We start from the raw sequence: 64,705 nt of genomic DNA, 5'->3' as shown, positions 1-64,705 counted from the left end.
TGTGCACCCCTCCAGTATTAGACCGTTTCCATGAGGCTGACGGGGTTGATTTGATGTTATAAATTTTTCCTGTGGCAACGTGGATTGCCGTTTTGCAAATCGGTTCAAAAGTTGCTCTAAGGGGGCCTCATGCTTCCGAAGCTGTTGCTTTAAAAATTGCATATTATTTTCAAATGCAAATGCACTGAACGAGTCGAGGTGGCCATGTCTCGTCTCCACATCCTTTGATAGATGGATGCAGCAGTGAACACTGAACGATACTTTATATGATCGCCATACAGTCTTGCAAAGCTGTAGGAGTGTCCTGCGAAGGAGTGTTTCAGCATACGATGTGTGATTTTGGCACAAGACTGGGTTGCAAGTTTTCAAATTGCACAGTGCAGGGTAACAAAGTTCATGTATAATTCAGCAGGCAGGTTATCTTTCAAAATACAAGGGCCTGTGTACAAAATAATCATTCTGAGCTCAGTCGCCTTCCAGCGATCAAGTTCTTCGAGTGATCGAGGTTTCCTGGCGAATTCTCGAGGTATGTGTTTGGCAAGGGCGACATTGTAGTCTGACACCTTTTGCCTATCAGTTGCCCCAACTGCTCTGCGGTGTCCACTTGTCCACAAAACCAACAACTTTTTCATTACGCCCAAGCAGATCAGATGCATATAATCAAGTGGCACAGAAGATATGCAATCAATGTGAAGTTCTGTGAGGACTGAGGTACCTTTATGATGGTCTAGCTGAGTCATGTTGTTCGCGAAAGCTTTGGTCTGTTCTGAGAGGAGCATTCATGTTGAGGTAGCACATTCTGTTTAATTTATGCTCACCCTCAACTGTACATTTCGGGCAGCCTGATCGGGCATTGTGGCCTTTTGTTAAAAAAAACGAAGGCACGTGCTGGTGCATCACATACAATGGTCTCTATTAAAACACTGCTGTATTTGCTATTGACGATGATCCCCTCAGAACACAACGTTTTGGCCTCACTAACAAAAGGTCTCAAGAAGCCATTCGCGTCAGCTGGTTTTTCAGTACCTACGTACACTCCGACCAAAAAAACAGTGTTACTGAAATGGCCTTTGACACGGCACTGAATTGGCCAGAGTTGAAGCCTCGAACTTTTGCTGATCGGGAGACCGTCAACGTTTACAATAAGCGGCAGAACTGAAAGTATGTCACTTGACCGGCACAACAATGTGCGCAGGCCTCCCGCTAGTCCGAAATGGCAGTATTTGCCAGAACCCATAGGGGATACATGCGCTGCGATGTTTCGGGGCGTGCTCAATAAAGTACGGGCGTCAGAAGGAAATTCCGCATGGCAAGGGTGTGTTCGTAGGATTTTCAGAAGAACACTTACGGCTGTTTGCGTGATATTTTGACTTACAGCCCAATGTTTGATTTGATCCACCAACGATGTATCGCTGGGACCTTGCGGCGTAGATTCAGACTGCACGCTCACTTCCACAGGACTACTATGGGAAACACCTTGCGGCGTAGATTCCAATTGCACACTCACTTCCACAGGGCTACTATGTGAAACTCGAAGTAATTCTGCCCGCGCATTATCCCCTGCTGTGCAAGGGTGCCAGATTTGGCTATAAACCGCCAAATTTGGCTACGTTTCGTTGCGTCTGGCGGGAAATTTTCAAGCTTGGCTATTTTTGGGCTATTTCAATATTTTCCGGGCATAGTTTGCGTTTTTCTGTTTCCACAAAGCTGCTGTGTGCTGAAGGTCACATTTCGTAGAGAGATACAGAAAGAAAGGGTCCCGACCAAGTTATATTCCACGACGACGATTAAAGGTTGAAAAAAGAAGGCTGTACCAGAAAGGCAACGAACTCAAAAGACCAAATACACGCTACGACCAGTGTACGGTGTGTGGCCAATATCTTCTGAAGCCTGCAGCAGCCCCTCGCTCTTTCTGGGAGATGTACGAGTGCAAAACACAAGAATAAAAAGGAGAAAAGTAAAAAAACTACGCGCGCGCGTGCATCGCTATGCACGTGGTGCTGGCATTGCTCCAAGACTGAAGCGTGTGGACAGCTGCCCTCTTTTTTTCTTGGCACTCACGTTTCGGACACCGGCAAGTGGCCAATTTGTGGGAAGTGCGGAAAGTACCCACGGCGGTACAGAAAGGAATGGGAGGAAGATGCGGACTTTAAAGGTAAATTAAACTGATACCATTCTTATATGCCACAGTGGTTTTGCTTTGCTAAGCATGGGCTTTTGAGACCTGCAGCCAATTTTGCCTTGGCTACACGGGCGTCCCTCTCGATATTCCTGCAGGATGGCTTGCCGCCTCATCAACGTCGAGCTCTGCTTTCTGCAAGGCATGCAGGACTGACCTGCGACTGCACCTAATATAAATACACCAATAAATTGACCGTAAGATGTTTGGCTATATTCAAATTATCCCACTTTGCTATTTTTTGGCTACTTTCTGGCCCTCACTTGGCGGGCTACGGCTTTGGCGTCTGGTAACCCTGCTGCTGTGCTTTGATCGCTAGGTCCCTCTTCAAAACGCGTGCAAGATGGCGAACGCGAGGTACGTTCATGCGTCTCCGAAACATCACTGCTCTCACAACTTTCATGTTCATCTAAGAGCACTTCAGAGGTTGTGTTATGTCCGAGGGGGCTGGTTCGAGGAAGAGCCGATTGATGCGGACCAAACATTGTCTCAACCGTTGCAACGATGCCACTTTATTCAGCCATGTTTTTTTTTGTGTACGAGAGCATGCCCGCGCCCTCTGGTTACAAGAAAAGCGAAGTAAAAACGAAACCGAAATTAACACAGCTCTGAGTAACCAGTACATAACACTTTTCTCCTCCTTTCGGGAACTAAAGTCTTTAAGCCAAACGGGGGGTCTTCTTATACGGTTGGGTCGCGCGAAACTCTTCGCTGGCGTTCTTGTTTGGTTGTTGGATAGTTTTCCCTCGCTCACGTTGGCTTCCGCTTGCATATTCCAGGCAGTAGAAGGTGCAACTCCCTGGTAACTTTCACTTGGCGATGCTGGACCTTGCCGAATATGATCAACATGTCTACGCAAAATGCCCAATTCTGTCTCTACCAACCAGGAACGCCTTCCGACCTTCTTGAGTAGTTTCCCTTTGATCCACCTGTTCTGACCTATAAAGTTACGAATTGTCACAGACTGTCCAACTATCAGATTCTGCACCCGTGAAGTATCAGGTTCTTCAATCTCGTTCTTGTTGTGCTCCACTTTCAAATGCACTAAGGGGGACGGTAGCTCCCTTCCAAACATCCTGAAAGCCGGTGTCTGTCCTGACGTACTGTGTACAGTGGTGTGTTGTTTGAATAAAAAACGTGCAAGTCTGCACTCTAGAGTCTCTTTTTGATCCCTGCGCAGTGCAGTCTTCACTTCGGCCACCATTCTCTCTGCCTGCCCATTAGTGGCAGGGTGGTAAGATGCACTAGTAACAGCTGTAACGCCATTTCGCTTCAAAAAGTTTTGGGTTTCCGCTGCCACAAATGGGCTACCATTATGGGATACTAGTTTCTTAGGAATACCAAAGGTAGCAAAAAGATAACGTAGTTCTTGGATTGCTGCAGCCGCTGTTGCATGGCGAACAATGCGTACCTCTAACCACTTGGTGAACGCATCCACTATTAACAGTAACATCACACCTTCAGTTGGCCCTGCAAAGTCAACATGAATCGTGTGCCAGGGTTCGCTGGGGCGTACCCATTCTCGCATCACTGACTTTGGGGGCAAACGTCTGTGCTGCTGACATTCCATGCACTCCTCCATCCCGGGCCACCACATATAACTGCGGGCGCAGGCCTTAGACGCCACTATTCCCTTGTGTCCTGCATGCACCAGGTTCAAAGCCTTCTTCCGAGCCGCAGCTGAAATTACTAGTTACCTCTAGTTAAGCACCCATTGTGCGTTGCTAGTTCTGACGCCTTACTAACGTAGGGTTTAAATTGGTCTCCTTGGAGCTTCTCAAGTCCTCCTTCCACTACTGCCTTGTACACAATAGACAGTACCTCGTCACTCGCTGTCCACTGTCGTAGCTGTTCTGCAGTGAGGGGTGGTGACTGCAAAGCTTCTAACATGAGCACGTCTCCAGAGGGTCGTGGCTCATCCACGTTGGATTGCAGTGGAAGTCTACTCATGCAGTCTGCGTTTTGATGCTCCGCGCCTTTACGATAGACCAGTTCGTAATCATATGCAGACAGTTTAACACACCATCGAGTCATCCGGGGTGACAACACCTGTGGCACTGGCTTTTGGCTTCCCATAATGCCAAGCAACGGCTTGTGATCTGTTAAAATCTTAACCTGTCGGCCTGCTATGTACATATGGAACTTGCTGACAGCAAACACTACAGCCAAACCTTCCCGGTCTAACTGCGAGTAGTTTTTTTCGGAGCTTCCTAGAGTCGGAGAGGCAAACGCTATTGGTGCTTCAAGGCCTGCTTCATTTGTCTGCGCCAGTACGGCTCCGACCCCATAAGGCGAGGCGTCACAGGACAGCAGTAAAGGCCTGTTCGGGTCATAGTGAGCCAAAACAGTTCTTTTGCTCATGAGGCTCTTGAGGCTTGCGTATGCCGCTCTGTGGCTGTCTTGCCATCTCCACGGGCAATTCTTGTTAAGTAGGGCGTAGAGCTCCCTAGCAATGGATGCCCTGTTGGGTATGAACCTGTCATAGAAAGCCAGAAGTCCTAGAAAGGACTGGAGTTCTGTCTCATTCGTTGGTTCTGGTGCCTCCACAAGTGCCTTTATTTTGTCATCTGAGTTGTGAATTCCTTCTGCATTAATTCGATGACCCAGAAAAGATACTTCTCGAACTGCGAATTGGCACTTTTCCTTCCGTAAACGCAGGTTAGCCTTCTGTAAACGATCCAGAACCAGCTCTAGACGGTCATCGTGCTCATCTCTTGCGGAGCCGGATACTATTACGTCATCCAAGTATACGCTGGTTCCCTCAATTCCTGCAAGTAGTGTCTCCATATACCGCTGAAAAACAGCTGGCGCTGCTGCCACGCCAAAAGGAAGCCTCTTCACAGCATACAATCCTTTCACTGTGTTCAGTGTCAATATGTGAGCTGTGCGTGGAGTCACTCTGAGTTGTTGGTACGCTTGTGCCAAATCCAATGTGGAGAAAAACTTCCCTCCTTGCAAGCCAGCCAAGACTTCTGTCGCAGCAGGCAAGGGGTAAGATGCCTTTTTAGTTGTTTGGTTCACAGTACTACGGTAATCTCCACAGAGCCTGAGGCTACCGGTCTTTTTTCGTACAATCACTACTGGCGTTGCCCAGTCTGCGTACTGTACTGGCTCTATAATACCTTGCTTTTCCCACTTTTCGAGCTATTTTTTCACAGCTGACCTCAATGCAAAGGGAACGGGTCGAGCCTTCTGAAACTGGGTGGTTGCCTCGTCCTTAAGCTCAAGATCGACAGGCGGACCAATGTGCCCCTCGATTGTGTCGCTGAACACTGCACTATGCTTGTTCACAACGTCTGTGAGTCGATCGAGGTGCTCCACATTGGAAATGCCTTTGAATGTGATACGTAGGGGTCGGAACCAGTTCCGGCCCATCAGGTTGCATCCTGTGCCCTTAACTACAAGTAGTGGCAGAAGGTAGTCCTTAGACTTCCATCCAACTCTCACATCACAAGCACCTGCCAACTGAAGACCCTCACCGGAAAAGGTATGTAGTTGCACACAGCCTTGGCGTAACTTCGGTGGGTGATGAGGCCACGTTAGTCGAAAAGTTTTTTCGCTAATTAAAGTGTAGGCGGAACCAGAGTCGACCTCGAAAGCCAGACGTTTCCCTTGCACTTTCAAGTCAACCGAGAACGGTGGAAACGATTCAACGTTAGTGATGCTGTGTACGTGATGAAGATCATACAGCATTTCTTCCTCACTGTCTGGCTCAGCATTGTCCATGTGGTGGTTCTTTGCTGCTTTCTGTTGGGCCTTTTTCTTGCCAAAACACGCTTTTATGATGTGCCCCGTCTTCCAGCAAAAATTGCAAACAGCGTTCTTGAACTTACAAGTGGCTGGATGGTTCGTACCAGCGCATCGAAAACATGGCTTCTGATCTTTCTTCTTCGAACCGTCGTGGGAGCCGCATTTCGCTGGATCCTGCTTGCCTTTGTTCTTGCGCATGACCACGCAGTTCTGCTTGCTGTTGTGCAGCCGCTTCAGCTGCCTTTGCCATGTCAAACGCAAGACTTGTCGTTTCGTCAAGTGACGTTCGGTAAGTAGTCGCTGCTGCAGGTGCGTGTCGCGCAGCCCACAGACAAACCTGTCTCTTAACATGATGTTTAGGGGAAGACTGTGTTACATATTCTGTACGTAACATACTCTGTTCATACATACTCTGTACATATTCTGTACGTAATTCTGTGTACGTGTTACATATTCTGAAGTGGACGCAGTTGTCGTCGACAGTGACGATGCTGTTGACACCATTACTGGGGGTGCTGTCGTCTGTGCACTTGTCGTCGGCGTAGTCTGAGTTGTCCCGGGGATGCTGCCGAAGTTGCACTCTTTCGCTAGCATCTTGAGTGCAGACACGTAGTCGTCGATACTCTCTGACAATTGTTGATCCCTTCTGTAGAATTTCGACCGACCGACCAACTCAGACGGCTTGGTCTCAAACCTGTTGCTCAACAGTTGCACTATTTCTTCGTAGCTGACTCCCCGAACATTCCTGGGCAGGATAAGTCCATATAATATGTCGTAAGTCTCTTCCCCACAAAAGGATAGTAGCAAGGCACGCTTCTTTTCAGCGCTGGTTATGTCATTCGCCTCACAATAGAAATGAAGCCTGTCCAGCCACGCGGTCCAGCTGCTCCCTGTTCGGTACGGTGTAACGCTGCCGTGGGCGATGGTTAAAACCACTTTCTTTGCCCGGACGAAGAATGTTACTTTACCTCGTCGCCAGTGTTGTGTCCTAGGGGGCTGGTTCGAGGAAGAGCCGATTGATGCGGATCAGACATCGTCACAACCGTTGCAACGATGCCACTTTATTCAGCCATGTTTTCTTTGTGTACGAGAGCATGCCCGCGCCCTCTGGTTACAGGAAAAGCGAAGTAAAAACGAAACCGAAATTAACACAGTTCTGAGTAACCAGTACATAACAGGTTGAAGGGCGTTCCGTGTGATCACTGTATGCCCTTATAATCTTACTGCAGTGCTTATAAGCATTTTGGTAAATGTACCGTTTGTTATGCGTAACCTTAGGCATTGCCAAACAGCTATCGTTTTACATCGGCATACATATGAGCAACATACGGGACGTGCAAGAAAGACGTCTCACTCAAGTACACTTTCCACTGAACAGAAGAGCCAGATGTCGAAGACAGTTCACAGTAGAAGATTTCCAAGAAACACTACGTAAACACAACACTAGCAAAGAACAAGGAACCTAGGAGGCGAGCCGTGACACGATGATGGCGATGCCCCTTTCTTGCTCGCGTGTGGTCTTCGTACGCAAAACGAAACCAATACGCCATGTTCTGTATCACCGCTCCCGTGTGTCATATCCCTATGATATTGAAATGCACAACACTACATCGAGACAAGTCGCGATCCATATGTTTCGCATAACATCGGAATGTTTTTTGCTTTTTTTTTAAGCATCAATAATTTTGCTTTAACGATGACAAACAGTATATCGGAACAACATAGAAACACGCAAACAAATTTATGTTTACCCTACTAGAAAAGCATGGATGATTGGGAAATTTCGAAATTAATTTTAAATTTAATAAAGTATCCACCATGTGTCTGTTGCAAGGCGTATACAGATTGATGTATTCTATGTTCACCTGTGCATCTTTTCAGTTCTGGTAAATGAAGAGAAAATTTACAGCGAAAATCTTTTTCCCAGTGCATTTTGTCTATACTTTTGGAATGCAATAAAATGAGTAACTCTTTTTGATCCTTACACGGCTTCTCCGACTCGTAACTCGCGTAACTCGCGGACATCCGCTGGAAGAGAGTATGTAACTAACAGATGACAAACTACCTCAAATTCATGAATAAATTTTTAAATGGGGAAGTTCAGGCACAAGCGGCACCGCTGCTCTGCTGCTGGAGGCGTCCCAAAGATTCGTTTTGAATTAGCGGCAGCAGCTGCTTAGGAAACACAAAACGTGTTGGCAACTGTGGCATTGTTTACATTTCGCACTATTCGAAGGTGTACGCAGCAGCTAAGTCTTTTAGTACACACACCTAGGAACGCAATCTTAGGTGAAAGGCGTTTGTGTGAGAGATATGTTGTGGATTTGTAGCTCATAAGTGGACATTGAGATGAGTGTGGTGGTGGTCTGAGCCTCGTATTACCTAATTCGTTGATGTGTAGTCAGTTTCGTGACATTCAACGTAGGTTCATCCCACTGCTGTGCAGAACAGTCCTTGCTGTGTCGTGTGGAGATTCTTCTACGGGATTTTGTCGTATAAACATTGCCTCGGGGACATGTGCTTTAGGTGCGGGGTATGGGCTTTAGGAACATGTGCTTTAGGAAATCAGGAAATGGCACAGGAAAAACAGGTTTGGGCGTCCCCTCTTGGGCCCAGCATAAGCGAACAAGGCCACGCACCCTGTATGACCCCATGATGGACGTAACCCCTTTGCTAGGCATACTTCCCCCCGTTTTCACAGAGTTTTTTCCTGTGCATATTTTTAGGGGGGACAGGCGGGTAAATTTGCCACAGCGTAACTGGAACGCGCTGCGCGTGCGTTCCTTAAAGGAGCTCACGGAGCCATCTACAAAATTTTCAGTTCCGAACGCGTTGTGGAAACAGGTAGCGTAACTTAATGATTAACACAAATTTTCTCTGTACGTGATATTTTTCATAAAAAAAGACACTTGAACATCGCCGCACTCGACACGCTGCTCAAGGTTAAACGTGGCGAAAAAAACGAAAAAAAAAAACGTTATTGGTGATGTCATTAAAGTAGAAAGCGGTGACCGCGCTTTTGTCTGGGTGAGTGCTGGCCAGTTTTCTGTCTTTCTTTCTTTTGCTCTCTTCTTTTTTTCTTCTTTTGTTGGCTTTCTCCCTCTCAAGTGAAGAATAAGGGAGGACCTTGATATTCCTAGTCCTGAAATCCCCGACCTCGAAATTCCCGTTCTGGAAACAAGGAAACTCAAGGAAAATTCTCGACTCCTTCGTAAGACATAACATCACCCAAATGTGCCCAAGTCGTATTAACGAACGTAAGCCACATGTTAGCAGCGATTTGGCTTAGCAGGGCGGCATATTGGATAGTTTCTCATTAGGTTTGTTAGTTCGGCGTTTGTAATGTTAGTCACAGTTCGCCGTTGGCATTTTCCCGAGCGCAACTGTGCATTTTATAGTCAGATAACATTTATTTACACTAGTCACGTGTTGCCAGTTTCAGTGCACGTTGATATGTCGGCGGGCGCAAACATAACCGGCGTTGTCGATCACTTAACTCTAAAAAAAGAAAAAGAGTCAAGAGGGAGTATAAAGCAGTATAGTACCGCCTCTCAACTCCCTTCCAACTCGCGTGTTACTTGTATATCATGTTTTCTTCTTGAGTGACTCCTTATATCCAGATTTTTACTTCACCGCGAGAGTTCGCAAATCGAAAGCCGACTAAGAGGGTGCAGGTCACTTCGGCGTCAAATTTACTTTTATTGTTTTTTTTCTTTGTTTTTTTTTTACGCTGATTGTAAAATATGTCATGCTAACCGCGTCATGCGTGAGAATTATAGGTAGACTAGTTTTAATGCGTGAATTAGTATTCTGCTAAAATACGCTGATCTTTTTACGTAAGGCCCCAAAAATATGCATCCGTGAATAATTAAATTAATTGTGCATGAGAAACGATGCATATAATCAACATGCTAAATAGATATTACTTGCCTGGAAAATTGTCGGCTGAGAGCACAGGAGGAGCATGCGATTCCTCATCAGTATCTCAAAGTTATTTATATACGTGTTACTTTCCAGTCACTGTCAAACTGTGCTCCTTGCCACTGAACATTAACTACTCAGGACCACAAAAAAGGCCAACGGAAAAGTGTAAGCATGCCCTATCAGAAATTAGCCTTTCAGGCCTGATATGTTACCGGACCTCTCAGGCTGGGAGGACCTTTCAGGCTGGGTGGACCTCTCAGGCTAGGAGAACCTCCAAGGCTGGGATAACCTCTCAGACTGGGTGTCCCTCTCAGGAAGGCGACGTCAGTACGGGCATGAGTGACCCGGGGGACGCATCCAGGTGGCATGCAAACTGCTTCCGATGCGCTGTTTTCCCGATGAGCTCTGTTGGGATAGAGTGTGAGCAACAATGCTGCAATAGATGTTTGTGCTTCACACAAGTTTATTTCCTTAAGTCCACTTCTCGAATGGAGCGGGATCTGCTCCTGACCTCCTCTTCAGATATGACATTCGGTCCATGTGTCAGGCGCTGAATGAAGAAGGCTGGAATAGAAGTGGAAGGTGTCATGAGCTGAGAATGCAACACAATGCCAGCATCTTCACTTGGCAGCATGCAAGTGCGTCACATTGCTTCGACCCAGACTGGCTTTTAGTGACTCAGCTGTCTTGGAACTTCACGACAAAAGCTCATCATCAACGTGCTCTGCTGGGAGTAGAAAGAGCCTGCATGTTGGTGATGAGCTTTTGTTGTGAAGTCTTGCTACCATGGCAGTCAGGCTCCTCCGTGACATAAATGATCCAAGCTGCAAGTAACGTTACACTGAATATTGTACGGATGCCTTGTTACACTATTGGTGCTTCCTGTGTCGCATACAAAGTGCACAGTCAACAGAGCGTGTGACCTCAGATACTCTTGCTTGCACAGTTATTTAGGCGTACATAAACGACACTAAAGGGGCAGTCAGGAACTAAAACTAAATGGAAGCTGGCATATAGTTCCTTATACAGGGTGTCTCTTTTTATTGCCCTGTTGAAAAATTCAGTCTACTGGACAGACTGGGAACCAGTATCCAGTGTCACACCGGATTATTAACCCAGCCTGTCCAGTCTGTCACTGGTCTTACTGGTTGGTCCAGTCAGTCACTGGTTAGACTGGTTGCAGTGAACACTGGTTATACTGGTTTGTCCAGTGCCGACACCAGTTCATACTGTCACACTACTTGATAGCACTTCACACGGCTCCAGACTGCATTTACTGAATGGTGTTGCTGCCTCTATGACAAGCAGCAGCGAAAGACTAGAGCTGTATGTAAGCGAGTGTATGAGTCAGTCAGCGTTAATGATGACTGATACTGATGACTACCATTTTCTATGGCTTTACTCATGTGTGAAGCCTGGCCCAGTCCTACTGCGTGAGGTACACATGCATATTTTGCTGCCACTAAAGCTTTTATTCAGTCTTACAGAGGAGTTTTTTTCCTTTTCCCCTGGCGCGCCGTGTCAGCAAAGAAATCTGCCAAGATTTTTCTCACTTTTTTCGTCCTGACGTCCTTTGGCTCATCGGTTATAGTATTTTCTATATACTTCGACACACCATCTGGAAGAAAAAGTGTGATTAGATACATTATTATATATTATGCATCTGAGGTGCCAGTTTGTTTTTTGATTTTTTTTTTGCCTGACACATCACATATGTCTAGATGTGTGTCTCATTAACAAGGCACAAAGGAAGCAAGCAACCAATCTCATGCTGAAACGAGATATGGTCGACAATAGTGGCTATGCAAGACAATCCTTCCAATTCAGTTTTGCTAGAAAATCTCGACTTGACATCTAGTAAATTGCTATTGCAAAATAGGTCATGCAAGTTGTCGGGCAGGCTATATGACCTCCATTGAACACCGGTATCAACCGTAGACTTACTATAAAGCCTTTAGTGAAGCGAAAAGGCATTCTGTGTGCCACACAACTTACTTGTTAGTGCCTGCACTTTCTCCGGTGTGGCCTGCTGCTTCATGGAGCCCTCAACACCTGGTCGGCGGCATGGCTGCCCTGTGATGCTTCGTGTCGCGATCTGCTCCGTGGACCAGAAATGACGCGCAAGATCCTTTACGAGTTTCTTGTCTGTTGTACCCCGTTGTATGTAGGCAAATTTATCCTCAGGAACGAAGTAGTTGTTCCCGAGATGAACCTGGAAAACACGCATGTTAATGAGTGTCCCATGTTAACAGTAAGTTTCCTTAGTTGCTATATGATATGCCGCCCTACGTGCACGATGCAGAAGCCACATGACCAGAAGCAATGGTACACGCAGACCCAACTTTAGTGCATGTGTTTGCATTGTGGCATGAGGACCTCGATAGCAAGGTACATGCTGTCCAAGGCAATACTATGCAAACGTAACCCAAAAAGACATACTTGCCACAAACTTCGAAAGGAAGGGTGTGCTTCTGGCACATTGAAAGAAAGACCAGAGGTGACAAGTGATATATAATCAAATGAACATCAACTCTCCTGGCCTTGCATGGATTAATGCAATGCAATTAATGCCAAATAAACTATTACACATTACACAACTATTACAAACAAACTATTACATTGCATAAACTGGAATTCAAGAATACATTTACCATAGTCATGCAGTCCTATCCTTGAGAGATAGATTCCATAGTGTCAGCAACCTTAACTACAGAGGATTTTAAATTCACCCATACCTTGCCCTCAACAACGGTGTACAACGGATGCAATGACATGTGCCCAAGGAATGATGCGGCATCTGAAACTGACCAAAATACTTTAATAGTGAACACATCTGGAGCTTACCAGTGTTTTCATAGATAATACAATGCGTGCCAACAAATATTATGATGGGCAAAAATTAAGCATTGCAGTACAATACTGCTTTCAATGAATTTTGAAGCATAGTTTGCATATCCAAATTTCATGCAATCAGCTAATTTGTTGTGTTCCACCAATTGAAAACAGAAAAAGAAACAGAGAACAGCTGGGCAACATGCTTTCTGCCTTGCCTCATTGCCATTGCTTGCTTCCTGCCTACTACCCATTGCAGAGTCACATACAGTCTGTCTGCATCTACGCCATTACAAGATGCAAGTTTTTAAATGATGCATCCTTGAACTGCACTTCTGTTCTTCTTTTAACGACCAGTACACGTACACAGAGAAAAATAGAATACACTCACATGAGTGTGTTGACTCAGCTGCTGGCACCATCTCAGTTGCTGGTACCACCTCAGCTGTTGGCAATATATTTACTATGGAAAGAAAACAGGAAACTATTATCTCTGCACTACTGATGGAATATGATTATTTAAAGGGACTACCGCATCCGGCAAGGTGCGCACGAGGTGATATGGTAATGTTCGGCATGGTTTTACAGTCTGCATGGCCAAGTTTCTCTTCGAAAGACAGCTTACTTATTAAATAAACGAGTTATATCCTTGCGTTTGCTGACCAAAAGCGAGAGAGGCTCAGCCTCCTGGATGTGGGTCAATAGGAGGACGCGGAGGGCAGGTACTTTTCAAGCCTCTGCTCTCGTTTAAGAGATGCCACAGCGTTACCGTTGTTTCGCGTGTCGCAAGGCATGTCATGTCGCACCAATCTAACCAACTGCTTCGCCGAACGTTAACCAGCAGCTCCCGCTGCTTTGCCTGCCGCAAGGCTTCCGCCATGGCGCACCAATCTAACCAACAGCTTCGCCGGCCGTCAACATGGGAGCGAGGCCAAGCGGGAGTCACGTGTACGCAGTACTGTGGCAGAAGCCTTCCGGCAGGGAAAACAGCAGGAGCTGCTGGTTAACGGACGGCGAAGCATTTGGTTAGATAGGTGTGCCATGACAGAAGCCTTGAACATGGGACAACTGATGTTCTGAGGCTGGAACACAAAGAAAGGACCAATACATACAAAACCTCAAGTGCCTAAGAAATTAATGATGAAAGATAGAAGTCACTGAAAAGGTTAGCCAGCAGAAGATGTGGGATCGAGTTCTGCAGCTGGCTAACTTTTTCAGTAACTTCCATCTTTCATCAGAAGCCTTGCGACACGTGAACAACGGTAACGCTGCGCAATCTCTTAGGTGAGAACAGAGGCTTGGGAAGTGCCTGCCCTCCCCATCCTCCTATTGGCCTGCATCCAGGAGGCGCAGCCTCCCTCGCTCTCGGTTAGCAAACTCAATGATAGTCTCACAGTCTATACGGCCAAGTTTCTCTTCCAAAAACAACTTATTTATTAAGCAAACGAGTTTAGCCAGAATGGTGTGAGCCAGACACATGAATGGAAGCGCAGCACAGGTGGTTTTCTCAAAGGTAGTCTGCTTTGCTAGGTAGGATTTTTGGAGTTATTGTCAGTGATGAACGTGGAGTAAAATGGCACTGTAGTTTTGTAATCAACTGTGACGGATGCGATAGTCCCTCTAAGCGAGTCCTTACCCAATGGGCTGTGTTCTTCGCTTACATGCACCACGTCGGCGATGACACCTGTGCTGGACCTTTCAGTGTCTACAAATCAAAAAAGAAAATGCAAATTTGACTAAGTTAACGACTGGTTTCTGTCACTGATATAGCTTCCAGAGCAATCCCTGTTACTAAAGTAACCATCATAGACTGCTTGCCTCCAGTAGGCACTGGTGTAGATCTCAGTCATTCAAGCAGAATCCCAGTGTCCAGTAACCAGCGTAGACTGGTTTGCAGTGACACTGATGTAGATTCCAGTCATTCCAGTGGAATCCCAGTGTGTCCAGTAACCAGTGTAGACTGGTTTCCAGTGACACTGGTGTAGATTCCAGTCATTCCAGTGAAATCCCAGTCTGTCCAGTAACCAGTATAGACTGGTTTCCAGTGGCACTGGTGTAACTTCCAGTCATTCCAGTGGAGTCCCAGTCTGTCCAGTAACCAGTGTAGACTGGTTTCCACCATTACCAGTCTCAAACCCAGTATTTCCAGTCAAAGCCAGTAACAATTCCAATCTGGCCAGTAGGAAAACCAGTCTACGTTTTACTGGACTTTTCAACAAGGTGGAAACACATTTTTCATGAAAAATCTAAAAAGGGCAAGCTATTTCAACTTTTGCATATGATATACACGGCGTTGCAGAAACTTTATGGTCAACATTGTGTGAATTTTCGCGGAATCACGGGAAACAGGTGGCCTTAGACATAGTACTGCAAAGTATGTGGCACAACATACCGCGCAACGCATCCACCTTCATTGGAGTCAGGCATGGATATGGCTCCGTTTTGCCAAGTTTCTTAGCGAGGTTTGATAGAGTGCCGGTAACAAACTTCGTCTTAAGAATGTCTGAGCCCCGATCGCTGTTGCCGCTTGCTTGACAAAGCGACTATCCATTGTCTCTGCAGAGAGCTTAATCCATTTTGTCTGTGGAATTTTGACACCATTTCCAATGTCAATCTGCAAAGTAACATGTTTTGCTTTATAAGCATCCAACCTGCGACAACACAAGAACTGTTGCAGTTCATGCTTGTTTATGTTAATGCTGCCATTTTGCTTTTAGATTGGTAATCCTGCTAAAAATGTGGAAGAAATAGCTGCCCAAGCAAGGTTGAACTGAAGGTATCAGTGCCAGCGCAACCTGCTCTTGAATTATAAGTAGGGCCCAGAATTATAGGCGCAAAAAAGTACGAAATAGGCAGGCATCTAGGCCCTAAAATCACAAAATAGGCAAATATAGGCAAGATAAATTAAAACCGTTTATTTGCATATCTGTTCATTTTTCTATACATTTCCGCAGTAACAAGAGACAATAAATGACATCTTTAAATTCTCAAACTTAAAGCTCATCCTGTTCGCCCACAGGAGTGCCTTGTATCTTGAGAAACTTCGCTCGACGTCACAGGCGCGAACTTGAAAGAAGATATTTCCCGTGGGCTCAGCTCTTCAGCTTCAAGATCTGCTTCCTCCCTTCTCAGGATCATCCCAATCTGGAACATTGTTGAGAGCCCCGAATTCTTTCCAATCAATAATTCCATCTTTGCAGCGGCTGTGGACCCCTTTCCTTCCAGTCCGCGAAGCAACGTGCGCACATGCTGTAGGGTTTTAAATGCTTCGGTTAGGGGAAGCCCTATTGTCTCCAACTTCGTCGTACTAGCTGTGAGCGCGATAAAGTGGGCACTAATGTAAGCCATGTCCATCTCAATTTCTGGTTTGCTGAAGAGTTCTCTCGCTGCACTTACGGATACAGCATCGTCTGGAAGCTCCTGCAGAACCGCTTTCACAGCGCGAAAGTGCTCAGAATAGTACATGGCCGCACTTAGCCATGTACCCCATCGGACAAGAATCGGTTGCGGTGGCAGTGGATTACTCGGTGCAAACTCTCGGAAAGCCGCAACTCTGGATGGAGCCTTCAAAAAAACCTTCTTCGTGTTCGAAATTAGAGCGTCCACTTCAGGGAAGGAATAGCGAATGACTTCAGCAACGCGGTGCATGGCGTGAACGACACACGTGACATGGATCATCTTTGAGTACAGGACTTTGAGTCCTTTCCCAGCTTTACACATCTAGGAAGCACCGTCACTCACGAAGAGAAGGACCTTTTCGTACTGTATGTTTCCGGGGCAGAGAAGTTCCAGAGAGGCCGTAAAAAAACGGGAGATAGTTGAATGATTCACTTTGTCTATGGCCTTAGTATTCAGTAAGATTGAGCGAGATGCTTCAACGCTCCCACGACGAAATTTGCCACATAGAGTCCGCTGGCATCGGTGCTTTCGTCCACGGACACCCACACGTAGTTTTCGCCAATCTCGATCGGTCCTGATTTTAGTCAGGGTCTCTTCGCAGCACTCGTTCACGCATCTTTTCCGCAGCGTTGACTCGTCGGGTACGCGTTCCTTCGTATACTTTTCCAAAAAGCACCAGAGATCGCCGTTCGTTATTTTCCACAAGTGTATATCTGCGGACAAAAACGCCGTGCACAGATCCTTGGAGAATGCGTTACCTTTTGACCGTCCATTGAAAGCATTAGCCAGGAGTTGTGGAGTTGCAACCTTCTTCTTGTTGGCACTCGAAATGTGCTTCTAGGTGACGACGTGTTGAACAACATGATACCGCTTCTCGCTGGCGACTGCAGTTTCACGTGCCGTACAAAAGAGTATGGTTCCGTCTGTTGAAAATACCTCGCCGAATTAGGCAATCCACCGTCTGCAACGGACTACTGGTGCTGCTTTTCCCTTCGGCAGGCTCGGTTTGGCGCTGGAATTCCGATGACCGCTGATCGTCGCAATGACTATGTCTGGACCACACTACTTTGGACTATCAAAAGACAAGATAGCCTCGCATAGCAGTGAGGTGAACAGTCCAATGACAGGTCGTCTTAGTAGCCTGTCTTTGGGCGACCTGTGCCTTGAGAGAGGCTACCAAAAGGGGGCAATTGTCCTGTACTTGACAATGTAACTGCAGTCCAAAACTAGTAGGTCACTGTTCCGGCCTATAAAGGTCGCGTGCCCTGAGTCAGGCGATGAGTCGAGAGGCCACGGAAATCGAGCTAATGCATTCCTTTTGCTTTTGTGATGCGACTGTAGTGTGACTCACGCCTGCAGGTTGCCCGCGTGGGCCAAAAAAGGCAGTTACCAAACACAACAAGCGGAAAAAAGGCAGTTATGGAACAAAGCTGGCAAAAAGGCAAATAAGCCTGAAAATGTCTCATTTAGGCATTTATAGGCGTTTTCAGGCAAATCCGGGCCTTAATTATAAACGACCGAGATGGCATTTGAGCTGTTGCGGCGACTGAGCTTTTGAACTTTGAGCTGGCGACTGAGCTGTTGAAATTCCACGTGTCACTTTCAATACTTCAGGACAGGGCTAGGCAGTAATACTTTTTTTCTGTATTATAATACTAATACATAATACACTGCTAAAATATGTATTGTCACGGATGAAAACAGACTAGCGAGACGGCGAATAATCGCCGAATGCTTTATTCTAGCTGCTTAGCTGGCTAACACAAGAGCGGTAGCTCTTAGACAGAACTAAGGTAAAAAATGCTCTGGCTGGGAGCTCACAAGCTTTTATACACAACGGCGAACATTGCAGAAAGCGCGCGTCGGTGAAGAAGAGGAAGTAGAGAAGCTTCTCCAAGGTCGTCGATCCGTCCATGAGATTGATGCGAGCGAAGGAACAGATGCTTCCACGCTCGCTAATCAGCGCGGCGTGGATCTCAGCCCGTCGCTCGACCCTCGCCGTCCGTTGTTACAGTTCCGTGTAGTCGTTTCAAAGATTATACGTGGCAGTATTATAATACTAATACTGTAATACATTTGAAATCCTGTATTATAATACTTAGGTAATACAAGGACGACTCTACACCCAATCTGATCCTTAAAGGATTATTTTATTATACACATAAAGGGGTTTTATTGCGCCACAAACGTTTACACAGAGTTGCTCTTCAGGAGAAGCATCTTCTCAAAGAGAGCATCATCGAGTCCCCGTCTGTTAGGTCTAAGTACAAGGTTTGCCAGCGAGAACAGTCTTTCCACGGGAGCAGACGAACACAGATTGGTGTTATACTTTAAAAACACTGATTTCACGGTGGGAAAGTCCTGGACCATCGTAATGATGACCTTTTTATCGTCGATGTACCTCAGCACCTCCAACCGTGTTTGGCATCTATGCGTCGTGGCTGCAGGTTGTTGCGACGTACCGGTGGGGAAGTCAAAAAACGTGTCTCCGTCACCAACAGTAGCGTCAGGTACATCCATAGCGGTAGACGCCAGCGACTCTGATCAGCAGGTCATCAGGGAGCCAGCGACATTTAAAAAACGGGTGAGATGCTGTTGCAATGATGGCATCTTCTTCTTCTAAGTTCAGGATGAACTGGAACCTCCTCTCGAAGCCTTCAATCACTGCGGCAGTAATCGGGGCTATGGTTGATGTTCTTCGACACTGCGCAGCCTGTCTTAATTTGGCCTGGACTGTTAGCAGGGTAGGCAGGAGTTATCCGTAGTAGCTTGACTTGCTGGCCGGAAAGCGATCAAGTGCTGAAACGAGAGAATAATAAACATTAGTAACACGCTTAAGACATTACAGATTGCATATTCCTCGCGGTCCTCCAAGCATGTCCTCAATTACCGAAGAGTATTGGTCGCAGTACTTCCGCGTAGTCCTCCAGAAAGTCGAACTCCGAGTCCTTTATGATAGGCAGGTCCATGTGCAGTCGTTGCTCTGGTAAACGGTCATTGTTACAGAGTGTCTTCGAGATTACCTCGGAGAAAGAATTCCACTGGGTGACGCATGGCGTTGGAAGTTGTTGACCAAGTACAGACTTTATGACCTTTGCAGATTTTGGACATTTTGAGCAGCCCCAATATTTGGAACACTTCTCAATCACACTTGCATGATATCTCTCGTATGGCGTATTTGGTTGTATTCCCGTTTTCGCATCAGTCGTGGCAACCAGGCTTAGCTTGTGGCACGTACAGCGAACATGACGAGAATGAGGTGGTTCCATACGTTCGACGCATTGGAATTCCGCTTCTGAGTCGCAGCTCCTCTTCATCAACTCGCACACCAAACTCCTTAAAAGCCTTGCAGGAATTTGTAGCGTTGTCTGTGACCGTCCCGGAAATCTTCTCCAAGGGAGGCTTGTATTCGAGGCAAATGTCGTTGATGATGTCCGCGATGCGATCATATAGGAGTGCGTGCCGGAGAACCTTCTGCAAGCTAATGCAGCAGATCCCCGTTCCAGGGTATTTGCGTCAATCTGTAAAACAAGTGGAACAGGTTAGCATACTCACATCCTGGCTCACTAAGCATACATTAGCAGTCTTCAACTTACCAAATGTGCTGTCACGCCCATAAAGCTTTTTGTTGAGGTCGACCACACGTCCGCAGTGAGGCACACGCAGTTCTGCTCCCCTAAGGCAGAGACGAGCCTGAACAGAAGGTCGTTATGGGAATCTTCGATCCGTCGTCCCAGTGTCCGCCTTGACATTAGGGTAACAATTGGGCAGGTGCCTGTTTAAAAATACATGCCATATGTAAGCGAAACAATAACCAAAGGGTGCTGACAGCTGGTCCATTGGCTAGGAATCAGAGATATGTAGTACAGCAAAAGTAGCATTTACGCAAGCAAGCTGGAGGGGAAGGTTCGTAGCACAAAGCTGCTTGAGCGAGCGAAAAGCAAAAGGGGCTGTGTAACCCATTTTGTTTGTTGCTCATTTAAGCAATTTTTTGCTATTGGCAAATAGTACACATCTTACCTTCGATAAATGCCCGAAATTCTTCTTGCTCGACAAAGCTAAGGGGGTGAAGTCCCTTGACAACCAGATCAGTTAGAAGCGCGTCAAACTTGTGCTGCCGCACTTCTCCAGATGCTCGCACACATTCGCTCAGCCTTAACAGCTTCTTGACAGATGCATCTGCAACAGGCGCTCGAACACCGCGTTTCCTTTTCTCTGTCAGCGGCCTAGCCTTCACGCTTGCTTCATAATCGAGATGTGATGCGGGGTGTGCCCTCTAAAGAATAGAAAGCCAGTGGTTGTCATTTCTCGAAACGAGGTGCCGCTAGAGGATACCGAAATGCCCCACAATGTCAATTTGTGTTCAATTGGCACATTGCTAAAATGCTAATAGCAAAACATTGAATTAGGTTTCTTACCTTGAAACGCAGCTTTAGATTAGAAGACAGTCGGGATGCAGAAGTACTTTGTGGCATATTTGACACTCCGCTCTCAGTACATCGTCAGATGTTCCAGCGTCGCTTACTGGGAGGAAAAATCTTTCATCATGGATGGTCCGACCGTCCACAGCGGGGCCCAGGTCGCAAATGAAGTGGTCTGCGTATGCACTGATCCTCTATGACGCGGCATACTTGGAACTCTGCGTGCAATAACCTCTGACTGGCCCTGGAAATTCCCGGAAGAGAAAGGACGTCAGCCTTTTCCATTGTTGACCTTCATCTTTTCTTCTTTCGGTGTTCTGCAGTTAACTAGGCTGGTACTAATCCCAGCGCAATGAGGGCTTCTGAACGGACAAGGTCAAGCGTACATTCCTCACAACAGAAAACCCTCTGTTGAGGATCTTCTCCTGTCTTCCCTTTACAACTCCTATTCTTGGATTCGAAACGTGCCAGGTGAGTATGACACATACGCGGTGAAAAACCCATGCGCAGACCCAAAAGTATTACTGGTGTATTATCCGCAACTTTCAGCTACGGTGTCGCCGCCACGCGGACGAGGTTGGTATTAGCTCAGCGGTGACTCTCGCCCACGGAGGAGAAGTAAGGAGAACGAACTCTGCCGCGCAGCCGTTGAGAAAGCGTGGTCTCGATTCCTCGAGTCTAATTGTGGCCGCGGCGCTCGCGCTCTGTCAGGTACAGAGCAGTTCATAGGGAGAGTTTGGCCATTAGGAGGAGCCTAACTTGAAGCGCGTCATGCGACGTCATGACTAAGCCACCTCCCTCGCCGTGCTCTATTGTTGTCCCGTTGTCAGCCGGTCGCCAACGCCATATTGATGCTGATCGTTGTTTAGATGCAAGGGGGAACACACGTGCGTACACCGTCCTTCGAAAGCCCTTCGTCCTTGAACTCTTTCAGTTTGGCAACAAAGCCCCCCTTATCACAGGCGGCTGCGGGTCACTCATAAGCCGGTTATTCCTGTAGATTGCATAGATTGCGACAACAAAGCTGACGGACAGCATCAATATGGCGCGCATCAGATGGCTGATAAGCGGATTCTGGTTGGATTCAGGCTTTTTGGGCGGCGCAACGACGACTCTGACGTCAAAATAGGCTCCACCCACGAGGCGGCAAAAGATCAGAGAATGGCCGAACTCTTCCTATAAACGGCTCTGGTCAGGTACTTGCTCCTCTGAAATAACGTTGCTGTAATGCACTCTTTTAGATGCACTGGTGTGTCCAGTGCGAGCAGAAAAAAATATTTTGATAAGTAAACACGATTGTCGTGTGTCAAGGAACGATCTCTCTATGAATTTTTCGCCTACAGTTTTTGTTAGTGCAAAGCGAGAAGCTTTTATTTTAGAATGCTGGGAAGCCGCCGTGAAGGGGACTCCGCGTTGGCTTGAACGTCTCTGTAAGTGTAGTGCTCTCGCAGTCAATAAGCTGTTTTGTATTTTTTTTATTTGAGATAAAAGAAGACACCCGAAGAAGCACAAAGGTTGTTGGCCGACATAGTACAGGATGGCACGGGTATTTACATCACCGCCAACGCACGACCACGAGATGTCCATTGATCAATGGTTTGCACTGATCACTATTAGTTCCCGCGAACACCTCGCAGCGTAGGGAAATGATGTCATTGGGCTGGTTAATCCACATTTGCATTCCAGCTGTTGCACGAGAGCTTTGTCGGATGCGTTTCTACCAGCCGCTTCGTATGCACAACGCTTTGGGAAACGAGAGCTTTTTGTCGTAATTGTAATGCATCCGCTGGGATAGAGAGGATAGAGTTACATTTCGCATGCCAGCATACACGAATTTAATACCAAGGTAGCAGAACGCATTTCTGTCGCAGGTTTGCACACGCGTGGTACAGGATTCAGTGCATGTACTTCCTGTTTAAAGAAGGAATCTCAAAGACGATTTTCATCTTGGTGTCCCGGGGTGGTGGTGGGGGGTGAATCCCAAATATACTGGAATTAGGGCTTTTTAGCTTTTCTGGCAGGTATATATATTGGTGGTGTTGCAATATTGTTCTTTTTTTTGGGGGGGGGGGGGTCAAATCCCCGGTGTACGCTTTGATCAGCATGCTTGTGCTGAAGTAACTTGAAACTGAACATCAAAGCGATAGTGTATAATGTATAAGTAAGTGTTCGTCAACACACGTTAGAGACTAGATCCCGAGTTTCTTTTGCAGTTCCCAAAACCGAGCGATTAGCATGCATGACAAGAAATAAGAAACTAAGCCCCAGCACCTTCGGAACCCCACCGTGTCCCTTCAGCAGAGCGTCCCGCCCCTCCTTGCACTCACACACACAAAGGTTTCTTAACTGCTTGACACGTACGGAGATAAAACTTCCTCAGTCCCAGCTTATGCGACGACCCACATAACTCGCGGTTCCGGAAAGATCGCGTCCGGCGACTTTCGATTACAGAGCTTCTAACATACTCTTCCCTCCATACCATTCAAATGAGGCTTTTCAGAACAACGTTTGCTTCCTTTGGGGTAGCTTCCACCTATGAGACAAAAACGAGGTAGCAGAAACTGAAAAAAGGATTGTAGCTGACCAGAAAATATTAACTCGTTACTGGGGACACCGTTGTTTATGCTTATCAAACAAACATTCGTTTTGAACGCTTTTTAGTAGAGTATTCGAGCACAGACGGCGCATTGCCGTGCAGGAGATTTCGCCGAGCTAGTACCGGAGGGAACGCGAGCGCCGCTCCGCGGCCAACAATTGACTCGAGGAATTGGGACGTCGTTTTCCAGCCGAGTTCGGTCTCCTTACTTCTCCTCCGTGCTCTCGCCTCAAGCTTGCATTCGAGGCGATCGTAACTTCCGTCAGCGCCATCCCACGGCTACATTGCTAACCTCACTTTAGAACAATCAATTTCTGTTTCTTCCTTCAGTCTTTCAGCGTTGAAACATATAGTCTTATTAAAATTATTGGATGTTGATTAACGATTCCGCGGCTTCTACGAAAGGAACACAAACAAGAAACCTTTCTGCATGGTATTCTGCACATGGTAAACATCGTATTCTACAGGATCTGCACACTCTGGGAATAAGCGGCCGCATGTTTCGCTGTATTGCCAATTTCCTTCAAGGACGATTATTTCGGGTCCAGGTTGGATCGACACTTTCTTGCCCATACATACAGGAGAACGGTGTACTGCAAGGGTCCGTCCTAAGTGTGACTCTTTTCATTGTAAAGGTGAACTCCTCCTCCATTCCTTCTTCAGTCAGGTATTCGCTATATGTTGATGACGTTCAAATTTCTTGTTCCTCTTCCAGCATTCCTAGGTGCGAACGTCAACTCCAACTCACAATAAACAAGTTGGTCAAATGGTCGCACGAAAATGGGTTTAAGTTTTCTCCGGAAAAGACAGTCTGTGTCTCCTTCTCTAGGGTACGGGGAGTGTTACCCGAACCTACACTTAAAATGGGCAACCACAACATTAATGTAAAGCCTGAGCATAAATTTATTGGGCTTATATTTGACCGGAAACTGACGTTCCTTCCGCATCTCCAAACACCTCAAGGCAAAAACTATCAAATCTCTAAATCCTCTAAAGGTACTTTCTCACCAGTCCTGGGGAGCAGATTTTGACACACTAAAGAAGGTCTACGTCTCCACTGTTCTTTCAAAACTGGATTATGGATGTGTTGTGTATGGTTCAGCACGGCCATTTACACTAAAAATCCTCGATCCAGTACACCACCAAGGACTGCGTTTAGTTCTCGGCGCTTTCAGAACTTCTCCGATACAAACTCTGTACATAGAATCGAATCAGTGGTGCTTAGAGAGACGCAGGTTTTACCTCGCTACTTCATACGCATTAAGAATCAGAGGTCACCCAGATGACCCAGCATATCAATGTGTGAAAGATACACATTTCAGACAGCTCTTCTTGAACAGACCTTCAGCTGTGCCTTCTTTTAGCATTAGAATGTCATAAGCAGTCGAACTCTATGACTTTCCAGAGTACAACTCTCTGATCCTTGAGACAACTAAGAAAATCCCTCCATGGCAGCCCCCTCCAAAATGCAACATGCCCCTTTCCAGATACAACAAACGTGAAACTGCTAATGCCGTACTGCAACAGGAATTTGAGGTGCTAAAGGATAGCTTTGGCAGCCATGTAGAGTTGTGCACTGATGGCCCAAAGACAGTTTCCGGGGTGTCGTGTGCTATGGTCACTGGCACAGTTACAAGGTCACATCGTTTGCAAGTCACCATATCTGTTTTCACAGCGGAAGTGTACGCCATAATTTTAGTCCTCAACTATATCTTTCGAAATCGTACCAAATCATCGGTCATATACACAGATTCTTTGAGTTCCTTACAGACTATCTGTAGCATTCATTGCACGAAAGACCCAATTGTCAATCGTGCAAGGAGTCTAGCAAGCACCGTAGCTAACAGGGCTTATTGGTTACTGTTCCGCTGGGTACCATGCCATGTTGGGATACTCGGAATCGAAAAGGCCGATCGAGCAGCTGCTGCTGCCCTAAAAAACGACATAACGCCTTTCAACATCCCATCAAAAGATATCAGGCTATGTTTAAAAAGCAGCATTAACAGACACCAGCAAAGGTTTTGGGACTAACAGACAAGCAACAAATTACATACTATAAAAGCCAAGATAGGCCCTCCTCCATCTGCATCCAATAGACTGCATGAGGTGCTATCTTGTCGGCTCCTCTTGGGACACACATACTTAACGCATGGATATCTCTTACGGGAAGAAGACCCTCCTGAATGCAGTCACTGTGGGGAACAACTCTCAATCCTCCATATCCTCATTGTATGCCCAGCATATCAGCATCTTCGTGAACGTCATTTTGTTTTATTCTATCGAAACTTCTTACCACTCCACCCGGCGCTTTTGCTGGGCGATGAAAGTTTCATACCATTTGAAAAGATGTATATGTTTTTAGAGATACCGGGTTTTTAAAGGATCTGTGATTTTAATTACTAACCCAGCACTCAACACTGTTTTAGTAAATACACAAATTTTACCCAGATAAAACTTACTAGTATTTGGCGCATTATGGCCTTAGTAGCTAATGCGCCAGAAAAACCCAAATCAAATCAAATCAATGTATCACTGGACACAACATAAGCCGTGGCAACAATTTGTCCAAAAGTAGACGGCACAAATGACTTGATCGTTGTACACGAGGTGAACGCAAGGTGTCTTCAACAAAGTCGCAGATGATTTTACTGATCCAGTACTTTTGCTCTTGGGTACCTCAGTCCACCTCTATCCTCACTGCTCAAGAAGCTGTAGACTTTGTGACTCGAGTAGGGCTCTTGGAGGAGTGTCTTGCAGTACTTACATGATACCTAGAAATATTTGAGGAACAGCAATGAGTAAACTATTTCAGACGTATGTGCAAGTGAGTGTCTGAGTCGACAAACAACACGGTTTCTCACCTTTTCTTCACATGCAGTGGCCAAGTACCAATGCTGGTAAGTATGTAGGCAAGGGGTGTATGTTCCAACAAGTAGGACACTTCTTTGCAAGGTTCCGAGAAGTCCAGTTGGTGTAGATGCGCTTGGATAGTACGTTCAACCTCATGCTGGGGATGGTGGTTGCCACATGCTTTAAAGGGGTACTTCGGAACGACCGGTGAAAAAATTGTTGGACATCGTAGTTGGTGCATAACATCTACAGTATACCTGCTCTCAACTTCTTTATCGTGTGACGAATTTTGCCTCAAATAAGCGAGCAATCAAACCGAAACAGGAATGTGGAGAGGAGTCTCAAAAACTTTCCCTTCCGAAGGCCAACGCGTTACGTCACCCTGCATGAAGCGGACAAGTATATCCCAAGCAGCACAATGTACTGAAAGTCGAGTGCAATGGGGGTGGACGGTATGTGTCTTATCAATGTTCTTTAGTTTCACGGTTCTGTTCAAGGACTTCCACCTACCCGTGCACCCCCATTGCACTCTACTTTCAGTGCATTGTGCTGCCTGGGATACCACGCCGGTCGTAGCCGCTGCGTTACGTTCCCGGAACAAAACAATGAACAAAGATTGTGAATCAGATCACTCAGACATGGATGGAAGGAGACAACGGCCATCTACTTTTCTGAGAGTGAAAAAACAGCCCAGGAATGGTATGACTAATGCACGGTGACGTCGGCCGAGCAGAGAAAGGAAGAAGTACTTCCATCGACGTCGGGGGAATCATACTTTTTCAAATTTCGAATGTCGTTTTTATGACTCCACCTTTGTTTTCAAGTGAGATATTTCACATCTGTGTTCAGTTCGTGTAAATGATTGTGGGAATACCGCAAGCTTGAAATCCATTTGGTTCCGAAGTCCCCCTTCAAAGCAGATCGACACTCGTAGCTCACGGGAGCATTCCCAGTGCTTGCGGCTTCTAAGATGCCAAAGGAATATTACTTTTATTTATGACCTCATGTAGCAGCAGTGCTCTGTATCCCACACAAAAATAAGAATAGCCATACCTTTAGAAGTTTTCCAGCTGTGAACACAGCTGACCGTGCATGAACTCTGTCATTTCCACCGTTAAACTGTCTGACGCAGCTGGATAAAGACTCGACTGCGTCACTGTCTCAGTAACTCGTCAAGACGTACCGGAAACTGGAAAAAACATTAGAAACATTAGCAGGGTTTATTTTTGAACCATGTCCACTACTGAATTATGGGCAGGTAAATTTCACTCACTTCTGATGGTCAAGCGGTATGTAGCGGTAGCGGATGGTAGGTTACAAGCGCAGCTGTTGACAGTGTTGTCATGACAGTTGCCTCGTACTTTTCCCTGGTCATTCTCTTTCCACGGTACCTCTGACTTGATGCTTTTAAGTCCTCCAAGTAGGTAATAAAGTCAAGGTTGAGCCACGTCAGACGGTCATCATCTGCTGTCACAAATGGCTCCTCCTGTCCTATTCGGAATTTAGGTGTACTGATATCATGCAGAGCATACCATCTCTGTACCACCTTCATGAAGTGAACAGTTCCACCACAGTTCTCGAACAAGGTTGCACGTTCATGGCAGTTGGAATGATTGCAGAGGTACTCGAGTGTGCCAATCACAAACGGCGAAAAGATCATGATACTTTCATCTTTGAATGTTGTACAGCTCTTTAGCATATCGGAGGTAAAAGCATCCAGGAACCTCGTCCTCTCGAACCACCATTTCTCGCTCAAGCAGGTTTGTTCTTAGGTTCTTTATCAGGTGGTTGGGGTCGAAAGACAGGAACAGTGGCTCTCCTCCCCGAAGTGGATGTGGGACAACATGATGCAGAACGTTATCCTCGGACATACTGCGAAACATTGCTGTATTTGTCTGGTGGTTGTCCGTTACCCCTTACAAAAATGTGTATGGTCAGTCTATAAAATGTGTATTGAAGTTTGGCACTATAAGGCTGTAAGGAGTCAATAAGTGGTCTATAGACTGTGTATGATCATTCTATGGAAAGTTTACTTGGAAGTGGCCACCGACTTCTTATTGAGTTCTTCCCACGAAAAGTCTTTAGAAAAAGCTATATAAAATCTCCATAGACGTTTAATGTACTTGCTATTGTATCCTCCTATTGCTATATATATACGCAGAAAATCACACTCTAGGACACACATATCTGGGGCTCAAAAGTTTATTGTGAATCACTTGTAGTTACAAGAACAGAGCATTTATGTGCATTTGGCAAGAAAATTGACTAGGTTTTACTTGTACTCCCTAACCAGGAGGCTGGACAAAGTATTTTTTATCTTGGTGTCATCAGACAGCCCAAATACAGATGCTGTATATGCTGGAACAGAGTAATAAGATACAAGCATTTTTTCGTCACATCGTACTAACACTAACTAAATATGAAGATGCCTGTTACACTTATATAAAGTGCTTTATTTAAAACTGCAACTATGGGGGTCGTTATTGCGAGGGGTTTGGAAAGACTCTTTTTTTTTCTTTTTTTCTCTTTTTTTCTTGTGGATACTCTGTATAGGTTCAAGCATATTGGTGCGGTTTAGGTGCAGAGCAGCAAAAATGACGACTTGTATCACTCTAAAGCGGTTGAATCCCGTTCACGGAAGGCAACGTTAATGAACTGATGAAATTGAATAATCTAGACAGGGTTACGTATACAAAGTAGAAATTTTTCACACTGCAGTCACCGATGCCGTACAAATCTGCTGGAAGACTGACAAATCAGGCTCACATTGTAGTATAGGCGCGAAACCACTGCTGCGTTGTAGATAACCTCGGCATACCGTGTATTCACACGAGCACCTTTTCTGACTGCGCAGCGAGTGAAGGAGGAGAAGGAGGTATCAGCATAATCACGCAATCATCCAACCATTCGGTCACGGGCGGGGTTATCGTACAGCAGTATCTATGAAGCACGCAAGTGTTTATCTTATTTTTGGCGAGATATAAAAGAGCCTTGTGCAACAGCAGCTCCGTCCGCCAGAAAGAATTCCACTCGGATTGTTTGTGCGCGAGGCACAGGGTCGGATTCACAAACAAGTTCGTAAGATTCGCTACGATGTCGTAGTCTACAACCGTCGTAAGACATCGTCGCAAATCGCGGGGTTCAGTATTCACGAAAGGATTGTAAAGGACCCAGGCAGCACAATGCACTGAAAGTCGAGTGCAATAGGGGTGCACGGGTAGGTGGAAGGCCTTGAACAGAACCGTGAAACTAAAGAACATTCATAAGACACATACCGTCCACCCCCATTGCACTCGACTTTCAGTACATTGTGCTGCTTGGGGAGAGGGAGGTTCATGATGGGCAGAACGAGCAAGAAAGAGCAGCTGACGTGCTTCCTGAAATGTGACCATGGGATGAATGAGGGAGGGGTCCGGAGGGTATGTTATTGTTACAGCAACGACGTTAGCTCAACCAATGGGACCCGTTGCATCCTATGCCACATGCCACGGTGTTTGTCAACAAAATCGCGCGGTATTTTCAGAAGTGCGTTCTGAAGTTGATATAGAAGACACTCATCGGGCCTCAAAGCGTGTCCACCGGTCGAATTTTACGGAGGGGGAGATAGAGACCCTCGTGGAAGGGTACAAAACAAACAAAAACGTTATCGACGCCAGTGGCGATGGAGCAGAAGGAGCTAAAGACAAGCAAAAGGCTTCGAAGCACATCACTGCATCCCTCTTCGCGGTTTCGGGAATTACACGGAACTTTGCAGAAGTAGAAGTGGACAGAGTTTAAAAGTTCAAGCAAAAAAGAGGTACGATGTGGACGTTCGCAAGAACAGCACAATGGGAGAGTTCATTGGGAATTTCGATAGTTGTTAGGGTGGATATTACAGAGAGGAAAGGAAACGACTGTTATGAAATTTCATAACATTCACAACTATACTAATTTCAAACGCCAGGAACAAGTGTAGACAGCAGCGCAGCTAGGACCGGTGACGCTACTGGAGGAAAGAGTGGTTGGGACTATTGACCGAACTGCTGTCCATGATATTCCTGGCAGTTTTGATATTGGTGTGTGTGTGAGAGGGTGGTGGTGAGTCCACTGAACATTCTCACCACAAATTTGTGTTAATTAATTCGCTGAGAATGATGTGCCCAGCTCTGACTCAGCACAAGAACTCAACAATCCAGGCCCATCCCATCGACCACGTCCAACGATGCCCCTTTCGGGGAGTACGTTTTCTCCCATGTGTAGTTACCTTCAGCAAAAGCGACTGTGGATGATATCCATGTAGAGCCTGCTCAGCAGCCTCAGGCATCCGCCTCATGGTCAAGCAAGGACTCATGTTTGAGCAGGGGCATTCAGAGTAGAACCATGCGTAGAACCACAGGCATACTGTACCCATGCTTCCTCACGTGCATTCACAGTGTACAGTCAATTGAGTCAATTATCTGACTGTCTTCCAGATTAGCGTGTGCATGGCATTTCATGAAGGCGCCAAGATGACAGCCGCACTGGGGCAGAGGAAGTTTTGTAGGCTCACAAGAAAACTGAGAAACATTTAGCAGGCCTGCTAGTTCTGCAAAGGCGAATGCTTGCCATAGAGCAACATAAGTAAGAGGTGAACACATTGCCAGGGGGAAGCTTAAACCATGGCAACAGTGACTGCGTACATAAGTATGTGGAATCTTCATTTATTTAATTGACTTCAGTTACGAAATTAGTTAGGAGCGTATTCAGACATAAATGTGTTTTCTAAAACAACCACACTCTCCATCCCCGGGACACTCCACCTGCACAATTTCAGAATATGCACACGTAGACGGAATGTTCACAGAACCTTGCTTACGCTACATTGCATGACAACTGCCTGGACATCACCAAACATAGTTTACCCAGGGTGGTCTTTAGAAGTTCACTCGGTGTACGAATGAACTTAACTTGAGCGATGGCGCGCTCCACGACTGCACTTGTTACACCAACGACGATGCGGGAACAACTGCTTTGTCTCACGGCCGCCAAATCTCCAATCATCAATTGGAAGCTTCCACTTGAATAAAACCGAAACGCAACCATCACCTGCACGTCCCCGCGAATAGCGTGGCACCGAGCAGTTGGTCGCCTCAAAGCGGGAGCCAACACGTCGCACAGGCTATACGAATCCCAGCACTTGACAGTCTGTGGTAGCGTAGCAAGTGGCTCTCAGAGACGTCAGACAAGGTCACACAATTCCAGTACAAATTCCAGCAAACACAGGTGGGGCCCAGGACCTTAATGTCCAATGCATGCTGCTATAGCTGTCCTCATACACATCTGGAACTTTTCACATATCTCTCGTACAAAGAAGGTGGAAGTGAACATATTTGCACTTGAAGATGACATTATATGATATTTGCATACTGTGTGGTGCCATGTCTGCTCACAGTTTTTGGCATTGTAACGAATGCTATGGGGGAATAAGAAGGCACAAGTCCATTAGCTCAGTTTAGAAGTCTGTGATACTTTATCTTGCAAAATAGCCACAATAATATCAGCCTCCAGCAATGACAACCGCTAGTAATTATAATCAGAATTCAGTTGCACATGTTTCGAGAATACAATGGATAGCAATGATAAACTGCATCCCACTAAATTAGTGGATTAGCCCAAACCTTTGTCACAAGTTCACTTACCGGTGAGTGTGTTCACCCTGGCCCTGTCTAGTCCCTCTTTGGCCGGCCTATTTTTGTGGGCATTTGACGCTACGCCGAACAACGAGTTCCCCTTTAATTCGTCCTCTGTGAACAGCACACGCAGCAGGGCTCTAGCAAACTTGGTGGGCTTCCCAGAGCACCTGTTCTTCAAGTACGCTACATGGTGACTTCCAACAAGTATGCCTCCTTCAATATCCACCTACAAAGTGTGCATATATCAAGGAGTGCAAGAATGTGTAGAGCGTGTTGGTTGGGACTGAACATAGGGACGAAGACAACACACACACGGAGGCATTCAACTAGCAGCTGGACAAATAATTTTATTTGGACAAACAACTCTAGTCAGGAAAGTCCCACGCAATAAAGGCGACGTCTAGCGGTGACAGGTTGACTGACCTCTGACACGCGTTACTGGAAGACTGGTGAATGAAGGTCGCTTCTGCAATCTTGCGTCCAAGCCTAGAATTATGTCTGTGAAGAACAGAGGCATTGTGGTAGAGAGGAGTGCATGTAGGACAGGAGCATAAGTGGTCTTTTAGCCTTAGGAGCATGTCATCTGACTAAGCTCGAATGTTTGCCCTGTGTTTGAGGAGCTGAACATTTAGACGTTTGTGACGTTTATGACGTTTAGACGTTTGTGACGACACATTGTGACGTTTGGCCGATATATTGTTCCTCGCAGGATAGCGGGAAAGAGTATATGACACCTCTTTTGCATGGAACAAATCTGTTTCGGTGACTGACTTGACATTCTTGATTTGTTCTTGGTCTATTTACCGCGGGGATCATTCCAGCTAGTATAAAGGAGCAGCGGAAGACAATTTATACGGGAAAAAAGGGCGTTGCTTTTTTTTTTCCCTGTGAGCAAATCCATGAGAGTAGGGAATGCTCACAATCAATTTCTTTTCCTCAGGGGAAGGCAAGGTGCTACCCACTGAAAGAAAGACGCTTTTTGCCGACGTCTGAACTTTTGATGGCGGGTACCCAGCCGAAAACAGTTTCTCGATCAGAAACTTGAGGCTATTGTAGCAGAGATGGGCGAATAAGTTATTGAGAGCCGATTTAACGACGGAATCTCTTACAGTCTTCGAATGATAGATAGAGAATGGGAGTAACGGTTTTTTGCTTCTTCGCTGGTAAGACTAGCAGGTGCCAGCAGGGAAGGGTAACGGTAATGGTAACGGAGACAGAAACGGTATATTACCGAAATTGGAGGTGGTAATGATAACGGAAACGCATACCACGGTCCTCCATTACCGGAAACAGAAACGGAAACGAATTTACCGTCCGGTATTGAATTCGGGTGATGACTATTCATGTTGTGCTATGACAATTGATTTTTTTCATTATTTTGTTTGTTTTTGTTTTGATGACTCCATTCCCTGTAATGCTCTAAATACTACACGAAAGCATGGAAGGTAAGCGCAATATTGGATCTCGAGGGTGCATCCGTCGCTTACATCGTCCCAGTCCTCATAATTCCATGACATCAACACATGACTATACTCCACCATAGCACGAGGACGACAGCCTACTATTTAGTTACTTATTTTGTAGTTTGTTCTCTTTTTTTAATTTCACTGTGGTCATGACAGTATTATTTACTACTGAGAGCGTCTGCTTATGAATGCGATATTGAATGAAGGTTACGCCCATCTTGAGTTGCTGGACTCTCCGAGTGACTGAAGACATGTTCCTACATTTTTTTTTAACTCTTGCAAATGTGCGCATCCCAACGACGTAAAATTACTTGTATAGTGTGTACGCGTGACACCGAAGGCAGTTGGGGAAACAGGGTGCTGACAGAGCCAGAAGGACTGACCTCTCGCAGCTCTGTAACAACCGTTCCATTACCGGAAACAGTAACGGAAACGTAACGGAAACGAAATTGAATGCCGGCATCAGAAACAGATAACGGAAACGAAAATATAGCAGTAACGAAAATAGAAACGGTAACCAAAATACATCCGTTATCCTTCCCTGGGTGCCAGTTTAGGAGAATCGGAGTGAAAGATCAAGGAACTGCAGCTTGTCCATGTTGGGAAGCTCCTAACAAAACTGCAAGCTCAGGCTATGTTGTTTGAAAGTAGAGACAATTTTTGCCCTCTTAATTGATCTATGGTGGGTACCTAGGTAGTCATCCACATAGCGAACGATATGAATGAAGCTGTCGTTTAGGGGACTTGCGAGGTTGTCCGCAATAGCACGATAAAAAGAAGCTGGTACATTTCACTCGGCACAGGCGCTACACTTGACTCCGGCCTTTTGAGTGAAGATATGGTCGTTGAATTCAGCGAGAAGGGAGCTGAGATACACCACACAGGAACGTGTCCACGGCAGAGTTGAGGAAGTTACCGTCCAAAAGGAACTCGTTACAAGTTCAGTTACCAGCCGAAAAATGTAACTAAGTTACTATCTAAGTTACTGGTTATGAAAAAGAATTGGAAGTTACCAAGTTACTTTTGAGAAGTAACGAGTTACTTCCAAGTTACACTGTGCAGAATATGTTTGTATTATAATCCTGAACCCTGCCGGTCTAGGTTAGGACCACAAAGATCACTAGAGGAAGCGGGTCGCGGTGGGTCGGTATTAACGGTGCATAGAAAGCTGAGACAAGATGTCCTTCCTGATGCGTCATACTTGTAGGCCAATCCATGGGATGATCAGAGAGGGGATATACGGGTGTTTCACTTAAGAGTGGCCCAATTTTTTTCTTTCAAGCTCAATTAGGATAGTTAGGCTAATTAATGGAAAACGCTGATCCTCAGTGCCAGCTGCTGTTTATTACAGTACATCGCTAATTGGCTTAATTATCTCAATTAAATTGGGAAAAAATTTGGGAACGCACCCAGTTGCGTTCATTAGTAAAGGGAAGGGTCGGTAGTACATGGGATCGGCTTGCATGCAATTTCTCGGGGAATAATCGAATAGAAGGAAAAAGTTGAAAAAAAGAAGACACCCAGGGACCCAAACAGCATAAAAGCGCGGTGAACCCATCATGCCACTATGTACTCAGGAGTGTCACAGGTTCGTAAAGAACACGAACAGAACATGATCCAAGGACGCTACAGGGATGCGGACAATGTGGCGTCTTGCGTAGGATGTGAACGATACATGGATGTGGCAGAAAGAAAAAAACAGACAACTTTTATTTGATTACACACACTTGTTTCTTTCTGTATAGGGTAAAGCACAGAAAGCAATGACTAGATGAAGGCACAAATACAGCCCGATGACGGGTAAAACTGAGTACGCCTAAGCTTTTTGACAGTAGAACGAACAGTTTAAAGCACGCTTCTGTTGATATTGAGGAGGAGCTGTTTTTCCATATTAACATCACTCAGCCTTCCGCGTTTTCGAACCAGTACGTCGCCTGCCACGCTAAACATTCGTTCTACAGAGGCACTTGATGGGAGTCCCGCATTATACAGTACGAATAGCTCTTTGATGCCAGGAAAATTAACCACGGCGGACAGAGCTGCGTCGCGGGGTGGTGACATGAAACTTTCCAGTTCGAGTACGTTAGCCTCGTCTACTTCAGTTTCATCTAATACGTAATAGAAGTCGTCGCTCCTTCTTGCTTCGCGTTTGGCCTTCTCACTCCTTGACGGCCGACCCAGCTAGTGCTTGATTTGCTCGTAGAGAGCTGATTGTTCTGGAGCTGACAGCCACGTCAAGTTCGTCTTGAATCTGGGCGTCAGCGCGGTAGGTACCAGAAGATCATTGCGACTCATGAGATGGCCGAACCTGGCGAGGTGTAAAGCGATATTAGTACATCTACGCAAGTTAGATGAGGCAATGTGTGTCTCCTCCTTAGGGCAACGTTAGATATGGAGATTTACCGGGTTCTGACGCCCTCAATAAGGGCTTCAGCCAGTGGAGCGCAGAAATGCAGGTCCCTGTCACGGATGACTTCCAGCTTCTTTTCTAACGCAGCAGTGGTCGGAAGCAACGTCCCCATAAGGACGTTTTGTCCCCCTGGAGTATGTCCAACGCACTCGCGATTGGTCTCATCACCTGTGTTAAATACGGTAATAACGAAACGTAATGCTTCATGTCACCCTTCCAGGGCAGTAAACTGCTCCTGGGTAATCATCAGCTGACTGTAGATGGCCTAAATCCTACCGCACAATCACTCACTTGGACGTATTCCTGGAGAAACTCCACGTCCTCCCGCTGAAAGCGCTGCAACTGTAACGTATTGCAGATGCCGTTGATGTCCTTTTCCTGGGTAAAAAGCTTCACCAAACAATCTAGAGCATCAAAGAAGGAGTTCCACCGGGTGACGCATAGGACATCTAAGTAACGCTCGCATTCTTTGTGAATGGCTTCTGCCGCAACGTTAGACTGGTTCTGCTTGCTCCACAAAGCCTTGCATCTTGAGACCGCCCTTTTGAACGTCTTGCGGAACAACGGTGTGTTTTCAGCTTTGCCCGCATCGTGGTAGCAATAAGATTCATCGTGTGAGCAGAGCAACGTTGATGAGCAGGCAAGAGAAATCGCTCATCTGAGTCATCATCCACGTTATGCTGAAGCACGGGCGCAAGTTCAACGGGACATTCTTCAGAACTGTCATCCTCCTCCGGGGGCGCTCCAAAAGTTCTGTATTCGCTTTCTAGTATGGTAGCTTTCTGTAACTGCATCGCTTTCTAGTATGGTGCATGCCTACATGTACAGCTCCTGTCAGAGTTCTGCATGGAGGTAGGAAAGCAAGGAGGTGCCACTATCGTGTTTCCCTGTTGGACCGAGCGTGCCCGGTCGGCGGCGCCGCGCAATACATTGTTCGATCGAGTTGTTCATCATAAAACATGGCGTCCCGCATTTTTCTGCGTATTTTGAGTTGTTGCGTGTGAGGTGGCGAGTCCAAAAAAACTGCCGTGAAGCTTCGATGGCCCGTGGAAGAAGTAGGGACAAGTCCGCGGTGTGATCCACAGGGCAGGTTTCCTCCGGCTTGCCGTCTGCCACCGACTCAAAACATCGCAAGCTACCATAGTGCAACGGTCGGCTGTGAATGTCATTCAGCAAACTCACGTCCTCGGATTACGATACATATTGAAGCACTTCGTGTGAAGATATAATCTCGTGAAGCAACGACCTGCCTCTCATTTTGCTATCATTGTGATCTTGTGACCTTTCGTTGTCTTGCTTTGGTTAGGGGGTGTCAGGGAAGCTTTTTTTTGCTGCGACATCTCTCGGGGAAGGCTGGGACTTACAAACCATGGTTACCAACTTACGCGGTAAATCTCGCTTGCCACAGCCCATCGGTTTCGGTTTCGCTGGGCGGGTAGCTTTTAGGCATTCGAGCTTCCCTTGATACACTCCGATTACGGTGAAAATTTCAGGATTTGTTCTATGCATAATTGTCTCTCTTCAGTGCGGATTTTGCTTTCAAGCAAGCACTAGAACAATACGAAATGACAAGTTGAAAAATCCAAATTTTCAGGTTTTCTTAGGAGTGTGTATAAATTACCTGCGTCAAATATTAATAATATGGGGCTGTGGCACACTTTGTGTATCCCAGGACACAACGCTGCAAAAACTACATAGCGCTATTTTCTTTTTTCTTCGCGTCAAACCTTGGCAAAGATGAGCAAAAAATTAGAATAGAGCAGCTGAGCGATGTAGAAACAAAAGGGCGCTGTAGCACATTTGTATAGAAAAAATGCTTTCCTAGGATATCAATACCTCCAACGTCAGACAAATAGGAGCGGCGCAATCTCTTGGCAAACATGGCAGTTTTCACAAGAGGAGTGGGACCGAAGCCTTAAACAAAAATCTTCAGTATCGGTTTCTGTATTTTGTTTACATAACATGTAGTTGTAAGAGTGGTTTAAACCACCTCGCAGAAGTTGCAGATGCTGTTCATCAGTTTATTTTGAGATGGACAGAGAGTTTCATTGCCTGGGGCGATACTCTATACCCCATAGCTGCTTGTGGTGTAAGGAAGGAAATAATGTCCCATGGAGTCCAAAATTGTCAAAAGAGCTTTGAGAGCAGGTATTCGTGGGCTCGATTTAGCCATAGGCCAAGCAATTTTAGAGAGAGGGGCAGGAGCTCAGATTATTGAGGGATCTGAAAATAAAATGGCAGTTTGGAAAGCTCGGTAGTGTGGGCAATGACAAAGAATATACTCTGGGTCTTCTACAGCACTGCAGTGACAGCATCTGAGAGAGTCAACTTGCCTCATGTGGTAATGACACTGAGCTGTAAATGCCCCATTGAGTCACAGTGCACCACCTCGGCGAGAAGTGTTTTGTGGCATCCAGAAACCAAGCTCTGTGTCAACATTGCTCAGGATAGACTGGAGGAAAATGTCAGTTGTTCATTGGCAGGAAGACTATTTATACAATCCATTGATGTGTTGGTGAACGAGATCTGCTTTCTACATGACCATAACAGTGCTTTGCTATCTTTCACTGTGATTTAATTAAACACATCCCTCATGTGGTGGTGTTCCCGGCACAGTTTTACCTTGCTGAACCACTTTTCACGGTTCTTATCAAACATAACATTAGCGGTTTTTCGTAGGCTGAGGCCGAGGAAAGCAAGAGACGTTTACGTGATGTTGATGTGATTACCGTCGTGACAAATCGTCGACATAGCAGTTTTGCGGTATGTTTTATATGTTACTCATCCTGGATATTTTTCGCTACCTTATTTCCTGTCCAAAACAGCTACGACTGCATCAATGTCACTTCACCCATGAATTCCTTTATGAGTTGCACGCGCGTGTTAGCACACCAAGTCGTTACACGTCTGAAAAATACCTGACGAAATCGGCAGAAGAAACATACGCTTTATTAGAGCTTGCAGTGATTATCCTTTTTATGCAGCACATCCAGCAACACCATACGGCTCCGTCGTTATTCCATTTTCTCAAATAGCCTCGTCCCCAATGGTAGCCGAACGGCCGAACCGCTGAAGCGTTGTTTTCCTAGTATTCCTACGCGTAGTTATTTACGCCTGTAACTTAATTTAATTAATGAATAATTGAGAGATACATGCTGAATACGACACAGAATAGCATAAAAACTCGTTATTCTGGAGTGTAACTTTCTTAAACACCGATTTTCTCACGTAAAACCATGCTTAACACTGGACCGCATAGACCCATTGTGATTTATTTTGACAGCTTGAATTTCAAAGGATTGGAATTTGAAGGGTGGATTTCTTAGTGTGGATTTCAAAAGTTTTATTATTAAGAGTGGGTAACAGGGTACATCCGCACATGCAGCGTGTCACGTGTCCCGAATTCAAAACCTTGGCGGCATATCGTAACTGTCTTTTCCTTTTTTAAGGGTAACTCAGGCTATGCGTAACCAATCTTTTACAAGTTACGCGCGTTGTTTTCATGTGTAGTAACCGCTAAAAACCGCTCAGACACAAGAAGCCACTTATAAATCTGGCGTAACCTCTACGGTCAACGACAAGTAATCCTTATTCTGGAAGTTATGCCGGTTTAAAACTAACGTCTAGAGTTAATGGATTTAGAGTGTACCCCCTACGTCTGTTCTCATATCTAACACTCTATGTCTCAGCTCGAGGTTTCACCCATCCGACAGGCAAGACGGTCACAATTTTCCAACTCGGGGGTTCCGATGCTGACGCATTAAAAGGCATATCAGACATCCTCGATGTCTCGATGACCGCCAACATGTATGAGTTACTTATACTCATCCAGTATGAAAAGGCACTCCACTGTCCCCACTGCAAGGATTAATGCGGATTCAACCAAATTAAGTTGATTAGCAAACTCGTATTACTGCCAGGAAGAAAACAGATACGCATTCGAAAATTAGCTGTTTTACTGTAGACGGCATGGATTTGATTGCGTCACTTACTACTAATAATAATGTTTATTCAAAAAGTGACAGGGAGCGAGCAAAAAGTTTCAGAAAGACGCTTGACTTGACTTGGATCGGTTTGTGAACGTACTTCGTATCCGTCACTGCTCTTCCCTTTCTGTGCATGAATCGTGGAGGCAGCGTAAAAAGCGAATGGAAAGGAGTTAATAAGGAGTAAAACAGATAATGCATACACTGTGGTAGTTTGGCTCTCTTTCCTTTTGACTCCCTTCTTTTTTAGAGTGTACCATAATCCCTGAACGGAGTAAGCAGGTACTTCCTCCAGGGATATGCCGGACCACGAAAAATGTGATACTTGCTGACACGACATATGTATGGCAGCTTTTCACCAATTGATGACGTTCTAAAAACTCGGGCATCATGTACTTCCCCTCGGTTCTCCGTTGTTACATCAAGGAAGCGGGGCTGGAGGTCACACACTCCTTGCATTGCAAGGGAAGGATTGTCATGTCGATTAATATATGTTGATTAGATCTTATGCACTGGACATCGTATTTGGATGTGCGTCCCATCGATGCATCCAATCGTTCCAGAGACACCCGCAATCTGTAGGAAGAATGTGTTTTAGCCCGCTTTCATAATAGCTTATGACAACTAAGTACAGCAATCTACATAGCATTTACAGCACAAAAAGTTGGGAAGAAGGAATCAAGCTGATCACTACAAAAATATTCAAATTTCGCGCAGCAACAACCAAGTGAAGAGCTAACTACTAACGTTTTCGAACTCCCTTGCATGTATGCTTCTTTTCTTGTGCATTCAAGACGGCAGACATTGGAAGGCGCTGCATCGAGAAACCGAGCTTGAGTGAAAAATAGTAGGTTCTACTGTGGTGGCGAAACAACTGGAAAGCTATTCCGTGACTTTTGAGAAGCATGTCAAAGTATTCAAACATAGAATGACTTCCGTGTACAGCAATGAATGTTCCGCATTGGTTGTTTCTAATTCTCCAACACTCCACTTACGTCGTTTTGTATTATATGAATAATTAATGATGCGAAATGACGACATGATGAAACATTGTTACATCTATTACGGGACATCAAGCAGGTCGCAGACAAAGTGACAGAAAACACAAAACAACCTTCTGAAAATCAAGTTGCATAGAACAGTGATGGCTATGGGGTGTGTCAAGGATTACTGCAGTAAATCTAGTTCTTTTGGTCGTATGTTACAGAATAGTAGTCGCTTAGACTTCACAGTCACATTTTACGGCATGGGGGTCAATTGTAGAGGGCGTGCACAAGTCCCGGTTAGCTCCCATTCCATCAAGGAGGATACTGTGTCATTCCACATAACCCTTTGAGAGCAACACGTGGCGCGCAGACAAGGTGATACATGTTAACAATTACATCGGCAGTCCCTTGGTTGCTAACGCTACTGCCGGCGGATCCTCCTGCCATTTCACTTGTGTCTTCGGTGTGGTGCACATTGAAGACAACCTGTCTGTAACAGAAATATAGGTGGTCTGTCGACCCAACAGCTGAACAGCTTTCAGGTACAAGAATGTTACGCCAAGAAAACGTAAAACATACCTCTTCGCAGAAAGGTATCAAGAACTGCGGGGTAGTCGTCTTCGTCACTCTGGGACGACGAGGTCGTTTCGGACGCAGTTCGTTTGAAGCGTTTAAGTCAGACGTCCACTCAGAAGCAGGGAGCATTTTTCTCGCATCATTTTAGCACTCTAGAGATAAAAATACAGTGGTAGTGAGACATTGGAACATCCATCTAGACATGCATATACCCATATACATACTATGTATTCCTTTTACGGCAACTTCCTGTTCTTCACATTGGCTTCCTGGAAGGTAGCTCTTCGAATCAGTCGTCCCTTCCGCGTACATCTCCGGGGAGCCGGGAACATGGCACAACTTCAGTTTCATTGCGATCAGTGAAGTGCAGGATAGCATACTGCACCTGCATGTTTGGTAGCGTGCAGAACAGAACAATAAATAGACAAGGAATGACAAAGCAGATGTGACAGATGCCACCAACTATGACTACATATGAAGCTGTAACAGGTACAGGAGCTACAGGTAAAACTAACGCTAATGACTTCCCTTAGTAAAAGTTTTGTAACGTATTTGGTCTGCAATGAAAGCCGGTTCATGCAAATGGGAGCCCTTGCAAATAGAAAGCTCCTGTAAAATCAAACAACTTAGGAAAAAGGTGCTGACGACAGTACAGTGCTCGCTCCCGTCAGCTCTGCGCGACAACCGTTCAACATTTTGCTGTGTACTTGTGTCAGTACGCATGATCGTCTGACAGTGGCTGTGGCAGTTCCTGTACTTCATACGCACAGTTTCACCTTGGTTCCTGCACCATTTCTGCATAACGAGGTTACTTACTTACTACGAGGTTAGACTTACTTGTCTAACGAGGTCGAGATCTGCCTCCAGTTCTCCTATGCAAGCATTTCCGGTGAAGCGCTGATTAAGTTAATTTGTGAATCCTAATTAGTTAGCCAAACTCTAGTCACAAAATATGTCACACATGTTGTCTACCAAGCCCATGGAAAAAACTGCATGCAGGTAACCCTGATAGTTTGAATCGTGAAATCTGTAACACTTGAAAACACTCACGGACCGCATGGACATGCATGGTATGGTTTGCTACTTCAGCATGTGAAGTTAACACGAAAATACTACAATAGAAAAGTACCAAGTTGAACAGCGAAAACACAGTGAAGCGTGATGCGCAAAATATTTAACACATATACCAGAAATGTCCGAGTCCTCGTGCGTGGCTTATGACCTTCGTTGTCGCTGCGCCAAAAAAATCCCAATCATCATCATCATCAACCTCGTGCGTGGCACATGTCAATCCTGTGATGGCTTTTCTTTGTTAGCGGCCTTCCTGTTGAGACGTTCTTTGGTATGTCGAAGCCATGATCTTACGTGACACTTAATTTCCGAATCTGTCGTATTCTTCAGTAGCCGATGTGACGTGATGCACCCTGAAGACATAAATACAGATAAAGCAACACATTCATTTAATTTACATCTTACAGTTTACATAAAGCGACGCAGTACAGGACACAAACAAAAATAAACATGCTTGATTTGCCGAAGCTGTTGTGAAGCGCGCAGATAATAAAATTACGGCTTGTCAGTGAGATGGGCCATAGAAAAAAGAAAAAGCCGTGAGATTTTGCTTCATTTCTAATTTTAGTTCCACAGGACCACAATGCTCACAAAAAGTTTCAAATTTTCAACAAAATTTCAGACAAATGGCCACTAGTCCACAGAGTTTGGAGCTTGCCAAACCCCCGTTGTCTAGGCTAACCCTGTAGATATTGTCATTATTGCCGCATCACCTTGAAAAACAAAGCCATGTCAGAGAGCCCTTTAATGCCGGTCGAATGCATTTGTGTTTTTCATATATTTCTGCTGATGATAATGCACAATGTGCATTGAAACGTACAGATGTGAAATACTCACGGAATACGGCTTCACAGCACATGAGGTCACAAAGCATTTATTTCCCCTGTCCGCCTTTCCATCTAAAAGCAGTGACCACATTATCGGTCATTAGCACCCGCAGGGGTTTCAGGGTAGGATCTTTGGTGTTTGTTCCCCGTTGCAGCATGAGAAACTGAAGTAAAGGTAGCCTTCCCCATGTCACAATCCTCTGCGTGGTGGAACTATGCTTCCTGGTGTAGGCAGGTGGAATAACAGTTGTACATGTATACCTTACCTTGTGGAAGATGAGAGTGTGCTTTAGTTTTCCGAAATTGCGCTGTGGGATAAAAATTCAACTTGACTGGTGGCTCACATCAACACTTCCGTCCAAAGTGTCGACAATGACGTTCCCCAACTTTAAGGAGCTGGCTTATCACCACTACCATTTTTGAAAGGCATAATAGTGGCAGGATCCGATTTTCATTGTCTGTATGCGCAGGATAATGGTCACTCCGGGAAGGGGAATCAGCGGACTATTTGCCACCATATTTACTATGCCGTACTTTGGGTTTATCGCTTCCCTTTTAAGATTCCGACTCCCATGTTCAAAGCTGGACGGGAGCATTCCCATCATCTCAACCGTACACCTTGACGGTGGAACAATGTCGCCTCAGAGAGCGCAGCGTAACGTATCCGCACGCTACCCCCGGGCATAGAGGGGTGCCCTCGACGTTGCTGGGATAAGCGGGAGAGAAAAGTGCCGGATTTTGTCACAGTATCCCTGCTGTGCGGTTCGATCTGTAGCCCACTCGATCCCACTTGTGTTCCTCGATGTATCCTACAATAATTGGATGTGTGATTGTGTAATGCATGTAATGCTTGCAGCACAACTACCCTACTTCTGTCTACTTCAAGAAAGGAACTCACAGCTGGTGATGAAACACCTTGTTGTAAGCTACCTGCAAGCTGGCTGGACTCCTGGGACGAAGTACTGACACATGCGTTGCGTAGTTGCCAGTACCTTGAGGTTCTAAAACGTGACAGCCAAGGGGTTTGACTGATTCTAACATTATAACACAGCAACTTCAGCACAACTGCAACATATCAGCTACAAAGTGGAAGCTACAATCCCTAGTGGAAAAAGTAATTGACTCTCCGTTCTAACATGTTTAGTAGAACTGAACGGTCTCTTATGAACGATCCCGTATGGTGGGCTGTACGGTCGCTTTTGAAAATTTCCACGAACCTATAATATGGGATTCTGGTATGAGATCCTACATCAATGTGTGATCTCATAACCCATATTGATGTAGGATCCAACGTTTTATTTAAATGTAGGATCTGCGTCGTTCCCTTTAATCCACTGGACCCCACGCTCTAGCAGGGGCGGATCACATTGAGGCGCATATTTCAGTTATTTACATTCTATTCCTGCCATTGATATCATTCAACATGCCCCTGATGTGGGTTCGAAAGGTATTCTTCCTATTCGTCTCCTCCCTGTCTCTCCTTTCCTTTTCCTTCTGGGTTGTAGGAACACCCTGGCTGTGTCGTGTCCTCAACATACTTGTTGAAGGCATGTAAAGCGATAAGAGATAATTACTGCTACAGTGGGCACAGTGCTACTGCGGCGTACCGCACCATTTATTCCATGGAGCTTACAAGGAATTCCCTTAGACTTTTTATAAAAAATTGTTGCACGTTCGTATAGCCTTCGTCGCTGCTGCACCATAAAAATACTAACCATCATCAACATCATTATGAACGTTTGTGTGTGACTGCTGTTATTACGCTGCGTGTTATTGTGTGTTTTCATGCTTGCGCAATGCCTACGGTCGAGAGTATCCCGTTTCTTTTGCGGTCGAAGGTATAGGCTCCTGAACTGCCCTTCACGGAGTAACCTTCATCTTCATTGCGGCCTTGAGAACGAGCTGGCGCATCATTTGACCTTATTGACGGCTGTGGATCTGCACACTCATCCTCACCTTTCTCCTGCAGAGCTCACAGGTAGTTTGCAACATGCGCCGACCCAGATGATTCAAATTTCCTTCATGTCCGTCATCAGAGCTATCGCTGTCCTCGTCTGTAGTGTCATTGCTGTCAAGTGGAGGAACAGCATAAATCAGGGCCTCTTGATGATCGTCGTCTTCCTCAAGGATGGATAGTATCTCGGTGACGCTTAGTCTGTAAGGATAACGCATCCTACGTTGCAGATTCTGTCGAAAGCGGAGAGCTGGTGTACGTACGTAGTGCATGGCGTCCGATTTATCGGACGCCGTGTGAAAAGTTGATTTTACCCTAAAACTATCTAACATTATGTCATCAAACCTATCCTATAATATGCAGAGAACCTTTATGTAACGAAAGTCACCATGGAATGTCCCCACTGAAGCGACATTTGCATAAAACAAGCGTCGAAACTTACCCGGTCTGGACAACGTGGTACTTGGGGTCGTACATGTTGGACGTGAATGCCTGTATGGCACGCGCGCGGGCATTTGAGGGCATCGGAGCACAGGGTTGCTCGGCCGAGCCATTGGGGAATTCAAAATGAGCAACAATGCCGTCAAAAAAGTAAGCGAGTCGGTTTTACACCTTAAAAAGTCGCCGTCCGATATATCGGACGTTATGCACTAATGGGTTAAAACACAACACGCACGACAACCAGCGGATCGCATGTCTCAATATTGTGTCTCTAGCTTGCTGGCAAAGCGGTGTTTGTATCTTGCGTTTCCGTCGACAGTTTCACTGCAAGTTTGCATTTCACAGTAAACCACAACTTCGTTAACACATTACCATAAAACGCGGAAAACATTGCCCTAGTTGATGTAATGATAAAATGATAGTGATATAATGTTAATGACAAAGCAAAGAGAAACACAACAAAGAAACATCACAAAGGAACAAACTGAAGTGCAGTTATGGAGCTGTAACAAGGCTTTCAGCGTCAGCAATGTTGATGGGATACGTTAGTTGGTCATTTCATGGTTTTGTTGGTGAGACAGTGGATCATGTGACTGTATTTTGTGTCCATGCAGCAATATCAAAGGAGTATGGATTTAAAGTGGTTGTGACGCGTTGATAGGTGCGTTCCATTACATTATGCACACATTGTACAGTGCTGGACAAAAGTTTACGGAACGCGCGAGCGGCGTATTTTCTCCGGGCAGAGACACCCTAGCGGCGAGCGGAAGCGGGCGAGTCCACCCGTTCAGAGGGATGAAAGAGTGCGCTTGTAGCGACCCACCGTGGTAGTAGTGGTAACTTTGCTTTTGAGTGTAACGAACGCCAAAATGGTTTCGTTTTCGGTCTACTGCACCGAGCGCGGGTGGCTATCGCGGGAAGGAAGTCTCCCCGCTATCGGAGAGATAACAGGGCGCTAAGATGAATTGAGGTGACAACGGGCTCGCAGTGCCTAGCTTTTTTCTTTTTTTATTAGACAAAAGCAGAAGAAAAGAGCGTATACCCTTGAACACACACACACACACACAAAAAGAAGAGGCAGGGGGAGACGATACTGTCTCAGTACTTTGTCGGCCCCCTTTCGCAGCAATAACTGGGGCCATACGCACAGGAAGGGAAGCGTATAGCCGACGGACAAGGTCCACGTCTTCACGTAGCAAGGACCACTCTGCTTCTATAAATTCCCAGAGTGCGTCCTTGCTCCTTGTAGCCGTCCGTCTCTTGCTCGTCCTATTCTTCAGGCTGCCCCAGACGTTTTCGATTATGTTTAAGTCCGGGCTCTGCGCAGGCCATGTCAGCTGCATTACGCTGAGGCGTAAAAAAAGGAAAAAGCTAGGCACTGCAGCCCGTTGTCACCTCAGTTCATCTTAGCGCCCTGTTATCTCTCCGATAGCGGAGGGACTTCCACTCGTGCTCTGTGCAGGAGACCGAAAACGAAGCCATTTTGGCGTTCGTTACACTCAAAAGCAAAGTTACCACTACTACCACGGTGGGTCGCCACAAGCGCACTCTTTCATCCCTCTAAACGCGTGGACTCGCCCGCTTCCGCTCGCCGCTAGGGTGTCTCTGTCCAGAGAAAATACGCCGCTCGCGCGTTCCGTAAACTTTTGTCCAGCACTGTACTACACTCCAGCGTATACTGAGGAAAAATAATTATTGTGCTACATGTTGTGACACTTTGATAGATGTGGTACATTACATTACGCAAACATTGTACTGCACTCCAGAGTACTGAAGAAATAAATTATTGTGTTACGTGCAAGTCACACGTTACGTCATACTTAGGAAGATACAAACCCTCAAACACATGCCCAAATAAAGCACAAACCTAAGAGGCCTCAGAAAATTTTCTATGCATTTATTACTATCTTTGCTGTAAAAGTTGGAACGCAGGCTCACGTCAGTGCAAAGAATCGTCTTACGTTCACTTGGGGTAACCTGGGATGCTGTGTTGCAACCCCTTTATCACCTAATGCTGTAAAATAGTTGACAGTGAGCACCTGTTTTGTGTCATTTCCTTGCACTGTTTGTGTTAGCTTTTAGCGTTATATGTTATTACATTACTTTGACAGTCTTTGAACCAAGTACGAATAATAAAACAGTTCAACCTTTGGAATGGCAATTGAGAGGAAGTCACCAGCACGCTGCACTTTTACACATGTGTTGTGCTTCAGCAAGTACACAAAGAATAGACACTCCGGAACATTCAGAATGTACATTTGTACTTGAACTTGCGTGTAGTATGTGTGTCTTCGTTTGATTTCCAAGCATCCAGCCACATATTCAAGATAGGGCACATGCCAGTTCTGTGCTAGCTGGGCGATAATTATGTAGTCTTCTCTAGAAAAGGGACACTTGATTTCTAGGAGATGGACAGTTTCGTCAGTTATGATTACCCCATCAGGACTACTGGAGGACATGGCCAACCTGAACAGGATCATGTGCCAGCAGTCTAACAACATGAGAAACAAGATATACCTGAGTGACTTGCTGATGCGCCAATAAAACCCGAATCAAATCAAAATACCTGAGTGACATGCAGCTTGAATATTTTGATGAATTTATTTCTAGCCTCTGCCTCCATGAGGCCTAAAGAGGAAGCTCATGTAATGTCAAATGTGTTGGATAACGATTAGAACAGCATAAACTATCATATGCTGTTGCCTTGTTCGAGAACCTCCTGATGTTTACCATGTGCTCTGCCAAGCCTTCAAAATTTTCACGTCGTGTGAGTACCATGTAAGCCTTTGTGCTCGAAATCCGAGTCCTCTTTTCCGCATGCCACCTTTGAGCTAATGCAACGAGGGAGTGCATGCGTTATTCATCCGGTGGATTTATGTGAAAGGCCCATTATGCACATAAACAGACTGAAACAGATGGTTAGAGATACATGCGAAATTGGAGGCACATCAAAACGTGTGATATGAGACTTGCGTTGTTTGGAATGCTCCCAAAGAAGCTCCTCTTGCAGCTCCATATTTAATGCGTTTTCTTCCTTGAGTTCTGACACCTCTTTTCGGAGACGCTTCTCGCTTCCATGCAGATCTTCCAGCAGCTCATTCATGGCTGCGTTTTTTTCAGCCACCCTTGCGTGTTTGACCTTCTTAGATGCCTGAAATTTGAGATAGATCTCAAAAGCTGTATCTCGAAACGCTTCCAATTCAGGATGAGCATGATATGGTATATGTAAAGCAGCGGGGCTCTAACGACGTTTACTTATGTGATGCGTCTCTGCCTTGTGGTTTGATGCCAACCGACTACGCTGTTCCGCGATGAAGCCGTCCATATCATCTTTGCTTTCTGAAGACAGGAAAAACACTTGAACTTGCGAATTGCAAAGTTTCAGAATCAGAAAAAATCAATCACTTCAGAAGAATCTTATCTCAACACGCCCAAAGTGTAATAATCTTGAATAAGAGACAGCCGAACGAGGCCCTACTATGTTGATAACAGCGCGACATCGGCATCCAGGGTCTAATGATAGCACCCGCCACTCGCTCCGCTTTCGTTAACTCTCTCTCATTCAAAAAGGAATATCTTACTTGTCATGTGTATCAGCTGAGCGTCGTAATATCCACCTTTTGTCTTGTTGTCACCCTCCCAGTAGACACTATACATGTCTCCCATATTGAAGTCGCGGTCGCACTCTGGGTTAAACGCCTTGACGTTCTTTGCCGTGGTGACTTTCTTGACGTTGTCATATTAAAATTTAACATAAACAAAGTACACCATGGCGGAAATTGAAACGTCCAGTAACTATGCACAATGAACACGGTTAATTGACTGATGAAGTCGGATAAGATATCCACACCCTTAGAAAAAAGTTTGTGCTCTCTACAACCCTTTAGGCTCATTGGCAATCACAGCCACAGTTCAACTACTCCTTAACTAAATATAATAAAAAGGATACGTCACCCTTAGCCCTTCAGCCGGAGTTCTTCGAATTAAAACATTGTTTCCTGCGCCACGGTATCTGCAGCGGTGACACGGTCGCACCGTTTAAATCCAGCAGCATCCATTTTTACTGCTGAGGTATAGGCACTCATCTTGGCGCTTAATTTTATATTGCAAACGCGTATTAAATCTGGAGTAATTTACGCAGACTCTCTGAGCTCTTTGCATGCTATGAGTAGTCTGCAGCGGGCTAAGAACCTTCTAGTTCATAGAGCACGTTCTTTGGCCAATAGGATAATAAACAGAGGTTATAACTTAGCATTTTGTTGGGTGCCCAGTCACGTGGATATCCCAGGAAATTAACTTGCAGACCGAGCCGCAGCAACAGCTCTTTCATCTGAAATTAGCCCATTCGACGTCCCTTTCCATGACTTCAGACGTGCATTAAAGAAGGCCGTTAATGCAAAATGGCAGCAGTTCTGGGATGAACAAGCTCTGAACAAACTTCATCTCATAAAACCACACATACGGCGTAAGGTACATACAATCCAGTAACGTCTTCAGGAGGTGCTGAGACACAGGCTCCGAATTGGGCATACATTTTTGTCGCATCACCACCTACTTCGTGGAGAGGAGCCACCGCAGTGCACCCATTGTAACGAGCAACTCTCCATCCTTCACATTCTCATCACATGCCCACAACATGAACCTCATCGCCTGCGCTACTTCACTGAATGCTACAAGCATTGTACACCTCTTCACCCAGCACTCTTGTTGGGCGATGAGCCTGTCATTCCTTTTGAGAATGTCCAGAACTTTTTTAGGGACATAGACCTGCTTGGGAGCCTATAACTTTTTAGTTACTTTCCTCAAGAGAACCTTACACACATTTCTTTTAATTACATCAGTATATTTTTAGGTTGAATTTCATTCAGTTTATTCTGATGACTTCATCGATCTGTGTTGATAACCATGTTTGGCGCGTTATGACCTTTCTAGTCGCTGCGCAAGAAAAACCCTAATCATCATCATACAACCATTTAGGGTAGGAACGGCTAGTCGCAGTTTTTACTAACTTGCTAGAAAGTGCAGGTCGTAACAGGAAGGCAAGTAACTGTTACTACTCGTGCTCGTACTACGCCTTCGGTGGACACGGTAGTAACTGTTACGACCTTTCGAATTACCTCTCCTGACTTTATAGAATAGAAAAAATATTTTAACTGTGCAGAATGTTCAGTGCGTCTGAGAAGTACATGAAAGAGACACATCTTGTACAAACTTTTATTGTGATTCAAAGTACGTTGTAACTAGGGCCCGGGCTTTTAGGCACGAAAAAAACATTGTTTTAGGCGCCTATAGAAAGCCCTAAGAGCACCGATTTAGGCAATAAAAATTGCATTGTAAGCACTATAAATTGTCGATTACTTTGTCAATCTGTAGCACTGAAAGCGCAAAAACACAGTGAATAAATCAGTTCGGCCTGAAAGAACAATACTGTAAACAGGAATTGACTGTTTCGCTAACCTTCTTATTGCGCGATATACAAAACTTACCCATCTTACTACGGTCACAAGGTTCTAGCCATTGCCACCGTGTCACGACATGTTTCAGAAGGAATTGTCCCGGCCAGCATGCTGGCGACATGCGGGATGGGCTTCGAGCATCGAAAGTTTTAGTCTAAAAAGGGGGACAGCATCTCCAGGTTGCCAAACTGTAGGGATTGTACCTATCTTTACACGTCACATCCCCTCCCCCAGCATTTTACCGTGTGTCAAATTTGTTGTAAATAAAGGAAACACAAGGAAACTAAAAAGCCCTTTTAGATATAAAGCACGCAATAATAATAGCACGCAATAAATAGTTCTAATATAAGCACGCAATAGCACTGAGAGTTCTAGCTTTTGAGAAAATTGCTACGAAACGTGCCTATATTTCATAATAGCGATCCACGCAACAACACAGTTCTAGAAGGAAGAGGAAGAACGAGTAGGCGACTGTACTGAGTAACCGACTTTCAATTCCCAGCTTACATTACCCTTAAGATACTGGCTCCTTTGAAGCGATATCGATGGTTTCAAAATGGCCTGCAAAACGGAGTATCGTTACTTCTTAAGGCCCATTATAGGCATTTTTCGATGTTTAATCAGATTGTGAAGCACCTAAGCCAAAGCAGGCACTAACGCCGGAATAGGCATTTATAGGCACTATCAGAACGACAGAGGAGGTTCTCCAGCACCCAATTCCTGCTCCTGTATTGAAAAAGCACTATTAGAACCACACGATAAAAATAGGCATTTGCCTAGGAATCATAGGAAACAGAACATATCAAGTGGTACAGGTGATAGGTGTGCCTATAACCAGCCCTTTACAATGCAAGAATTGCTCAGGGCCTTGCGCTGCCATAAAGTCGCAGCACCTGGCCCTGATCGTATCACTTATTCTATGCTCAGTCATTTATCAACTACCTCTTTAGAAAGCCTTCTTGATTGTTTCAATCTTGTCTGGCGAGAAGGATCCTTGCCTACCAGCTGGAAAATGGCGACCATCATCCCTCTTCTCAAATCTGGCAAAGAAGCTTCGATCCAGCAAGTTATAGGCTTATTGCCCTGACCAGCTACCTTGGAAAAACCTTCGAGCGCATGGTCAATGCACGGCTTATGTACTACCTGGAGCAAAATCAATGCCTCGACCAGTACCAATGTGGGTTCAGATCCTCCCGTTCTACCTCAGATCACCTCCTGCGCTTAGAGACTACCATCAGAGAAGCATTTATTAGGAGGCAACACTGTGTTTCCATATTTTTCGATCTCGAAAAAGCCTACGATACAACGTGGCGGTACGGCATTCTAAGAGACAAGGGGGCTTAATCGTTTCACACGTTCAACTTAACGGCACGAGACAGCTGAACGAGTCGTTCAGGCTAACGAAACGAGCAACTTTATCAATGCTTTGCTGTGGTCACCATCTCTGCTCCTCGTGAAGCTTCTTCTTTGTGGTTATTGTGCACGTTGCGAGCGCTCACGTGTTGTGACGTCACAGCCCTGAGCGAAGAGCAGGCTGGCAGCGAGGCTGCATCTTCTCCGACCAATAGGACTGTTTCATTTGTTCCGATAGCTCGCATTCTCGTGCTCTCATACATGCTCGTTGCGTTCCAATGTTCGTTCCCATGCTCGTCCATCACCTTCTTTTTCTTTCCGTCGCAATATATTGCTCGCTTGTGAGTTGTGAAAATAATGAACAAACAAGTACTTCACTGTAAGGATAATCGTCGAGCAATACGCAAAAAATTGTGAATCATTTACCTGCCCTCACGATGGCGTCGAGTGAGAATGGTCTTAAGTATGATACGAGAACTAGTGTGTGCTGAGGTCTAGGGCACGTGGGAGTCCGTGACTAGAAAGGGAAAACGTAGTGGTATCAGAAGTATCAAAAGAAGAAAGAGGAGGTTGCTGCCCGTTCTCCTCAACGGATACACTTATTTCATTAACTTTATGTAAATTTTTCCTTCATGCAGTAGACATAGCAGTAGACTTCACAGTGCTATGTTTTTCTAGTGAGCTTGAACAGAACGTTAGTGAACTGTTTTAATTCCATGTTAGCACCGCGAAGCAAGATAATGTTATGGAACTACTCAAGATAATCGACCCCAGGAAATGTACAGAACCCTTTGCTCTTCACGTTTATTACAACATCAACACTATGTCCGCAATGTACTATTAAAGAGAACAATTCGAACACTACTATATGCATCCATTTCGCCTTTGTTGTTCATCACAACACCCGTAGCTATCATGACGGAGTGAAGTACACGGTCGCAAGTCCTCACAAACGGTGCAGAGAGCATTTCTTGGCGGACGGAAGAACTTTGCAAAATCTGTCTCGTCCAGTTGGAAGGCATCCTGACGCCATCACGTCCATGGGGCACAGTTAGCCGCTTGCGTGATGGCCCAAGCGAAGAATCCTTCCGCCATCTTTCTTTGGCAGCTTCAACGTCAGCGAGTCGTTAGGAATAACGAAACGAAGAAACTTATCGACGCTCTGCTGTGGCACAATCTCTGCTCCTCGTTGAGCTGCTCTTGGTTGAGGCTATCATGCTCGTTACGAGCGCTTACGTGTTGTGATGTCACCGCCCTGAACGAACTACAGCTGCCAACGAGGCTGCAATTTTTTCGACCAATGAGGTTGTTCAATTTTGTTTGGCTAGCTCGCATAGTTTGTCTATGGTTTGTCTATGGCTTGTCGTTGTCACTTCTTCGTCTTTGTCGTCTTCATCTGCATCTTCTCGAGAACATCTCACAGCTCTCATGTAACCACTGGTGTAAATACGATGAAAGGGGGTGCATGTTATTTTGTACACAGTCGTTGGGCAATACATGTTCGTTCCTGCAGAATTGTTCCTGCAGAAGATGTTTCACGTTCTATCCAGTGGGTAGACCTACTCGTTAAGCAAACGATCTCATTCGATCGTAACTGGACAGAGTGATTACGCCCCTGTCACTTTAACGAAAAGAGCGCGTCATACACCACGTGCTCGAGCTCCCGAGTACCTCGCGCTTCGTTAGATCATGAGCCATCTAGGCGATGAAGCCTGTGAGCACGTGAATACATTCGTTAGGCTGACGACACTGTCGGTTGCTACGCGAGCAAGAGATTACGCCTTTGTCCCGTTAACGAAAAAAGCGCGTGACGCGTCACGTGAAACGTGTCACGTGTTCGTGTTAACGAGAGCTCCGCCCCTCGTTGGCTTGCCTCGATGGAACTGATGAAGCCCCCTGCACTCCCTGGGAATTCGCGGCCGGTTGTTTCGATGTATCTCCAACTTCCTTCAAGGACGTATTCAGAGTCCAACTGGGAGCTACACTGTCTCGCCCATTCGTCCAGGAAAACGGGGTCCCTCAAGGCTCCGTTCTCAGTGTTACACTGTTTATTGTGAAAGTGAATTCCGTTGTGAGCGTTATTCCGCCATCAATCAAATATTCCTTGTACGCTGATGATTTGCAAATGTCATGCTCAGCTTCAAGTCTGGCTGTTTCTGAGCGACAGCTTCAACTGACTCTTAAGAAGCTTGACAAGTGGTCGCGTGAAAACGGCTTTAAGTTTTCACCGAGCAAGACTGTCTGTAATCCTTTTACAAGAATTAGTGGTCTATTCCCAGAACCCACACTGAAAATGAGCGGCCAGGATATTGCCGCTCTGGATGAACGCAAGTTCCTGGGAGTAACTTTTGATAGAAAGCTCACCTTCTCAGCACATATCAAATACTTAAAAGCAAAGGGCATCAAGTCTTTAAATATCCTGGAAATCTTGTCACACAGGTCTTGGGGTGCCGATCGTGAGACCCTTCATCGCATATATACGAGCACTGTGCGCTCCAAGTTAGACTATGCATGTTTTGTCTATGGGTCAGGACGTCCCCAGTTCAAAGTCTCTATATTGAAGCAAATGAGTGGTCTCTAAAAAGGCGACGCTTTTATCTTGCAGTGTCGTATGGACTGAGAGTGCGAGGATACCCTCAACACCCCGCTTTACCCTGTGTGGAGGGCACCCGTTTTAAACGGTTCTTTATTAACAAGCCCAGTGCTGTTGTGCCTTTCAGTCTGCGGTTACAACGCGACACCGAACACTACGCTTTTCTGAGCTACAACCTGCCTTCCTTGCAATGTAGCAAAATGCTCCCTCCCTGGCAACCTGCTATAGCATGCAATATATCACTGTTGAAGTTCAACAAACGGGAAAGTCCTACTGTTGAAATACAGCACGAGTTTGAACTTCTCAAGGAGAGCTTCACTGAACTAGATCATTTTCTCTTAAACTGTTAATGCTTTTTATCATGGTCTTGGCGCATTATGGTCGTAGTTACCGCTGCGCCATTAAAACACGAATCATCATCATCATTATCATCATCAGAGCTTCGGTGACCACATTGAAATTTACACCGATGCATCCAAGACCAGTTCAGCAGTATCATGTGCCATGGTGTCTGGCGACTGCACAAAATCCCATTGTGTTAACAGTGTTTTGTCAATTTTCAGTGCAGAGATGTACGCTATTGTGGTGGCACTCAACCATGTCTTACAAATCCGCATAATATCTTCTGTTATATATACGGACTCACTTAGTGAAGTGCATGCAATTAATACTATGAAAGCTCACAAAAATTTTGCGAGGCGTGCACAATACTTAGCGAGTGTCGTACAGGGTAGAGGTTGTGGCGACCGCCTCACGGCTCCCGGAGCCGGCGGTCCCACACCCGGAGCCGTTCCACCCACTCGCTACCAGAAGGAAGTGCAACCAACTCAAAAGGAAGAATGCAATCAAACGTTTAATGACATACCTCACCACGTACAAAGCCTTACCGAACACACTGCCGCAATGCCCAATGCTCGGAGTCGGAGTGCCCCAAAATCCTACGGTGGTCCCCTTTTAAGGAAAAGAATCCTCGCGCCCAGTAACACTTCGAAGAGCGGCACGTGCAATCACAGATAACGATAACATATCACCGGCGTGGTGACGGGAATAACGAAAAGCAGATAACCCGCACATGATAGTTCCCGACAGCGTGACGAGACAACAAATTCGCAGGGAAAGTTCTGTTTCCCACATCCCCCCTTCTCCAAATTGGACTCACAAAAAACGAAAAACATGCCACATCCACGGGCACGAAAGTAGGCCGTTCCTGAAGCAGTCGAAGCACACACTCAGTTCTCTGGCATGTCTTCCTCGAGAAGATCGATCAAGTCGGTGTCCAGTGCTCGTGGTTGCTGAGGTCGCGGTTCGGTGGGCAACAGGAGCTCCGGCCGATGACGTTGGATCATGGAAATGGCGGCGCTCAGGTCAGACTCCGTGACCCGTGTGGCTCGAGCTCTCATGGTCTGGGTTAGTTCCATTCGGACGCGGTGGAGGGGTCCTCTCAGATGGGTGGCCCGATGGATGATGGGAACGCCGCAGCTGGGACACAAGGCTTGTCTTTCTTCCTCTGTATAGGGCAGCAAAGGATCCGCTGGGTGACGATCCTCAATGGTTACACCTCGAAATGGTTGCGGTACGGAAGACGGGTCGGCGCCACGCAGAGGCCGGGGTTGCGACGCCCATCTTGAGCGCGAGGCCCATGGGACTGGTTGTCCGGAATGTACAATGGTCCACGTTGCAACAGAACGGTGACGAGGCCTAGGAGGGAAGTCATCTCTGGGATGCGCGTTCGCCGAAGTTGCATAGTGGCGCGGGCTGCCACCGGAAGATCCGGTCCGCTGGTGAGGGGGGCCAGCCGGGCCGCGCCTAGAGCGCCTAGTCGATCTCATCTAAAAAAAAATAAAGGGAAAAGATGGGAAATAGTCAAAAGGTAACTCCTGACTAGGAGGGTCTGTCCAGCCCTCCGGCAACAATAGTGGGCAACCGTGAAAACGAGGAGCACTATACCAAATGCAGATAGCCAGGTCCGATCGCGAGCACTACGCGGTAGCGACGGCGGTACTGACTATTACGCACGAGAGCACTAAGGAATAGTGACCGCGGTAACAATTGTTGCGCACATCACGCGCGAAACGCAGTTGACGGCAACACGCAGCGCATTCGCAAGGGGCTCCCAATTCATGCGCTGAAATAAAAGCGCGGTAGTCGTTGAACACGCGCAATGCGGTTCTCCCGCCTGCACTAGCGGAGACGGGATTAACTGTTCCAGTAAAGCCATACAATGACTTGAACTCACGCAAGCAACAACGCAACCTACTGGGTGCGCTAGTTCGCTGCCTCGCCTTACCGCCGCGTTCAGCCTGCCGAGCTAGGAGGCGGAAGGGCCCTGCCAGTAACTGCAAAGTAGTAACATGGAGGGGTGAGATAGGCCAGTAGTTGTGATTGCAACGGCACGTGCAACTCGAACAACGTTCCGTCATACGTGACGGCGGCGACTGCACTGCAGTTAGCAGAACGCTAGGTAAACGGGGTGTTGCTAACACCGGGACTCCGACCGGTCGGCGCGTGTCCGCGGCGCTACAAGTGCCGGGGATGCATACCGAGTGAGCGGGCCATGCACGGTGAACACAGACGAAACAAAGGCAGGCTTTTAGTGAGGACAGCCAAACAGAAATAACCAAAAATCGAAAATAGGCTGGGACAAGAAACATCCCCAGCTGCACCCTTCTGCGAGGTTGGTGGTCGGGCCCCACGTTGGGCGCCAGTTGTGGCGACCGCCTCACGGCTCCCGGAGCCGGCGGTCCCACACCCGGAGCCGTTCCACCCACTCGCTACCAGAAGGAAGTGCAACCAACTCAAAAGGAAGAATGCAATCAAACGTTTAATGACATACCTCACCACGTACAAAGCCTTACCGAACACACTGCCGCAATGCCCAATGCTCGGAGTCGGAGTGCCCCAAAATCCTACGGTGGTCCCCTTTTAAGGAAAAGAATCCTCGCGCCCAGTAACACTTCGAAGAGCGGCACGTGCAATCACAGATAACGATAACATATCACCGGCGTGGTGACGGGAATAACGAAAAGCAGATAACCCACACATGATAGTTCCCGACAGCGTGACGAGACAACAAATTCGCAGGGAAAGTTCTGTTTCCCACAAGGTTACACCTTAACATTTTGCTGGGTACCTAGCCATGTCGGCATAAGTGGAAACGAGAAAGCTGACCGCGCAGCAGCCTCTGCCCAGGGAAGCGATGTCACACCTTTTGAAGTTCCCGTATGTGATCTAGTCCGTCAGTTAAAGAGAGACATTAATAAAAAATGACAGGACTTCTGGGAAACACAAACAGTCAACAAGTTGCACACCGTAAAACCGCACATTGGAAAGTGCGTGCAACACTTTCAGAGCCGACTGCACCTCCATTAGTGGCAATACCTCCGACACATCAAAATCTTAGCTAGCACAATCTCTGCTCCAGCACGCAGCTGCCGTCCACTAAGATTTTCGAGCAGGCCCTCCTTCATCTTCCTCAGCTGAATCTTCGTCAGAATTGACATTCACCGCAGGGGGTTCAATACAGATGCCCTTTTAGAGAGATAGCTCGTCCGGCCCGGTGAAGCATCTGCGAGGAACTGAGCTCATGATTTATTGCGCGACCGGACAGCATCAGCTGTCCTCGTCTTCGCCGCAGTAGCCCCCCCTCCCCATCATAAGTGACGAGGTCAATCCAAGAGACCCGTTTGGGTAGCTTGTGGAGGATGCTGGGACGGACGGCGGTGCTGGCTGTCGGGGCCGCTAGGTAGTCATCGGCCTCGATGAAAGCCGGTTTTAGTTGGTTGATAGAGACTGTTTCGGGGCGGCCGTGGCAGTCTATGAGGAAGTATTTCGGGTGCCGCTCCAGGACAGGAAAGGGGCCAGAATAGGGAGGTCACAGCGATTTCCTCAATGCGTCAGTTCGGAGGAAGACGTGAGTGGCGGAGAGACAAAAGGCTTGTCGGACTAGTGTAGGAGTGAGAGTGATACTGGAGAAGTGCTGCCGCAGGTCCTCTACGTAGTCCGTGGGATTAATGGCAGGTGAGGAAGTGGGCTCGAAGAAGTGGGCCGGAAGGGTGAGGTTGCTTCCATACACAAGGTCGGCAGCGGTGCAGCATAAATCCTCTTTCCATGAGGTCCGAAGTCCGAGAAGGACTAACGGAAGGCAGTCCTGCCATTTGGATGAATTGCCATAGGCCATGATGGCCGCCTTCAGGTGACGGCGGAAGCGTTCGACGATACCGTTGGTGCAGGGTTGATATGCAGTCGTGCGACAACGGTTGGTACCGAGGAGCTGCGTTAGTGATGTGAATAGGCGACATTCAAATTGCTTGCCCCTGTCGATGGTGTTCTGAGAAGGGACACCGACCATTGCAACCCAGGTGGAAACGAAACTGCGGGCGACCGTGCCGGCGGTGGAATCTTGCATGGGTGCAGTCTCAGGACATCTGGTGTAACGGTCGATGCAAGCCAGAAGATACCGGTAACTGTTTGAGGGCGGCAGCGGGCCGACAATGTCGATGTGAATCTGAGTGAGCCGGGCGCTCCGCAAGGGAAACTCGGAGAGCGGAGAAATAGTGTGCAGGTGTACTTTTGCACGTTGACAGCAGAAGCAAGATCGGGTCCAATTACGAATGTCAGTATTCATGGAAGGCCAGAAGTAACGAGCCGTAATTAAACGCTGAGTTGCCCTGACTACTGGATGATAATAATAATAATTGGTGGTTTACGTCGCGAGACAACTGAGATCATGAGCGACGCCACGGTGGTCGGTCTGTGGATTGCTTTTGCCCACCTGAGGGTTCTTTAACGTGCGATGACAGCTCATCACACGGCACCCCGTATTTAACGCCCCTCGCGGAAGACGGCGTGTCCAAGCAAAGTGTACCCTGCCACCAAGTTGCCGGCGTCCTCGGCCGGGTTCGAACCCGCGATCTCGGGATACTACTGGATGAGCGAATTGATGAAGCGCGGCAAAGATGAGTCGCCGGAAGGCCTTTGGAACGAAGGGCCTCTCTAAGCCTGTGTATGTGTTACAGTAACCAGGTGCGTCTCGGGAAAACTGATCTCATGAAGGGCCAGGGTGGAATGGCTGGATAGGAGGTGTTGCAGGCTCAGGGTCAGATCGTTGATGATGAACAACTTCGGCGAGGTTAATGGAAGTGTGTTGCAAAGCCGATATGCGACTTAAGGCGTCAGCTGGAGCATTGTCGCTTCGTTTTGCGTGTTTGATTTCGGCACTGAACTCTGCCAAGTACGCGAGGTGCCGTACTTACCTGAAAGAACGCCGAGAGCTACCTGAACGATAGGGGAAAACCAAGGGTTTGTGACCTGTGAAGGTGGTGAATGTCTTATCCTCGAGGTAGTATCGAATATGCTTGACGGCCGTGAAGGCAGCGAGGAGTTCACGTCCTAATGTGCTGTAGCGATCTTCTGTGGGGGAAAACTTTTTCTAAAAGAACGCGACAGGTTGCCATTGGTCAAGACTGCGCCGATGGCGTGGTTAGAGGCATCCACCATTAGAGACGTTGGTGCGTCTATGACAAGGTGGATCAAGGTCGTTGCCGACGCCGGTGCTTGTCTGGCTTCCTGAAAGGCTTGTAAGGTATCGGGGGACCAGGAAAGCGTCGTGACTCCCGACTTGGTCTGCCTCAGGAGCGCCTCAAGTGGTCGTAGTATAACCGCGCAGAGTGGAATAAAACCATATTGCTGAGCTTGGAATAAAACGCTTGCAAGAATTGATCATTCCCAGGTGAAACGCTGGCAACCAGCACGTCGTCGAGATAGGCGAACACGAAGGGAGCCCGCGAGGGATATTGTCAATGAACCGCTGGAAAGATTGGGCAGCATTCTAGAGTCCGAACGGCCTTCGAAGAAACTCAAAAAGGTGGTGGTGGTGGTGATAGGGCTTGCCGTTGTCGGCCTCACGTATGTGGGCAACGTCACGACTCACGCCCTGGGGGAATGTGCGTCCTGGGCCGACTTCTAAGGGAACTGTGCCGACATATGTCTGAAAGCGTCTGAGGAAAACCCAGGAAAAACCCCAGACAGCACAGCCGGCACCGGGATTCGAACTCGGGTACCTCCCAGTCTCGACGTGACATGGCCCGCACGCTAACCACTGAGCCACGGGAGCTCAAAAAGGCCGAAGGGCGTGACGATTGTGGTTTTGGGGATATCATCCTCGGCCATTGGTATCTGATGTTACGCTTTCATTAAATCTATCTTCGAAAAGATCGTTGCACAGGAAAAACCCATGCGCATTTCTGAAGAGCGCATACCCATTTCAACCTTCTTGCATTACCCGTTGCTGATGTTGGGCAATGGGTAGCGGTCGGGAACAGTAGCCAAATTTAGCGCACGATAGCCACCACAGGGCCGCCAGTCACCGGACTTTTTGGGAACCATGTGAAGGAGCGAAGACCAGCAACTAGATGATGGGCGGGATGCCGACAGTGAGCATGTGGTCGAATCCTTGACGCGCTATAGCAAGTTTTTCGGGGCTTAGGCGACGAGCTTTTGCGAATACTGGTTGACCATTTGTTACGATGCGGTGCACGACAGCGTGCCTGACGATCTTCGTCCAGTCACGCGGCGCCGTCAAGGACGGAAATTGCCGTAAGAGATTGGCAAAAACATTGTTCTGCGGAAGAGTGATCGCGAGGCCGACATATGTGGCCCGTGTGCTCACGCCGCTCACCGTGATTCCAGTAAGGTGGTCCACCAGCCTTTGTCCAGCGACAACAATCAATATTTTGTTGTGCCCTAGGAAATCACTGCCTAGGATACAGTGCCGAGTGTCAGCAACGAGGAACACCCAGTGAAATGTCCTGCGTAATCCGAAGTCGAAAAGCTATGAACGACGGTAGTAAAAAGGAATTCTGGAGCCGTTTACTGCTGTGAGATATATGATGGGCGTTCTGCTTTTGTCGGATGGTAAGGCTGGAAGGACGCTTACCTCGCGGACGTTGTCGACGAGAAAATTCTGCATGTCGCACCGATTCTTGACGAAGAAAAGGCGACCATGCCGTATGTGATGGAAGGTTCCGGTCGCCGCTAGCAACCCCCGGTGGAGTTTTCCTGCCATGCACACGGGGATTCGCATCGCCGAGCTCTGCGACCGATACGGCTGTGGAACCAACAAAGCTCGCGTCGGCGCGTTGACTGTGAAGGGGGGCAGTTGCGGAACGCGCTGCACGGCGACGTTAAGTAGAACGGTCAGGTCCCGAGGAAGTGCGGTCGCGGGGTCCGGATCGCTCGAGGATGTCTGCGATGCTGCGGACTTCTTTACGTAGAGAGGCCAAGGGGCTTAATCGCTGCGCGAGCGAAACGAACCGACATAAGGAATCGTTAGCTTACCGAAACGAAAAATGATAACGAAGTTGCACGCATAACGAGGAAACGAGGCTGTCACAGCGGGCCAAGCGGGCCCGTGATTTGCTCCTCGTGACGCATGACGTAACTTCCTCGTTTTCGTTAAAAGTGGCGCAATCTTTGGCTTAGGCAAACTACATACCGTGATCGGTATTATACGAGAGGGTAACCCAGGTGAAAAGACGTTAACGTTGCATGCGCCCACAGACAACAAGAAAATGGCGGAAGGTTTCTTTGCCTGGAAGATAACGGAAGCTGCGAACCGTGAACCACGCAGCCGTAACCTTCAAGATGGATTTCAGTTAGATGAAATAGATTTTATGAAGCTATTCCGCCGGCCAAAAAAAGCAGCCCACGTATACCTTTTAGGGTATAAACAGCTTGTCCCAGGTATAAAAGTAATTTTATACCCCCTGAAGGTATATTATTTGCACCTAATGGTATAAACATATATCCCCTTGAATGTGTATTTTCAAACCCGGGGTCTAATCTTGGAAAACTGGTATATTCGATTTATTTCAGCGCTTTATATAAGGGTGGCACTTTCATGATCTAGCTCGTACCAAAATTAGAACAAAATAATATTGAGCGACAAGTGCTTTAATAACATCAACTACCGCGAGAAGGAAAGAGAGAAAGAAAATGCCTGGAGACGAACGCACACAAACGTACCAACAAACTCATATTCACAATGTGCAGGTGTAAAACATAGAGGGGAGGTCCTGCAGATTACTCGCCACGCAGGAAGCAACGTGGGAGGATTTAATGGAGAACAGATACTGGTATAATACATGGCTTCGGAAAATGTGGGACCGCTTTCGCCGGCACGGTTTTCACGGCACCTCCAACAGCATTCAGCCTGGCTGCTAAGTCTTGCCAGTCAGTATATGGTGGACGAAAATGCTCCTCGGAATATATTACGGATGTAGTTCCGTATCGGGACCACAGGATTTTTTTAAAGAAAAAAGAATAAAAACAAAAGTCAAACGCTTTTACGTGAAAGAGGAGCTAATTAGTAACGAAATTAAACAGGAATGACCCTCGTATATTGCGTGAAACGTATAACAATTTAATTTTATCGACCGTTTCTGGAGGGCGATCCGACACCTTTACTGAGGACCTTCTGATCTAACCCGAGGCACAGCCTCGACGCTCGCACCGCATAGTGCCTCTTGCACCCTACCTCTTGCGAGATGGCAAGTTTCGACTCCGTTGGGCTTAGCAGTCCCGTGTTCCCCTGCGCTAAAAGTGAATCAGATGGGGTTGTTGAAATGCACATAAAAAAGTTCTAGTCCACAGAATTTTATAATTCTTACATTTTTAGATTCAGTATATGACCTTCTTCCACTTCTATGCAATATTTACCTTCTTAACTCCTTCACAAATGTTTAAAAACGAGTGGTCCCGATACGGAACTACACCCTAAATACCGTTGGTTTACAGGCATCGGGCCATAACCTCGTATTGCTCGGCAGTTGTTCGAGCACTGCGAAAACCACGCGACGACGGCATGTTTGCTGCCTTCCAAAGATGATGATGATGATTGGAGTTTTAATGGCGCATCGACAACAGAGGTCATAATGCGCCAACACTGTGATTAAAAAGTGAGTAGTTAAAAATAGGTGGGATGTTTAAAAAAGAGAGAAAGAACTGATAAAATGAAACCATAGGACTACAAAAGATGCACAATTCCAATGTCTTTTAAGAAATTGAAAACTCTACTAAAAGGGATGATAGCCTCATCACCCAGCAATAGCGCTGGATGAAGAGGCAAGAAATACGTATAAAACTCTGTGAATGATGCTGACGATGGATTTCGTTTCAATACAGACTGGTTGGCTGAGCCGTAGACGATAGACCCATAATCTATCTTGGACCGAATGCAGGCACTATATACACGACGGAGTGTCTCCTGGTCTGCACCCCAAGATCTGTGAGAGAGGATTTTCAGTAAATTCATTGACTTCAGACATTTTGCCTTCAGGTTTTGAATATGGGGCTTGAAAGTGAGCTTTGAATCGAACGTAACGCCAAGAAATTTGCATTCTGATTTCACAAGAATGTCTTGATTATTCACTCGCAGCGCAGGAGACGGAAACACTCCGCTGATTCTCGAGAAATGAACACAGATTGTTTTTTCAGGACAGAATTTAAATCCGTTATGTAAGGACCATTCTGCCATTTTATTTATACAGAGTTGCATCTGTCGTTCACATCTGGGTAAGCTCGCAGAACAACAAGATATCTGGATGTCATCCACATACAAGGAAAAAGATATAGATGGTCGGATCACACTATCTATTGAGTTGATTTTGATAAGGAATGATGTGACGCTCAGAACAGATCCCTGCGGAACACCGTTCTCCTGCACGAACAGACGGGATAAGGTAGTTCCCAGCTGAACTCTGAATGTTCTGTGTTGAAGGAAATCAGCAATACATTTAAAGAGACGACCCCGTATACCGAACGAATGGAGATCCTGTAGTATGCCATATCGCCACGCAGTGTCGTATGCTTTCTCCAAGTCAAAGAAAACTGACAAGCAGTTTGCCTCCTGACAAAAGCTTCACGGATGGTTGTTTCTAGACGAACGAGGTGATCCATTGTGGAGCACCCCATTCGAAAACAAACCAC

At 46.4% G+C, this 64,705-nt stretch overlaps 1 protein-coding gene and 2 long non-coding RNA genes across 3 annotated transcripts; all 3 read right to left on the bottom strand.

Annotated features, from left to right (window-relative positions):
• Nucleotides 1-39,664: 39,664 nt before the first annotated feature.
• On the bottom strand, nucleotides 39,665-41,484 carry LOC135386902 (uncharacterized). Its single transcript, XR_010420700.1, has 5 exons — nucleotides 41,251-41,484; nucleotides 41,030-41,178; nucleotides 40,847-40,940; nucleotides 40,212-40,278; nucleotides 39,665-40,040 (listed from the first exon to the last, which is right to left on the bottom strand). It is a non-coding gene; the product is annotated as an uncharacterized LOC135386902 (long non-coding RNA).
• Nucleotides 41,485-41,487: 3 nt separating this feature from the next.
• On the bottom strand, nucleotides 41,488-45,034 carry LOC135386903 (uncharacterized). Its single transcript, XR_010420701.1, has 3 exons — nucleotides 44,881-45,034; nucleotides 42,935-43,232; nucleotides 41,488-42,450 (listed from the first exon to the last, which is right to left on the bottom strand). It is a non-coding gene; the product is annotated as an uncharacterized LOC135386903 (long non-coding RNA).
• Nucleotides 45,035-58,592: 13,558 nt separating this feature from the next.
• Nucleotides 58,593-59,126, bottom strand: LOC135389361 (uncharacterized). Its single transcript, XM_064619419.1, has one exon. The coding sequence runs from the start codon at nucleotides 59,124-59,126 to the stop codon at nucleotides 58,593-58,595; it is 534 nt and encodes a 177-aa protein (XP_064475489.1).
• Between the last annotated feature and the right edge of the window lie 5,579 nt (nucleotides 59,127-64,705).

The sequence above is a fragment of the Ornithodoros turicata genome, chromosome 3 (genome assembly GCF_037126465.1).
Source record: "Ornithodoros turicata isolate Travis chromosome 3, ASM3712646v1, whole genome shotgun sequence".
Lineage (NCBI taxonomy): Eukaryota > Metazoa > Arthropoda > Arachnida > Ixodida > Argasidae > Ornithodoros > Ornithodoros turicata.
Note: the sequence above shows the minus strand (reverse complement) of the source record. Positions and strands in the feature narration are given on the sequence as shown.

Excerpts from the sequence above, each read along its gene's own strand:
- LOC135389361 (XM_064619419.1), bottom strand. The coding sequence starts at position 59,126 with ATGCAAGATTCCACCGCCGGCACGGTCGCCCGCAGTTTCGTTTCCACC.